We start from the raw sequence: 71,532 nt of genomic DNA on the forward strand, positions 1-71,532 counted from the left end.
GTTAAAATATCTTTTCTTTTTTTAAAGCACAAGTTTTCCCAGATAAGAATGTGGGATGGGTGAAGATAGAAACTGACTGGTCCCAGAAGCTTGATGCTCTTACAATGTAAGCTTGGGATCATGACCTCAAGACATCCTTTATGTAGGCAATATAGTAAAAATAAATAACTTAGGGCTGAAAATTTATTAGGTATGTCTGATCTGACAGTCTTCTGAAAACTCACCATCTCTACAGTCATAACTTTCTAGGAACAGTCCTAAAAAATCTCAAGCACACAGAAGTATATTCTTAAATATGGTTTAATACTCTTCTCCATTTCTGTACATCACAACACCAAGATTTTGCTGCTTACGATCTTTCTGCAGAGGCTAGAGAATGCAAAGGCTATGGTTTTCACCCCCTCTTATTTATGTGTTTGTATGTGTAAGTGTAATACATATCAGTATATATTGATACACACATCAATATATAATGCAATATATATCACTGAAGAGAACACATTGATTAAAGAAATACAAAAATTTGGCATCATCTCCAAACTTAAATAGTAAAAATAAAAACTACAAAAGGAGCTGCATACCCTAAATGTATCATGTGAAACAACAAGCATATTCAAAAATGTAAATTTACATCCAATTTCTCTGGTCTTGTCATATCACATTAGACCCATTTACAATGGCAAAACCCTAAGGTACTGCTGTGAAGAGAGCGTGTTGTTTACTCTTGGGTGTTCTGCAAAGAAACTGCAGAGCCCCAGACAGATGCCTGTTCCAGTGAAGCTTCCCATGTTGGTGAAACACACACACACACACACACACACACACACACACACACACACACACACACACACACACACACACACACACACACACACACACACACACACACACACACACACACACACACACGAAAGAAAAAAACAACCAAAGCCTCTTCTTATGGGGTAGGGGTTGAGACATCAGGTTATGTGACAGACAGTCGTTTGGACCTCAGAGTACAGTGTGAGAATCAGAAGCGTTACATTTAAGACATACTCCCTTCATTCAAGTGAAACAGGATTATTGGAACGATAGGCGGGTCTGTAACCTGGGAACAAGGAGCTGGTTCAGACCAATAAAGCTACAAGTGACTGAGTCAAGTCAGTGAAGAACAGCAGTCAGGCACTAAAGTGTTAAAAGTACCCAATTTGAAAACCAAATATACCCCACTACCCTAGTTGGTGTGGGATAACAATTGACTTTTAAAACCTTTGGTCCTTCAAAGTCCCTTTGATGTACTTTTTCCATTGCTACCACTGGGCACATCCTACACTTTTCTTGTAACCACCTAGAGCACACCATGACCTTGCATGTTAGCTAAATTCAAGTCTGACCTACAGCCCAACTTATGAAGCATAAGCTTCAAGGTTTTTAGGCCAACTTTTAGATCCAACATGGTTTAATCCATGGTGCCAGAAGCCATATCCCATCCCTTTCCCACCCCTGCCCTTCCCACCCCCTGCCCATAATTTCTCATCTGAGAGGTGCTCATTAAGTCCCATATTTGAAACAGATGCTCCAACCCCACCAGGGGATTATAATTACATGCACGGTCTGTCATTCCTGTGAAAAATCTTGTGGTTCATTAAAAAAAAAAGAATCAAAGCATTCACATAATCTCATGCCATCCAACACAAGGAAACACCACCTCTCTTTTACCAAGATTAGACCCAAGCAAAATAAAATAACCTTTAAATATTTTTGCTTCCACTTAAATTGCAGGTTTTATTTCTCCCAATCCCAGCAATAGCACAGAAGCCCCATCATACCCATCCCCAATTGGTTTCTAGTAGGCTAAGATTATGGGGACCTTTGTCAAAGCAAGTGATACAAAGGGCTCCCAAATTTCAGGTACAAATGTGCCTGTCAAGCAGATGGAAGTAAACAGTGCACTGGCCCCAATGCTTCATCAATTTGACTTTGCAATGCAATCTGCATCCCTGAAACCAACAGTCTGGAGTGGGGAGTAGTTCTGAGGGAGTGAAGTTGAAACTGCTTCCTATTAGCTCACCCTTTCAACATTAAACAGAGACCAAGAGAGAAATGGTTCCAACATTTCACCACATATATTTCTTCTTATGCAGTCTAAGCTGAGAATGCCATGTAAATGGGTCACTGCGAAATGCAGCAATTTAATTTTTCTCCGATCAAAATAACAAACCAGTATGATCTCACTTCTATTAACTTTTGAAGGTTTACAGCAGTTAAAGTATTTTTGCTTCTATGTATGAAGGTTAAAAAAATCTTTTTTTTTCCATAAAATACAAGAGCAACCAATTTCACCATCGAGTAAAAGTAAAAACTGGGATTCTTTTTTTTTTTTTTTTTTTTAAATTAGTCCAAAGTGGAATTTAGGAACTTAGTTGAGGCTGCTGCGCTGACACCATGACAAACCAAAGTGTAGGGTTGGGTCTGGTTTTGTTTCGGTTTTCTTTTCAGTATCCAATGCTCATGGATTAAGTTCTGGAAATGTTCCAATTGTAAGGCAGGGATCTGTTTGGATTCCATCATGGGTATGCTCCTTGGGTTGGATGCTGGAGGGTGAGGCACATTTTGCCGGACCCATGTCGACTACCTAGTAGTCATCAAGGTCAAAAAATTCATCGTCTCCTCCTTGGTATTCCATTCCCTGGAAATCTACTCGGTACCGCAAGATACCTGGAGAAACAAAAAGGATTAAATACCTGTGTTCATGGAATGGGAAAGGATCACTCTAAAGAGGGATGCCCAGGCTCCTGCAGAATTACAGAGGTAATGATTAAAAAATAATTTATATTAAGATGAGTGTGGTGGTACAAGTTTGTAAGCCCAACAATGAATGGGAAGACTGAGGCAGGAGGATTAAGAATTCAAGTAAGTCCCAGTCAATCTGGTCTACTAAGTGTCATAAAACCAAACAAAAAACAAAGGCTAGGTGACAATTGGTTGGGCCTATAATCCTAGCCACCCAGGAGGCTAAAATCTAGACTAGGATTCACACTTCAAGACTAGCTGTGAAGCCGGGCACTGGTGGCTCACGCCTGTAATTCTAGCTACTCAGGAGGCTGAGATCTGAGGATCGCAGTTCAAAGCCAGCCAGGGCAAGAAAGTCCGTGAGACTCTTAATCCAGTAACCCACTAGAAAACCAGAAGTGGCACTGTGGCTTAAGTGGCAGAATGCTCGCCTTGAGCAGAAGAGTGCAGGGACAGAGGCCATGCCCAGTGTTCAAGCCCTACAACCAACAAAACAAAAAACAACTCCCTCCTCCCCCCACAAAGCTCATGAGTGCCCAATAAAAAAACCCAGACTAGAGGCACAGCTCAAGTAGTAGAGTGTCAGCAAGCAAGCTGGTTAAGTAAGCTCTAAGCTCTGAGTTCAAACCTCAGCATCAGCAAAACAAGCCTGGTCCAAATCAGTGACTTTAGTCATCCACCATTCTAACCACTTGTCTTAAATAGATTATATAAGCATGCCTCACCTGAAATAACATTTCAGGCTAGCCAGGAGAGGCTGGCTGAGAAACTGTTTTTTGATTTTGTTTGATGATTTGTTACTCACCTCCAATTCCACCAAATCCTTTCACAAACTGGGATCCTTCTTGTGATTTATCTGTGACAATTTCTAATGTAGCTCCAAATTTTTTATAGTTGTTAGCAAACCATTCCAAGAGGGGCATGCTCTCAATCAGCTCATGTTCTTGTCCTGTCTACAAGGGCAACCATGAAATACAAAAGCAATGGGATTAAGATATATCAGTGCTTAGAATGCCTCTCTCAATCTCCCTGCTAACCATCATCAATAATCCTGCTGATTCTATGTACCATGTTTATGAAAGGAAGTAATTTTTTTCTTTTTGGTAATGTAACAGCAGAGAAAATCTGATCACACATTTTTCCTCAGTCTCTAACTCTATCCTGTTATGAAATATCAACACACACTTAGTGATTTCTTAACTTATGATTCCTATTGTCGATTTTACACTGTCTCTATCAAACAATTCAACAGCCTAGAAGAAACATACCACAACTGCTTTTGGGAGCAGCCTTTCAAGGGCAAAGTCCTCCAACTCAGAATCTGAGTACACTGGCAATTATTGACATCTTGGGAAGGTAATATTTTAAACTGTGGTAATGTAATAAGACTAAACTGAGAAAGTCCCCTGCAGTGGAAGAGTTGAAAAGTGAAGGCACAGTGCTATTCAAATTAAAATTTCTATTATTCTAAGGATATTTTACTGATGGATTTACTACTGAAAAGCGATCTGCAGTTGGCATGATAATGTACATAGTACCCCAGCTACTCCAGAGGCAGGACCTCCAGTCTTAGAGTCCCAAACGAAAGAGCCAGCCGTATGGTTCCAGTGGTATAACACTTACTATGTCCAACTCCCAATATTACCAAAAAAAGGAAAAAGGAAGAAGAAAAAGAGTGGTAACATGATGTGGCTTCCTTCTTGGAATCAGTTAGTGGCAGACACGAGTTGACCAGTGACTGCAGACCACCCAATCAGTATGAGTATTAATTTCCTAAGGCTGATACTGTGTTTCCAGTGCTCTAAAATAATACTCTTAACATTTCCTGCAAGGATGACCATAGAAAACAATCATTTACCTCTTTGTCTGTGAAATGAGATTTATCCTTCTCTTGTTCTGGTGTTAAGTAGAGAATTTTCTCCTCTGTAGTATTAAAAGAAAACAAAAATATGTTAACTTGGTTCTTATATATACCTATCCTTTCCTCAGGTTTCCTGAATAAGAAACAGTCTCTAATTCTTTTTACCTTCGGTGCCTTGGCAATGAAGAACATATCTCATTATATCCAGATTTTCATAGACTATTAGAATCTCTACAGCTCCCATTTCCAAAGCTTTTAGTGTATCTTCAACTCCAAAGCAGTACTTGCCGGTGTCCTGGCTAATTTCATCAAAGTATCGTCCTGTAAATTTGGGATAGAATAAAATATACAACTGGCTCAACATATCCATGAATTTACCCTACCATGGCTTGAAATTATTGAGGTAAGGTTATACTTTTGAGGATGTGTATTACGTAGTTAGGTCTATGATGGCTGCATCTGAACTAGACACGGGCAGACCTTTTCTTGTCATTATAACCAGAATAACACAATATAACCATTTTTTTTAAAAGTAAGATTCACATTATGTTGGGTATTATAAACTGGAGATAATTTAAAGTACATGAGATACCACATAGTTTTTAAAATACCACATATTTTTTAAAAGGATCTTAAGCACCTGTGGATTTTGGGTATCCAAAAGATCCTAAAATCAAGTCTGTGTAGATAACTGAGGGATGACTATACATTTTCCTTTATGGATATACACACTTATTAGATCTAATGTCTAATGGTTAAACATGATGTTTGTGGAGGCCGAAACTTTATTTACATGTTAAATTCTCCTCCTTTTTTCTCAGTGTCCTGTTTGAAACATATATACAAACATTTCATATAATAAGCAAAATAGTTGCATTTCAGTGATACCTATTAATTTCTTCTCTTGAATGAATTTCACGTTGGAGAGGACTTCCGTAGATAACTCAATAGCTTGGTTGAATCCATTTTCACCACCATAGGATATATCAACTAATTTTAAAACCTTTGATTGCAACCTCTGACAATTAAAAAACAAAAACATTAGACTTCAAAACACCTTTACCAACACCTACTATCTTAATGGCAAAAAAGCTCTAGCATTATCTCTGAAATCTAAATATGGGTAAGGTACCCAACTTATTCTATGACACCTAATGTAGGGTAACTCATTAAATGCAAATAAAAATAGGCTTATAAAGGGAAAGCCACTGGCTCCTGCAAAACAGGTAATGAAAAATACTTTGGGAATGTGTTATGGCTGAGGTCATGTCATAAGCCAGAAGTTCCTCTGGATATTAAATGTGTTACTTACCTCCAGAAATAAATTAGCAAAAAACAGTACAAAAAAACCCCAAAACACCCAAATAAGGTAAAAACAGTTTCTAAGATTTTCTCTGAATCAAACCATTTTAAAGCCAATTATGGCAACAAACACTAGCATCGTACCTCCACAGGATCCATTAGAATCCCACCTAGAAATAGATGATTTCAATAGAGAGGGAATGTTCCCTAACAAATACCCATAAACTTGATATACCATTTAACTCAGAGGTGAATTTATTGTTTTTTAGTGAGGTTTGCAACTGAAACTAGGGGATTGTGCATACTAGGCAAGTGCTCTATCATTGGGCTACAATCACCAGACCACAGAGGTATGTTTTTCTAATGATAAAGATATGGGCATATCCAGGAGCTTATATAGGGTATTTACCTACTCTTAATTCAGAGGTTCAGATAATGAAGTATCTACTTCTCTCACTTACCTGATCAAACATATCAGACTGACTTAGTTCAGTTTTAAAGTCAGCTGATCCAGCTAAAACGAGACCAGCCACATTCACTTTGTCACCAGAAATAAACAGCTGCACAGCAGTCTCTGCTACTTTCCGAACATAGTTATGTCGCTTTTCCATTCTTAAACGGGCAAATCGTAAGGCTGACTGACCTCCTCTTCCTTTGACACAAAAGTGGCAAGAAAGAGACAATTACTAAAAGTACAAAATGTCTTGTGAATTTAAAATACTTAAGTCATTACTCAAAAGGACAAAAAGATCATTTCTTTAATGGTTTAGCACAAACTGTAATTTGCTTATGTGGAACGGCTTTACTGCTAAATACAAAGTAAAAGGGTCACGTTTTTTCTTCCTACATTACCGTGTTTTTTGGGGAGATCCACAGTGAATTTGTGTAGGACTTCTCTTGTGTTTCCTTGGAGTGTGCCAAAAAGAGCACCACTGCCATCTATTACAATGAAGCCAAACTTGCTGTCATCTGAAAGTAATGCTGTAAGAGCCTGAAAACAAAAACAAAAACAAAATCCACAAGTACCATTTAATGAGCTCCAAGGCTTTGCAAGATCAAGGCAAACAATCCTAAAGGTCGGTCATATGTGAGCCCTTTACCCAATTCTACATAGTAAAAAACAAAACAAAACTTTACACAGCATAGTCATATAAAGTAATGGAAATGGCTGGTGGTGTTTTTGCACGGTATGAATCCACTTCTACTGATATTATAGTTACTTTATATGTATTTGATAACAAAAACATGAATAAAAGTCCCAACCATCCAATCCCCATACCTCATGCCAGGTATGGTGGTACATATCTTCAATAGACTGCAAGATTCAGTGTCAAAAAACAACCAACAGCTGGTCCTGGTGGTTCATACCTGTAACCCTAGCTAGTCGCTATTTAGAAGGCTGAGATCTTAGGACCTCAGTTGAAAGCCAGCCTAGGCAGCAAAGTTCATGATAGAGACTCTCTAAAGATCTCAGTTGAAAGCCAGCCTAGGCAGCAAAGTTCATGATAGAGACTCTCTATCTCTAATTAACCTCCCAAAAGCTGGATGCAGAGGTGTGGTTCAAGATACTATCCTTGAGCAAAAAGCTCAAACCCCAGGACTGGCACAACAGCAACAACAAAAAACCCCAAAAAGCTAACTACCACTACATACCAAATCAACACAAGTTACAGGCTCCATCTTTCCCCCCTAGTTTTCTTCATTTGATTTAGACATGTAGTTTATGAAATATAACATTCAAACTAAGGATCTAACTTCTAAAAGCTGACTTCGTTTTTTTCAGGGCAGTGCTTGGAGAGTCTCATGAACACAAGGCAAGTGGTCTACTACCAGGACCACCATTAATATAAAAAAAAATCTGACCCCCCTTTTATGTCAGTCGTGGGGCTTGAACTCTCTCTGGGCCTGGGCACTGTCCTTCAGCTCAAGGCTAGTGCTCTACCACTTGAGCCACAGTAACACTTCCTGTTTTCTGGTGGTTTACTGGAGAAGAGTCTCTCAGACTTTCCTGCCTGAGCTGGCTTTGAACCACGATCCTCAGATCTCAGCCGCCTGAGTAGCTAGGATTACAGGCATGAGCCACCTGTGCATAGCAAATCTGGCCTTTTTGTTACTAGTAACTCAAACACCAGACAGTATAAACTCTACAGCAGAAGTAAATGAAAACTCAAAAATTTTCTACATCTCAAAATCATTTTCTAATCTTGAAATATTTAATCTAATTCCTGTGGTTTTGAGCAACATTAAAACTCATTTTTAAAGATACTAGAACCAGGTGCCAGTGGCTCAAGCCTATAATCCTAGCTACTCAGAAGGGTGATCTGTGGATCTGAGGGTCTTCGGTTCAAAGCCAGGCCCAGCAGGAAAGTCCATGAGACCCTTTTTTTAATTTGTGGGTTGTGGGGCTTGAATTCTGGGCCTGGGTACTGTCCCTCAGCTCTTCAGCTCAAGGCTAGTACTCTACCACTTGAACCACAGCTCCACTTCTGGTTTTCTGAGTGGTTTACTGGAGATAAGAGTCTCACTCACAGCTGGAGCACCACCAGTGGCTCAAGCCTGTAATCCTAGCTACTCAGGAGGCTGAGATCTGAGGATTACTGTTCAAAGCCAGCCCAGGCAGGAAAGTCCTTGAAACTCTTATCTCCAATAAACCACTCAGAAAATCGGAAGTGGCACTGTGGCTCAAGTGGTAGAGCACTGGACTTGAGCTGAAGAGCCCAGGGATAGCACCCAAACACAGAGTTCAAGCCCCACGACCGATCCCCTCCCCTCAAAAAAAAACCAAAAAAACCAAAAAAACCAAAAAAGAGTCTGACAGACTCTTCTTGCCTGGGCTGGCTTTGAACCTCGAGCCTCAAGATCTCAGCCTCCTGAGTAGCTAGGATTACAGGTGTGAGCCACCAGCACCTGGCTCCATGAGACTCTTATTTCCAACTAACCACCAGACAACTGGAAGGAGAGGTGTGGCTCAAAAACGGTAGAGTGCTAACCTTGAGGAAAAGAGCTCAGGGACAGTAACCAGGCCCTGAATGCAAGTCCCATGGGTGTCCCCTCCCCCCCCCAAAAAAAATTCTATCTGGGTGACAGTGATTCATGTCTGTAATCCTAGCTACTCAGGAGTCTGAGATCTGAGGATTGCAGTTCAAAGCCAGCCAGGGAAGCATAGTCTGTGAGACTCATATCGTATTAACTACTAAAACAAGTCACAAGTAGAGCTGTGGCTCAAGTGATAGACTGCTAGCCCTGAGCACAAAAATTCAGGGACAGCACCCAAACCTTAAGTTCAAGCATGCAGGCATACAGGCCAGCAGGCACATGAACATGCACATATACATATACAAGTAAAATTATTCTACTTTAGCTTAACAAAATAGCTTTCCTTTATCTCCAATTAACCACCAGAAAACCAGAAGTAGAGCTGTGGCTCAAAGTGGTAGACCGCTAGCCTTGAGCAGGAGCGTTCAGGGACAGTGCTCAAGCCCTGAGTTCAAGCCCCATGATAGACAAAAAACAAACAACAACAAAACTCTCCTACAAATAAGACATAAATATTACATGATAAAAATATAGCTGTAGGTTGAGGTTACAGTTCAGTGACAGATGACATGCTTAGCATGTATGAAGCCATGGATTAAATTCCTAGCATCCAAAGGCTAAACTAAAATGGCATTGTATCATAATGACCTATTAAGTACTATTAAGATTTCCAAGGGCTGGGATGTAGCTCAATGGCAAAGCGCTTGCCTAGCAAGTGCAACGTCCTGGGTTCGATCCCCAGTACCCCCCCAAAAAAAAAAAATACAGTTAAAAACCCAAACAAAAAAAAAAAATTTTGCCGGGCGCTGGTGGCTCACGCCTGTAATCCTAGCTACTCAGGAGGCTGAGATCTGAGGATCGCGGTTCAAAGCCAGCCTGGGCAGGAAAGACCGTGAGACTCCTATCTCCAATAAACCACCAGAAAACCGGAAGTGGCGCTGTAGCTCAAGTGGTAGAGCGCTCGCCTTGAGCTGAAGAGCTGAGGGACAACGCCCAGGCCCAGAGTTCAAGCCCCACGACCGACAAAAAAAAAAAAAAAAAAAAAAAAAAAAAAAAAAAAAAGATTTCCAACAAGTCTACCTATTAACAAAATAGTAATTATTATTTTTGTTGGTGAACTCAGGGCCTGGGTGCTGTTCCTAAGCTTTTCTACTCAAACCTAGTACTCTACCACTGTGAGCCACAGCTCAACTTGCGGTTTTCTGGTGGTGAATTGGAGATAAGCGTCTCATGAACTTTCCTGCTGGGACTGGCTTTGAACTGTAATACTTAGATCTCAGTCTCCTGAATAACTAGGATTATAGGTGTGAGCCACTAGTGTTTGGCAAGATTATTATTTTTTTTTTGCAGTGGTGGGCTTGAACTCAGAGCCTGGCTTGGGTATTCTACCACTTGAGCCATAGAGCCACTTCCGACCTTTTCTGTTTATGTGGTACTAAGGAAATGAACCCAGGGCCCCGTGCATGCTAGGCAAGCACTCTACCACTAAGCCTATTCCCAGCCCAAAATTAAAAATTAATAATGAACACTTATTAGGACATAAATCATGATATACAGTATAATACTGTCAATTTTCCTCTTTGTTGTCTCAGTCTCTTCACTGCTGTGAATGAGTGTGCCACTACTTCCTGGCTCACTAAGTCATTTTTAGTTAAAGACATACTGGTTAAAGCCAAAATATACAATGCTACCAAAGTTAAATGGTACCTTAGAGGAAGAATTAAGATTTAGAAAAAAACTACTGTTAGCTAGCTTAATATGTGAGCTTAAATCAGACAGGTACCACTAGGTACTTCTCAAAATCATTTTTTCTACAAGTTATCTTTTTTTTTGTGTGTGTTTAGTATTGGAGCTAGAACTCAGGGCCTGGGTATTGTTCCTTAGCTTGCTCAAGGCTGGCACTCTTATCATTTGAGCCAGAGCTCTAGTTCCAGCTTTCTGCTGGTTAATTGGAAGTAACAATCTCAGACTTTCAATGCTTTGGCTGGCTTAGAACTGTGATCCTCAGATCTCAGCCTCCTGAGTACCTAGAATTACAAGCTTGAATCACAGGTACCTAGCAAGGCTCAAACTCTTTCATCAAACCACATACTGGTAAGTGAGACAAGAGTAGCCAAAAGCCTCCCCAATCAAGTCTCTTCTAGGAATCTGTAATAGTGAAGGGGAAAAGAGGCTGGATCATCTATGCAGTTGACCAAGATTCAGCTGGAATTAGACTTCCTGTCAAGTTAGCAAAATCATCCATTGAAAACTGTGTGGACAAATGTCAGTTCTAATTCCACTGAGTTTTTTCCCTAGGTTGATGAAAGGCAAGAGACTCAACTAAGAGCAAGCTGTGAATTCCTGATTGCTTTACTGTTGACTGATTTAGGTCACTTTAATGAGGCTTCTTTCCACCACTAAAAGTTCATGTATAGCAGCTCTGCCACTCAAAAATTTCATTGGGAAAGAAAAAGGAAAGAAAAGCCTGTTACTAAAAAATGTTTACAATCATTAGCTGAAAACCCACAAATTGTTTTGTTGGAGATCAAGAAGCTCTGTTTATTCTTCAAATTGTTTAAGTACTCTCTTCAACATGATGATGACTAAACGTTATTAGTGTTATGACCTAGCAATTTTAATTCCAATTTTGTAGATATATGATCTACAAAAAGGAAAACATATCATTACAAAAACCTTGTATATGAACTAGTAATACCTTTTCATAGTACTTTAAACTGGAAATCCAAATGAAAATCAACTGATATTACATAAATAAAATGTAGTACGTCCAACGTTATGGTTATTTGGTAATTTAAAGGAATTAGAGATCCAGGAAATGGAAACAAGCATTTTTTTTCTTTAAGTAAGTAAATAAACAAGTAAATGCATTAAAGAGTGCTGATGCATGCTACCACATGAACTCTGGGCTTGGGTGCTGTCTCTGTGCTCTTCAGCTCAAGGCAAGCACTCTACCACTTGAGCCACAGCACTACTTTCGTTTTCTGATGGCTAATTGGAGCTAAGAGTCTCACAGACGTTCCTGCCCCAGCTAGCTTTGAACCGTGATCCTCAGATCTCAGCTTCCCGAGTAGCTAGGAGTATAGGTGTGAGCCATTGGTGTCCGGCTCACATGAACAAATCTTAACATAAAAGTAAAAGAAGTAAGCTGGAAGCTGGGCCCTGGTGGCTCACACCTGTAATTAAGCAACTTGGGAGGCTGAGATCTGGGGAGTGTGGTTTGAAGCCAGCCTGTGCAAGAAAGTCCATGAAAGGGCTGAGAAGATGGCTCAGTGGTAGAGCGCTTGCCTTGCATGCTTGAGGCCCTGGGTTCAATTCCTTAGCACCACATAAGAAAAAAAGCCGGAAGTGGCGCTATGGCTCAAGTGGTAGAGCGCTAGCTTTGAGCTGAAGAGCTGAGAGACAGCGCCTCAGGCCCAGAGTTCAGGCCCCATGACTGGACATCTCCCCCCCCCCCCCCCCCCGCCTCGAAAAAAGAAAGTCCATGAGACTCTAACCTCCAATTAATCACTCAAGTAGTGGAGTGCTAGACTTGAGCAATAGGAGCCCAGGGACAGTGCCCAGGCCGATTTCAAGGCCCATGACTGGCAAAAAAAAAAGTGAAAGAAGCTGATCATACAGATCACAAGTTAGGATACCGTTACATATAAATTGTACAGCATAAGCAAACTCATAGACATATATCACTGGTTGCCTAGAGCTGGGAAAGGTTGAGGAGATAAGGAGTGACTGTTGATGGATATAGCTTTCCTTTTTAGAATGAACATTTTGTGCTCAAACTTACCTCTGTATGGAATTTGTTGTCACACAAATACAATGACGTATTAATTGGTTTGAAAGGTTCAAAGTCAATGTTGACTTTCTTTTCCTTTCCTTCTTCTGTTACAATTGTTCCACAGTAAACAACCAGACCATTTGGAGGTACTGAAAAAAACAAACAATTTCTCCATTTTATATGTCCTAGTTATAATTTAAATAAAACAAAAATATCCTTAAATCTCAAGCAGAATTCTTCCTCTAAAAGTAAAGCTTCCCCTGAGATGTGTCAGTAGGATCTATTCAAATATGTTAAGTACTTAAACACCAAGGCCAAAGAGACACTGATAATGGGAGGAAACACTAGTGAATAAAACATGACAAAGAAGAGAATGGAAATGATTAAGTTCCATATTACCTTTGTTATAAAGTTTGAGTCTCTGTTGTACAGATGTAATGGCTCCCAGGACTGAAAGGCGATTTACTCGTGACTTAATGTTAGATGCAGTTCCAAATTCATCTGCTAACATTTTTGCTACTCGTGAAATCTGGTCTTTGGGAGGAATGATCAATGATATCATGCTGGTGCCATTGCTGTGGAAGAGAGAGTAACTTATTAGAGGCCAAAATTTCTAAGAAATGAATTTAAATCTATGTTTATCCTAAGTAAAATGAGTTAGGGTAAGATGTTCCTTTACCTTTCTCCCCTAGTACTGAAGATTGAATGTGGTCTCCTTAGTTGTCCCTCAAATAAGAGAAACAAACCACTCTCAAGATGATCAGGAAGATAAGACTATGTTAGTATATCATACTCTAAAGTATACAGGCAGAATTCAAGATATAGTAGCTGCTCAATTATTTGAAAGAATATTAATTTTACTCGTAAGGAAGACACTTGAAGAGATGCTTAGAAAAGACCTAATATCCCAAGAAAAGAAAGGTCATGATGGAGGGTCAACAAGCTGGAAGTTGCAGAATGAAGCCTGTTTGTAACAAAAGGCTTGGAATCATGGCTCTTCAGTGGAAGACATTATACCAAGACTATTAAACAAGTCCTTCAAGTCTAGATAAAATATCACTTAATATAATCTTTCTCCATTAAAAAAAATTCAAGCTTGTCATGAAAATTTACAAGCATTAATTTAGTACCCTAAGTTTTTTTTTGGTCAGTCGTGGGACCTGAACTCTGGGCCTGGCCGCTGTCCCTTAGCTCTTCAGCTCAAGGCTAGCGCTCTACCACTTGAGCCACAGCGCCACTTCCACTTTTTCTGCTTATGTGGTGCTGAGGAATCGAACCCGGGACTTTGTGCATGCAAGGCAAGAACTCTTACCACTGAGCCATCTTCCCAGCGCACCCCCCCAAGTATTTTGATGACAATAGGACAAGATGATACTAGAACTAAGAAATATCCTAATCATAAGATTTCTCTCTTCCTGTACTTCTCAAAGGCAATACATTTTATGCTTCAACTGCAGTGATTTTATTTTATTTATTTATTTTTGGGTCTGGTTGTGGTGCCTGAACTCTGGGCCTGGGCGCTGTCCCTCAGCTCTTCAGCTCAAGGCTAGTGCTCTACCACTTGAGCCACAGCGCCACTTCCAGCTTTTTTCTTTTTGCTTATGTGGTGCTGAGGAATGGAACCCAGGGCCTCATGCATGCAAGGCAAGCGCTCTACCACTGAGCCACCTTCCCACCCCCAGTGATTTGATTTTAAAGGTTTATTAAAGCTAGGTGCTGTGGCTCATCCTAGCTACTCAAGAGGCTGAGATCTAAAGATTGTGGTTTAAAATCAGGATGGGCAGACAAATCTAAGAGAAAGATGGAAACAGAGGTGTGGACCAAGTGGTATACTGTTAAACAAAAAAACTTAAACAAAAAAACTAAGCTCAAAACAAACAAACAAACAAAAAAAAACTAAGCTCAGAATGCAAGGCCCTTAATTCATTGGGGCTTGATTAAAGAATCAAAAATAAGACTAACGGACTTGCTGTGAGGGTGCCACTGTTCAAAAAGAAATGTACTTACTACCTGACTTATGTAACTGTAACCCCTCTGTACTTCTCTTTCACAATAACAACAATAATAAAAAGGAATACTGCAGCTGGGTGCTGGTGGCTCATGCCTGTAATCCTAAACTAATTAGGAGGCTGAGATCTGAGGATCATGGTTCAAAGAGCCAGGCTGGGCAAAATTGTCTGTGAGATTCTTATCTCCAGTGAACCACTCAGAAAACCAGAAGTGGCACTGTGGCTCAAGTGGTAGAGCACTCGCCTTGAGCTGAAGAACTCAGGGACAGCATCCAAGCCCAGAGTTCAAGCTCCATGAATCACCCCCCCCCAAAAAGAACATTACATGTAATGGGTGGGGGGAAATCCCTTTGTATAACTAATAAAAGCTCAGCTAACCAAACTAAATCGGAAACCAAACTAGCTAGGTACTAGTAGCTCATGCCTATTATACTAATACTCAGAAGGTTGAGATCTGAGCATTAAGGTTCCAAGCCAGCCAGGTCAGAAAAGTCCTGGCCCTTGGAGCTGGGAATGTGGCTTTGTGGTAGAAGCCCTGGGTTTGACTGATTCTTCAGTACCACATAAACAGAAGGCTGAAGTGGTGCTGTGGCTCAAGTTGTAGCGTGTTAGCCTTGGGCAAAAGAAGCTCAGGGACAGTGCCCAGATCCTGGTTGTTCAAGCTCCAGGATGGGGGAGGGGGGAAAACGGGGAATCGTGGCCCTGAGTTCAAGCCCCAGTATTGGCATTCAAACAAAACAAAGAATAAAATAAACATAAAAACCTGCATGTAAAAAAACAGGAGTATGAAGTTTGCTTTCCAGATTGATGAGAATATTTACAAATTAGTGTTAAACAATTGGACAACAGTGAAAAACCACTTCAAAGGGGATAGATTTCATGGCATGTAAATTATTTCTCAATAAAACTTCTCCCCCCCCCCCCCCAAGGCAGGTTCTTTACCATTTAAGGCACAGCTCCACTTTTGGCTTTTTGCTGGTTGATAGATTGACAGTCTCACAAGCTTTCATTCTGGACTGGCTTTCAATCACAACACCCCTTTACCCCCCCGGTCCTTTTTTTTTTTCCCGGGTCCGGTGGTGGGGCCTGAACTCTGGGCCTGGGCGCTGTCCCTCAGCTCTTCAGCTCAAGGCTAGCGCTCTACCACTTGAGCCACAGCGCCACTTCCGGCTTTTTTCTTTTTGCTTATGTGGTGCTGAGGAATCGAACCCAGGGCCTCAGGCATGCAAGGCAAGCACTCTACCACTGAGCCACCTTCCCAGCCCCCCTTTTTTGTTTTTGTCAGTTGTAGGGCTTGAACTCAGAGCCTGGGTGCTGTCTCTGAGCTTTTGCTCAAGGCTAGTACTCTACCACTCTGAGCCACAGCTCCACTTCTGGTCCAGTAGAAGTTTGCAGGAAAAAAGTTAGGAGGCTGGGACTGTCAGTTAAATTGGCAAATGTGCCAAGTGACCTAATAAAGAAGGAAAGAAGAATTGTGAAAGGGTTAGAGGAACACCGTATTTTAATTTTATTTCTAATTTTAGTTTGAAAACTGAAAATGTTGAAGATCCAGTTCTGAGAAACAGATTTTCACATATAAAGTTAACTTCGTAAGTAAGCAATATGATGCATGTTTCCTTCAGTATTTCCATTAGAAAAGGTGCATCATGGGGCTGGGAAGGTAGCTCAGCGGTAGAGTGCATGCTTTGCAAGCATGAGGCCCAGGGTTCGATTCCTCAGCACCACATAAACAGAAAAAGCCGGAAGTGGTGCTGTGGCTACAGTGGTAGAGCACTAGCCTTGAGCTGAAGAGCTGAGGGACAGCGCCCAGGCCCAGAGTTCAGGCCTCATGGCCGGCAAAAAAAAAAAAAAGAAAAGGTGCATCATTTACTGGAGACCCTGTTGCCTGGATTTACTATTACTAGTAAATCCCACAGGTTCTTAAGATAGTTTTCTTTACAAGTAGACAATCTGGCTATCTACTTATACTGTTCAAAAGTTACTCTCAGACTGTCAACCAAAGTTGTACCTCCTAAACCTGTTTTGTTGCTGTTGGTCATCTTAAAACCTAAAAGTTTAGTTCATAACCTTTGTGATCATTTCCCCTTCACTCTACAAGTTGATCAAAGACACAAAAGAATATAGTACTTTGCTGCCACCCCTTGGATAGGAAAGTATTTTAGCCATGCCAAGGAATCAAAGGTATTTATGATATGTAACTTCACAAATACTTGCTGGATTTTTAAAACAAAATTTATAAAAATCTTTCTGCAGCTAGGCACTGGTGGCTCATGCCTATAATCCTAGTTACTACTTCAAGAGGCTGACATCTGAAGATCATGGTTTGAAGCCAGCCCAGGCAGGAAAGTATGCAAGTTCTCATCTCCAATCAACTACTCAAAAACAACAACAAAAAAGACCCAGAAGTGGAGCTGTGGCTTAAATGGCAGAAAGCTAGCCTTGAGCACCAAAACTCAAGGACGGCACTCAGGCCTAGAGCTCAAGCACTAGGACTGGCACAAACAAACAAAAAAACCCACCAAAAACCTTTCTGGAGTTTTACTGAACTAAGGAGGAGAAAAGGAGTTTGTTTTGGACAGGCTGAAAATATTGGGCAAATTTAACTTCAAAAAATGGTCTAGGAGGGGCTGGGAAGGTGGCTCAGTGGTAGAGTGCTTGCCTTGTATGCTTAAGGCCCTGGTTTTGATTCCTCAGTACCACATAAACAGAAAAAGGCAGAAGTGGTGCTGTGGCTCAAGTAGTAGAGCGCTTGAGCTGAAGAGCTGAGGGACAGCACCCATGCCCAGAGGTCAAGCCCTATGACCAACCAAAAAAAAAAAAAAAGGCCTAGGAGAGAAAAGAAACTCAGGCAAGCCATGTGTGGTGGCACATACAATCTTAGATTTTTCATAATTCTACAGCTGAAGCAGGAGATGAAGAGTTCAAGGTTAGCCTAAGCTACCAAGGGAAACTTGACACACACATACACAGACCAACACACAGGACACACGTGACCGCACATACACTTAATGGTTGAGGCCAGGGTTCACTCTCTACTATACAAACAAAGCCATCCTAAATTATACATAAAGCCTATTTTCTGTGCAGGGGCAATTCATGCATTTGGAGAATAAGACAATGCACAAGAAGGGAAAAGGGGGGATACAAGTTTGAATACTAATTTACTAGCTTGTCATTTTCTGTTAAACAATTCACACAAGGATAGTCTTTATATTAGGAGACTTGGAATCTTTATGGCCAAAGGAATTTTCTTAAAATAGAAAGGTTAAATTAAATAAACAAATAAATAAACCACAGGGCACTGGTGGCTCAGATCTGTAATCCTAGCTACTAAGGAGTCTGAGATCTAAGGATTGTGGTTCAAAGCCAGCTCAGGCAGGAAAGTCTGTGAAATTCTTATTTCTAATTACCCACCAGAAAACCAGAAGTAGAGCTGTAGCTCAAAGTGGTAGAGGTCTAGCCTTGAGCAGAAAGGTTTAGAACAGTGCCCAGGCCCTGAATTCAAGCCCCACGACCAAAAAAAAACCCCCCCACAAAACACAAAGAAACTAGCTGTGATTTAGTGGCTTCCTAAGAAATGGAACCGGTAAAAAGGTAACCAGTAGTATATAGAATGAAAATGGGCTCTGAGACTAATGGGTGAAGGCTCAGAGTTGAGGAGAGAACAGGCACTAAAATCCCAAAGGATTGGAAAATGTGAGACTGAAGAGAATGTTAGTTTGAATTGAGCAAACCCAAAATGCCTGCAAGCAATCCTTAAAGCAAGATAATGATGCTGGAAGTAAAGCAATGACTTTAAACAGGTATTTAGTTTCCACTGTAGATAGGTTAAGATCAACATTTAGTTAGGCAACCTTACACTTATACCCCTTTAACACTCCAGAAATGACAAAATAGCAAACAAACCTAACAAAATCATCCTGTAGGATTGTATCTTTTAAACAGTTGAAAAGTGTAGCCAGGTGGTGGCTCCCACCTGTGATCCTAGCTACTCAGATGACTGCTGTTTGAGGACTGAGGTTCAAAGCCAGCCCAGGCAGAAAAGTCTATCCAATTATCTCCAATTAACTAGTAACTTGCTGGACTGGAGGAGTGCTGAGGTGGCAGAATGCCAGCTCTAGTGCTTAAGCAAGAATGGAGGGCCCTGTGTTCAAGCTCTGGTACCAAAAAAGGAAAAGAAAAAAAGTTGAAATGTGTAACTTGTCAGAAATTTTTGGTAGATTGCTACCATGTTGTTAAATCTGAAACACTACTTAAAAGTCTTGGACTCATTCTTTTTCAGTTTTAGACAGTTTCATCAGTTTTCCCGCATACCTTTTCCTATCATCTGGGGGGCAAACCTTAAATTTCTAAGAGGTTGAGGGCTCAAGAGGCAGAACAGGTCTAGGCCAGCCAGGGCTATATACATGAATGAGATTCTGTTTCATAAAGACATAGCTTTCATTTAGAAAATTTAAAGGCGGGGACCGGCGTGGGGGGGTGGGGGGTGGGGGAAGAAAATTTAAAGGCTACTTTAATAACCCCCGATGCTTGTATATTTGGTTTATTATGAGATTAAAGTTTTCTTTTTCCAGGAAAGTTTCCAAACAAGATACATTCATTACTGTCCAGGCAAGACAATCAAAGTTGCTAGACCAGTTTGTAAAAACATAAAAATAAAATTAAGGAAGTTGAATACACTTAATGTTAAAAGAACAGCTAATACTTCTGAAAGGAGAATGAGAAATAAAGCTCTCATTAACAAGCAGCTGGCTATGAAGGTATAACCTCCTTTCATTTTAGTAATTTCCCTCCACTTTTGGCTGTCATTATCCCGTTCCAAAATCAAAAAGCTTTCAGATCCAGAGTTGTGACTTTGGGGCACATAGTAGACCTCATCACTATAAGGAGGCCAGTGACTGAGGTACAGCACGACTCACATGCTGTCTTAGAAACTTTAACAAAGCAGTTGCCCCAGGTTTGAAATCTGCACAGACAAATCCAAGAGACTGTATGTATGTCTACTTCCAGCAAAAAGTAAAAGCCAGGTGCCAGTGGCTCACGCCTGTAATCCTAGCTACTCAGGAGGTTGAGATCTGAGGATCAAGGTTCAAAGCCAGCCCTGGCAGAAAAGTCCCCATGAGACTCCAATTAAGCACCAGGAAACAGAAGTGGTGCTGTGGCTCAAGTGGTAGAGCGCTTCCCTTGAGCTGAAGAGCTCAGGACAGCACCCTTGAGGGCAAAAACTATTATAGCACATATTGAAGATCAAACATTTGAAGAATTAGAAGGTAATCCTGAAACAGAAAACAAAACCTAAAACCTAAAACCAAACTTAAGCGGCTTTATCCTACATTTGTAGCATGGATTCAGTATTTTTTTTTGGGGGGTCCGGTTATGGGGCCCGAACTCTGGGCCTGGGTGCTGTCCCTCAGCTCTTCAGCTCAAGGGGAGCACTTTACCATCTGAGCCACAGCACCACTTCCGGCTTTTTTATTTTTGCTTATGTGGTGCTGAGGAATCGAACCCAGGGCCTCATGTGTGCAAGGCAAGCAAGCGCTCTACCACTGACCCACCTTCCCAGCCCCTGGATTCAGTATTTTTTTTAATTTTTAAATTTTTTTGGGTCCAGTCGTGGGGCCTGAACTCTGGGCCTAAGCGCTGTCCCTCAACTCTTCAGCTCAAGGCTAGCGCTCTACCACTTGAGCCACAGCGCCACTTCTGGCTTTTTTCTTTTTGCTTAAGTGGTGCTGAGGAATCGAACCCAGGGCCTCATGAATGCAAGGCAAGAACTCTACCACTGAGCCACCTTCCCAGCCCCTGGATTCAGTATTTTTATATACCCAAGGTCACTAACTTGTATCAGTTGCTTCAAAGAGGCTTGATATCTGACTTTTGTTTTCTCTTTCATGAGGTAACAAAAAGTGAAACACTGGACTGGGAAGGTGGCTCAATGGTAGAGTGCTTGCCTTGAGCTGAAGAGCTGAGGGACAGTGCCCAGGCTGAGTTCAGGTCCCACAACTGGCAAAAAAAAAAAAAAGTGAAACACATTATTTAGACTAGGTATGTATGTATGCTTTTTTTGGTGCTGGTAGTGGTGCTTATACTCAGGGCCTGGGTGCCATCCCTTAGCTTGTTCTGTTCAAGGCTGCCATTCTACCACTTGAGTCACAGCTCTACTTCCTGCTTTTTACTGGTTAATGGGAGATAAGAGTCTCATAGGTTTTCTTCTCTCTAGGTTGGCTTGGAACCTACATCCTTAGAACCCAGTAAGTCTGGAGTAGCTAGGATTACAGGCATGAGCCACTGTACCTGGCCCTTGAGGGCAAAAACTATTATAGCACATATTGAAGATCAAACATTTGAAGAATTAGAAGGTAATCCTGACAACAAAAATAGATACTTCCCTATAAATACCTGTGTGTGTGTGTGTGTGTGTGTGAGTGAGAGAGAGAGAGAGAGAGAGAGAGAGAGAGAGAAAATGTTTATATTGGGGCTTGAACTCAGGGCCTCATGCCTTCCCTTAGCTTTTTCAATTACAGCTAAACCTCTACCATTTAAGCCACACTTCCACTTTTGACTTTGCTCTCACTTAGCTTTTTTACTCACTGTTGGCACTCTACTACTTGAGCCACATATATACTATATATTCTTTTTTTCCCCTTTAGCCCAGTGCTAGCTAGGTCCTGGGCATTGACCCTGAGTGTTTGTGCTCAAAGCCAGTGTGCTATCATTTGAGCCACCAGTGCTGGTCTATAGTATGTATTCTTATAAACACATGACACAGATAGCACAGGCTGGCCTTGAAGTTTTTGTTGATCCTTACCTTAATGCCACCTCATTTCCACTATTGCTAGTAGGGGAAAGCTGAGACTATTTTTCTTCTTCTTTTTTTTTTTCTGTTGGTCGTGGGGCCTGAACTCTGGGCCTGGGCGCTGTCCCTGAGCTCTTCAGCTGTAGACTAGCGCTTTACCACTTGAGCCTCAGCCCCACTTCCAGCTTTTTCTGCTTATGTGGTGCTGAGGAATCAAACCCAGGGCTTCATGCATGCAAGGCAAGCACTTTACCACTGAGCCACCTTCCCAGCCCCTGAGACTATTTTTATTTATTTCTTTAATAAAAGCTCACGAAGAATACCCAATTAGGGTGCAAAGTTCTCTTAACTCCTCAAAGGAAATACAAGATTTGCCAAAATTGGTTTGAGTGACCTTAAGATTAGATACTACTACCAGCTAGGAGAAATATCAAGAGTCAAACAATAAAACATTAAGTAGTCTGCCCTGTACAGCAGCCAAATGTGCTTTTTCCAGCACATTTTTCAGCAGAAACTTTGCAAAAATCTTATTCTGAAAAACACAATTACTCAGTCATCTTAAAAAAAAAAAAGTACATCTAGTAGAAAAGCACTTTTCTACAATCATAGGCATCTAACTAAAAGAATTTCACATAACTACCTAGTGGAATATTCCATCAGGAAGAGGAAAGCTGGAAAATTTCTCTATTTTTCTCACAAGAGTTCACGCCAGGAGATAATAACCACAACCTATGTTGGGGACTCACTACCTATGTCCTACACAGGACTTTATATTTTTCAAACAAAACTAAAGTCATAACCATCCTGTTAATCACCTTTTTAATACACAACTAAGCTACTAGGGAGGGATTTTGCAGTAAATCATTCCTTTCATCACCGTCAGTGCTCATTAAGAATAAACATGTTTCACACCCAAGTTCTTTGTAGGATAGATGTGCAAAAAGCATGCTTGTTTTATCTTTGCTCCTGGTCTTCACATACCTGCTCCCTCTAGAAATCTCCTTGGACAAAACCCTCCTCTAAGAAAAGAAAAGATGAGTCTACTTAGCAAAAGAAACAAAGAGCCAAGGCAGTTTGCTAATGGGCTCACAACTTTTGAGTGAGAAAAGAACCAGATACTGCCTTTTAAATGGACTAGAATTTGGGTAAATGACTTACTCCCTCTGGACTTCAATTTCTTCATTCATGAAATGATCAATAATGAGATGGCAAAAATACATGCTAGCCAGGTGAAGCAGATTGTGACTGTAATCCTAGCTATTCTGGAGGACTGAGGTTTGTGGCTCACCCAGACCAATAAATAAATAAATAAATAAATAAATAAATAAATAAATAAATAAATAAATAAATACTTTAAAACAATAGACAAACCCAATGTGGTGTCATATACCTGTGATCCCAGTTATGCCAGAGGTTACCAGAGGCATGGGTAGGAGAATTTCAGTTTGAGACTGGCCCCAGCAAAAAAAGTGAGCTCCTACCTGAAAAGCAAAGCAAAAAATGGGCTAGGGGGCCAGGCTCATGCTTATAATCCTAGCTACTCAGGAGGTTGAGATCTGAGGATCGTGGTTCAGAGTCAGCCCAGGCTGGAAAATCTGGGAGACCCTTATCTCCAATTAACCACCAAAAAGCCAGAAATGGAGCCATAGCTCAAGAAGTAGCACACCAGCTTTGAGCAAAAAAAGCTGGGCACCAGTGGCTCATGCCTGTAATCCTAGAATCTCAGAGCAGGCTGAGATATGAGGATATCAGTTTGAAGCCAGCCCCAGCAGGAAATGCCACAAGATCCTTATCGCTAATAAACTACCCCCAAAAGGGCCAGAAATGGAGCAGTGATTCAAGTGGTAGGGACAGCACCCAGGCTGACACACACACACGCACACGCACACGCACACACACACGCACACATGTTTCAGCATGCCCAAAAGTCTAAGACCCAAGCTGGGTGCCAGTGGCTCATGCCTGTAATCCTAGCTACTCAGGAGGCTGAGATTTGAGGACTGTGGTCCAAAGCCAGCCCAGGCAGGAAAGTCCATGAGACTCTTATCTCCAATAAATCACCCGAAAACTGAAGTGGTGCTGTGACTCACATGTGCTCTTTAGCTCACCTTGAGCTAAAGAGCTGAGGGACATTGCCCAGGCCCAGAGTTCAAGCCCCATGACCGAAAAAAAAGTCTAAGATCCTGAGTTCAATCCCCACTACCATCAGGGGGTTTAAGAAAAATGCTATTTGACCTCTAAATGTTTTTTCTTGATTGCTCTTCTCTCAAGTGGAATAAAAGAAAATAGCACCAAACTTTTCAGTGAAAACATTAGTTTGAAGATCAAAATAAATATATTTTCATTTATTTTTGTTGTCTAGTGCTGGTACTGGGGGCTTGACCTCAGAGGCTTTGAACACTCACTTGGCTTTTTCCACTCACACGGACACTCCACCACTTTAGCCACACCTCCAAGCTCACACTTTTATTTCTTACTAATTTAGACTGAGAAGAAACTTGTACTGAATGGCACTGTCTTAAATTCTGTCAGGCCAACCTGACCAACAAAGAATACATGTAATTGCTCTGTACTATTCGACTATCCGGAGAACCAACAACTACCTCAACTACTTTTTTTTAAAGCTTCTGGATCCAACTGTAGACTGATTTTTAATCAAGAACGAATTTTGGGAGTGAAGGATGTAGCTCAGTTGTATTCTTTCTGCCCAACATTCAAGAAGCTCTAGCAACCAATTTGATTCCAACACCAACAAACTCCCCAAATAAAACAGAAGTTTGAGGGGGTGTAGCTCTGTTAGAGTAAGTGCTTACTATATCCTGGATTTACTTCCTAAGACTAAATAAGAAAAACAAATCAACATGCATGAAAGCTTTATGTTTTTAGGACAGCCTGTTAGCACATGTTTGATGAAGCTTGTTAGATGACTAGTTAATAGTCAAAGTGCATTTACAGGCTTACATTTTCATAGAGAAAACTTAAACTGTAGGTCATACATGGCACAGAGATTAGAGGTGTAGTTCAACGGTAGAATGCTTGCTTAGCATGGGGTAGGTCTATGACTACTAATGCTGCAAACAGAAAGATATGACAGGAAAAGAACAGAAGAAATATTTACTTAAAGGAAACAACGGAAGAAATTAGAAGACTACTGTGCTAGTTGGGTAATGTGTACACACGCACTCACGCACGCACGCACGCCCACATCCAGAAGGTTACCTACAAGTCAAGAAGCAGTTACCATGTTTTGAATCTGGTAGGAAGGATTGTGAAAAGGACAGTAGGGAAGGGCCCAAAATGTGTTAGGGATAGGATAAAGCTGTTATCAGAGGCACCTTTAACATGTTCTTTGAAGATAATGCCTCAGTGAGAAAAGGTCTCATCCTCCTAATTTTTACCCTGTTGAAAGAGTCTGGGGCTGGGAATGTGGCTTAGTGGTAAAGTGCTTGACTAGCATGCATGAAACCCTAAGTTTGATTCCTCAGTACCGCATAAACAGAAAAGGCTGGAAGTGGTGCTGTGGCTCAAATGGTAGAGTGCTAGCCTTGAACAAAAAAAGCTCAGGGACAGTGCCCAAGCCCTGAGTTCAAGCCTCAGGACTGGCAAGAGTCCAAACTTTTTTGATCTCTTCTCTCCCTCCCTAGGATAGCAAACTACTGAAGAATGAAAAGACACCTACAGAACATATTTAGGAGATTCCATCCTGTGATCTATGGATGATAGGCTAGACTCAGTAGAAATTTCTGCTGTCCAAGTTCTCAGCTCCATAGATCCAGGAATAGGAAGGAAAATTTTTCCTTCCTGCTCTTCAAACAGGATCTAAGACCATTTAACTCTGCTGTAAAGCTAATTATTTTAGATTTTCACAACGAAACACTGTCCTAGCACAGGGGACTACAACATATCAATTCATGGATTTTCTTCTTTGTAGTTCTGAGGATTATAAGCCAAACACATACAACTCCACCCCTTCAAAAATAAAGGAAAAATAAAAGTGCCTGAAAATCAATGGTTTGAGAATATTCTTTTTACTGTAAGTTAGGTGATGATCAATCAATGACTTTTCACTTAGGGAAGATACTCAAACATTTATCACACTCTTACTCAAAGTATGTATAAAATTAACTTATATTTAAAATATATAAAGTTCTCTGGTGAAGGTAGGCAAAAAAATATTCTAAGACTTCCTGACACAACCAAAGTTTTCTGCTTATATTTACCATTGTCCTTGGTTAAAATAGACTATAGTTATTTTAATATCTGAAAACTAAAAAACTTCCAACACTATTTCTTGGGCTACCTTTTGCTTACTCAGGTAGGAAAAAGTATTCCCACCTACTTTCTTGTAATATAACCTGCTTTCTTTATTTGAAACCACCCATGGTTCAACTCAACATAGTCCTAGTTCCAGTTTTGGCTAAGTACACATTTGTCCTCCTAATCCAACTGTGGAGAATATACCAAGAACAATCACAAATAGAAATAAACTAATATCAACTTTAACTGAAATTGATATATAGTAAAAGAACTAGTTGGTTACTTTACTAACATTAAACAACACATAAGTGAAACCAAAATAGGTACGCTTTACCCAATTACAAAATTAACACATGGGTTCCATGACTAGACTTTGTTATGGTTTTGCTATGTGATATTTTGGATGGTGGGTTATCTAACCTCATGGCCCCAGCTGCCTTATCTACCAAATAGTGGAATATTTATGATTGAGAAGATTGACACTGCTTTGAAGAATCTGTAATACACTAATTGCTCAATACGTTTTTCTGCTACCTCTCTCTGCTTAATTACATTTTGTGAGTCTATTTTAAGGTAGTTCTTACATTTGAGCTATATATCAAAAGATAACCTTAACTAAATACCTTAACTAAATCACAAAATTACCCTTATTCTAGCAAACACTAAAATGTACTGTTAAAAACAAACCAATTAATTGGGTGCTGGCGGCTCACACCTGTAATCCCAGCTACTCAGGACACTGAGATCTTGAGGATGGTGACTCAAAACCAGCCCAGGTAGAAAAGTCCTTGAGACTCTCACCTCCAATTAGCCAGCAAAAAGCTGGAAGTGGAGCTAAGGCTCACAAGCTAGCCTTGAGAAAAAAAGCTTAGGAACAGCACCCAGGCCCTGAGCTCAAGCCCCAGAACCAACACAAACAAAAAATCCAAAAAAGTCCCCCCAAATAATCCTTAATTCTCAAGCCCAGAATTTGAAATTGCTAGTGGAAGTATCTTTTTAACTTGCAAAATTATTTTGTGACTCCATCAGCTTTTCAGTATCCTGCCTGTTTCTCTCCAAAATTACACTGTATACCCCCCAAGCACAGATTCACTTTGCCCTTTTGTCTTTAAAGCTCATCACACCACAACTCAGCAATGAAAATAATATTCTGCTTTTCTCTAAAAGAAATTTGTCTATGCAAGCAAATGTCTAAACATGTAAGATACACTTTTGAGACTCTGGTCAAAAAGGCCAAGATTTTGCCGGGCACTTGAGGTTCATGCCTGTAGTCCTGGCTACTCAGAAGGCCGAGATCAGAGGATCATGGTCCAAAGCCAGCTGGGGCAGGAAGGTCCATGAGACTCTTACTTAACTCCAATAAACCACTCAGAAAAAGCCAGAAGTGGGGCTGTGGCTCAAGTGGTAGAGTGCTTGTCTTGAGCTAAAGAGATCAGGGAAAGCGCCCAGGCCCAAAGTTCAAGCCCTATGACCAATCCCCACCCCCCCTACCAAAAAAACAAAAAACCAAGATTTAAAGATTTCATGGGCTCAAGACACAACCAAATTCTAACTAAAAGCAAAGCAGGACATGATTATTAATCAAACTATTTGGAGGAGTCCTTAGCTATTTTAGATAGCTTAATCATCTTTAAAATGCTCAAATTATCACTTGGAAGGCAGGCTGTGCCGAAGAACTTTATTATTTAGCATTCTTCAAACTTTATTGAACTTTGCTAAATGAAGACAAAGCCTTCAAAAAGCTTTAAAAAGTGGGGCTTAAAATTTTCAAGTGGTTAAATAATAATCTAAAAACAAATTTAAAGATGAATTTCATCAAACAGGAAGAAATTTACTTGTGTTATATTCAATGTACTTCAGACAACAGGCAAACTACAGTGATAAATTTGAATTTTAAGCTGCTTTAGGAGAATGTAATAATCCAAAATCCCAGGAGGAAAAGAGCACCTAGCTATTTCTTGTCACCATCATGGCTCATGACCTATATACAATTTCTCCATAGCATTCTCACATATGGCAAGTTTTCACTATCATGTGGCAGAAGTTCTCATGATAATAAGTAGGCCTGCATATTCTATTAAATCTAAAGAAAAACCTAAGGAATAAAAATTAAGGTGCTACCTTCATATTTTTCTTCAGTACTCCAAAGGAGCGAGCAAAGGACCAAGACACTGAACAAGGGCAAATTTTCAGAAGCCTAATCCCTAACAGAAACCTTTGCTAATTTATTAGTAAAAAAACACCATGGCAAGTCCACCTTGCTAACCCCGTGCTTTTGGCAAAATCATGCACAATCCATTTCATTAAAGTAACAAGGAGCTTAGATAGGTGTTCATCCCATCACTGCAAATCCACAACCACCTTATAGTGAAAATCAGAATTTTTGTGCTGAAATCAACTTTCCACATGGTGGCCACTTCTGGCAAGTAAAAAGTTTCTCTAAATGGGCAAGACACAGGAATCCTATGGCACACCTTCCTAAAATGAGCACCATAAAAAAATAACACAAACAGCCATTCTAAATCTAGCTTACTCTTGCCAGAATGGACACACCTACAGTTTCTTATCAAAACTTACCAAGAGAAGACTGAGCACTTACTTAATTTAGTTCTGAACTTGAACAAGTAGTACACCAGGCACTTCCACAATGATATCCCAAGAAGTTTCACAGAAAAGCCAATAGGATCCTCTATTCTGGTTCACACCTAAGAGTTCATTAGGTGTATTTCTCTTGAATATACATACAACTAAGTCAACTAAAATCAATCCACGCCGCACCCCCCCTCCCCCGCCCCCAGCACACGTTGGCATTTTCAGTTTATAGGCGGGTCCTGGAACAGCTTAAAACCAGGAAGCTCCGGGGTAATTAGAGGACTCAGAGGAAGTCATCTTGGGAGAAGTAGAAGATGCAGAGCAATCAGACAGGGAGCACCAGGAGAAGGATGTCACCTTTCCTTCCTATCCCTTCCAAACTTCACCCACAGAGGACTTAGAAGTCCCGAAGGGGGAGGCCATTTTAATGAGGCTTGGCTGAAGAAGGTGTACGGAGGGGAAGAAAGGAAATCAGGGAAGGAAGGGCATTCGTGAAAGAAAGCCGACTGACTACTCCCTTCCAAAAGCACCCGAGTCGGTGGCAGTACCAAAGGCCAGAAGGAGGAGGAGCTGGACTTAAAGACCCGAGGGAAGTACAAAAGTAGCGGCGGCTTTTCAATCACGAAGGGTGCCCGAGTAGTCTGAACCTTGGAAGAGCGGGCCCCACACCCCCAAGAGGTGTTAAGGACCCTGTTCTGGCCCGCCGTACCGACTCACACCCTCAAGTCAGAAGCTACTACCCAGAGGTCCAGAAGGCGGGAGTTGGCTAGTGCCTGGTTCTCCCAATCCCTCCATGCGGCGCGGGGGCGGCCATCCTGAGGGGTCCGGAATCCAAGAGGGCACAGGGGGGCCGGACGCGGCGCTCACCCGCGGGCCGCCTCCAAGCTCTTAATGAGCTTCTTGATCTTCCAAATTTCCACGTTCCTGTCGGCAGCACTGGGGTCGTCCGCCATCTTCTCGCCTCCTCCTCCCTAGAGCGGCCCGGCGGGGCCCGGAGACACCAAGACCACAGAGTTAGCGCCGCCGCTGGGGCAGAGCGGCCCCCTTCCTCGCCACCCCCGAGAGGCCCTCCTTTTCTGGCCAAAGCGGCAGGCCGCGTAGGCTGCTGGCCTTTCCTTGTCCTGCCTCACCTAAGGGCCCAGTCCTGGGCGGCAGCGGCTGCTTCTCCCCGGCGGCGGCTCCGCGGCGGCGGCGGCGGCTCTGACGTAGGACACCGGCTCCCTCTCTCCAGGCAGCTGCATGTGTTGCAATCCGCTCACATGGGGCCTGTGATCTCACTTCCTCAGCTAGGGGCGGAGTGGAAGGCGGCGGGCGGAAGGGAGTGGGCCGGCGCGGAGGAAGGGAAGCTCTGCGCGCGCCGCGACTTTCCATTGGTCCTCGGCGTCGCGGTCTACAACGGGCCCGCTGATTGGTCGCAGATGGGGCCGCGCTGCCTTGTGAGGTAGAGATCGGGGGCGGGAAATTCCGCTTTCCTTCCGTCCCGGCGAGCCGAAAGGAGGAAGCGGGCGGAAGCCGGTAGCTCTCGCGAGGATTGACTTGAACTCCGTCAGGCTCTAATGGGGGGGTTGTTCTTAAAGGGCGAGACACGGGGGTCGGATTTTCCGTTTCTCCTCCATGAGCCGAGTGGCCGTCTTGAAACTTGGCGGTGCGAGGACTGGACATTGCGGCCGCAGAGCGCGCGTTGACCGTCTCTGGAGAGGCCTCAAAGAAGCGTGTCGCGCGGAGCGACTTCTTTGCTGACGAAGCGCTGAGGCCCGTGAGCGTCACGTTGAGTCCCGGCCAATGGGTCGGGGTAGTGGAGCCTCGGTCGGGCTAGGCCGGGGCTCTCCCCTGCGGGGGCCAAGGAGAAAGGTTTCATATCGCTCTAGTGCTAATGTGGAGTCACTGTGGACTTGGAACTTTCCGGGGTTCAAGAAAGGAGGGGTTACCTGAGGTTGGAGCCTTGGGGTATTGGACTCTAGATGTGGTTTTGGTCTGAACTGTTATGGAGTGAAAGTGGGGAAGGCGTTGAAGCGAAATGGGCAGCTGTGTACGTTGAGACTTTTCCTTTTCGAATTAAGGTGTTTAATTAGCTTCGCTTCTCCTCGTCTCAGTTGGGTTCATTTGCATGTTTGAAGTCCAGATTGTATTACATCTTGTTTTCCAGGAGATAACAGAGGTGAACCGTACCGATAAAGTGCGCACTCGGAGCTTACAGTCTTATTTGGGTTTATAACCACTTGTGATTTTTTTTTTTAGTACTTTTGTTAAAGAATTGTACAAGTAATTCACAGTGTTCTGGGAGTGTGATAGAGGGACCCAATTAAAGTGAACCCTAAAGGGATGAATACGAGTTTGTCAGGAGGTAGCGTCGCATATTTCGAGAAACTACAAAAAAAGCCAGAATGTAGGAGCAAAGGCAGGAAATGGGGAGAAAACGTGGGGCCCCTTTAAGCTAGATTTGGCATTAAAAACAGCCCTGCTTGGGTTGTTGGGCAAAAATGGAAGCCTCTCTTATATCATGTGAAAAAGACAATTGTATTTTAGGAGACGGTAGTGACAGTACCAATAGAAGTGAATGAATAATATATGAAGGCTAGAATGGATAGATAGCACTGGATCGATAATGGATTTATATGGCAAGAATTGCTTCGAAAGTATGAGACTACTATTACTGAGTTAGGAAATATGAGGAACAGGTTTTGTAGATGGTCATTGAGAATTTCATCTTTGGCTCTGTTAAGTTTGAAGTAACAGGGAATAGGAATGCTGGGTTCAATTTCCAACATCTAACACCTATGGCTAGTTTCAGGTTGCTCACGGAACATGTAAGTAGTTATGTCCATCATACAATTGCATTTCTTTGGATTTTGGATATACTTTGCATGTTTTCTCAACTTTGTCTACATTTTGGAGTTTTCATACATGGGAAAACTAAAATACGAAACGATCTTGCTGAGTCACCAAGTTTTTGCGTTCTTGACTATTATGTTTCAGATTCATATCCTGTGTCTCCATAGGGTGGGGACAAAACTAATACAGAGGCCTGGGAAGGTGGCTCAGTGGTAGAGTTCTTGCCTTGCATGCATGAGGCCATGGGTTCGATTCTTCAACACTACATAAGTAGAAAGTGGTGCTGTGGTAGAGTGCTAGCCTTGAGCTGAATAGCTGAGGGACAGCTCCCGGGCCCAGAGTTCAGGCTCCAGGACTGGCAAAAACAAAAACAAAACTACTACAGGACAAGTCTTCTCTCCCCCAGAAAATGAATTTTTATGGGTCCTCTTCATCTTCTGTTTTGTAATTTTAAAAGCATGTGTTTACTCAGAATATTGTGCTGCTGTGTTCTGTCATGAATACTGCTTGCTTAATGACTGGGAGACTACTGTATACCAAGTTTTTCTATACTTCATATCTCCTGAACCATTTCTTACTGTCTCCTATTTCTATATAAAGATTGCCTTGCTCTGCCTTTCTTTCTCATTGTTGTGTTTATGTTTACAGTGTTGTTTCCTCTATGCTTTGAAGGCTCTCCATGTTTTCTAGATCTTATGACTTTTTTTGTATATGAGTCATGCTGATCACTTGTCAGGTGAGATTGCTGTTTCTCAACTTTAGATTTTTGAAGCTTGTTTGTTTTTAGAATATTACATACCCAGGCCATTTAACTGTAGCTGCAAAAGTTGGTGTAGCTGCTGCAAATTCACTACAGTCCCTTGCTATATTGTGGTTCACTTGATGTTGTTTCATTCCCTCACCTATCTTGGAAGTTATGTTCCAGAGGCCCCCGCAATAGGTGAAAACCCACCAAGTAGCAATAAGTGAACTGTGATATAGCCAGGATGACTATATAACACTGCTGGTTGGTGGATTTTCACCTATTGTGGGGATCTCTGGAATGTAACTCCCATGGTAAGTGAGGGATCACTGTATCTCTGCATTTAAGTGAGAAATTCAGTACATTAAAGACAAAGGCAGAGATAGATTTCTAGACAAAAGAATTTGGGAGGAATGGAATAGATCTTCAAATAGGTAAATGCTTTCTAAGTGGGGCCATGCCCACTCCGTGTTGAGGAGGAAACTTCTGTGATACAAGGGTGATTCAGTATTTTCAAACTGCTGTAGGGTGAGAATAGAGTATATAACCTGTAGGCAATGATTCTTTGAAAAATATGAAGGAATTGTTAGTGATCTCAGAATTTCCTTTTCATTTCCTACGTTAGATAATAGTGGAATATAGATGACACTCCTATTTAATGAATGGGGATAGAGAAGAAAGAAGGGATGGATTATGCTAATTTTTATTTTTTCCATCATGGGGTTTGAACTCAGGGCCTGGGCACTGTCCCTCAGCTCTGCAGCTCAACATGAGTGCTCTACCCCTTGAGCCACAGCGCCACTTCTGGCCTTTACTGCTTATGTGGGGCTGAGGAATCGAACCCAGGGCCTCATGCATGCAAAGCAAGCACTCTTACCACTGAGCCACCTTCCCAGACAAAAGGGATGGATTATTTCAAATTTTGAAGTTGAAAGCACAACTACCAACTTGAGGACACAGTGCTGTTAGGTACAGAATTAAGTAAGTGGTTTCTGAAGAAGGTGAAGGCCATTGTATGAGTAGCTAAGATGAGGAAAGCAGTAAAAGTTCTTTTGAAAGTATGTTGTTATAGGATTGATTTCTACAATTAGGGCCACCCCCCTTCCCTGTCGTGGGGCTTGAATTCTAGGCCTGGGCACTGTCCCTCAGCTCTTCTGCTCAAGGTGAGCACTGTACCACTTGAGCCACAACACCACTTCCAGTTTTCTGGTGGTGGTTAATTGGAGATAAGAGTCTCATGGACTTTCCTGCCTGGGCTGGCTTTTAACTGTGATCCTCAAATCTCAGCCTCCTGAGTAGGTAGGAGAATCTTGTCTTTTCTTTGTAAAATACTGCTTGCTTTAAGGGATGATAGTTGGATTAATGATAGACTAAGTGCCTAATACAACCTTTTGTTATTAATAAATGTTAGTTTCCTTAATTTTTTGTTTTACTTTTTTTTTTTTTGCGATGCTTGAGAACTAACCCAGGGCTTGTACATTCTAAGTACACAAGTGACCACTGAGCTATATCTTTAATAATTTGTTCTTTTCCACTATAATCTATGTAAGTCTATTGAGACATTGAAGTACTACTCACTATATCATTCTCCAGCAGAAATTAAAATTAAAAGAGACTAGGATGGAACAAATCTAAAGTACAATTCTTAGGAGTTTGTTTCTCTTGTTGTAAGGTTGGCATCAGTAGGGATATTTTGTTCTGTTTAAGAGGTTGATATGTAACAATTAAAAACTTGAGCTTCTTAGAAGTGGTATTTTAAGTATTATATAATTATTATATTATATAGTTATGTATTTATTTGGTTTCTCAAGTTCCTGACATAGCTCCTAAACTCTTGGAATTTTAACTGGAGTGTGTTTGGCTATTTGTAATGAGCCTCTTCTGTTTGCCCCTTAGTTTGTGTTAGTGAGCTTGGGGATTTAGGGTGGGAGCACTTAGATACCTCTGAAAAGAGTTAATCACAAATAAAGACCAAGTAGTTAGAGAGTTGGAACTTTTAGTCTACCCAGTGACCTCTGGGAGAATGGGGGAAGTGCTAGAGACTAAGATACACTAAATTCTAAAACACTCGTGAAAAACATGGTTTGCTGAATTTCTGAATTTTAATGCATTCATGTGCAAGTAGCGTGAAGTACTGTAATAGAAGCTCTTGTGCTCCTGGGGTTCCATGTACCTATCTATGGACTATCCTCCTTTTATATAGTAGGCTTTACAGTGCCTGGGTAAACATTAAGTAAAGTGTTTCCCTGAATTCTGTGAGCCACTCTAGCAAATTATCAAACCCAAGGAACATGGTTTGGTTTATATCCAATTAAAAGCACAGGTCACAAGCTGGGTGCCAGTGGCTGACACCTGTAATCTTAGCAACTCAGGAGGCTGAAATCTGAGGATTGCAGTTCAAAGCCAGCCTGGGTAAGAATGTTTGTGAGACTATCTCCAATTAACCACCAGAAAACCAGAAGTGGCACTGTGGTTCAAGTGGTAGAGCACTCCCCTTGAGCTGAAGAGCTCAGAGTTCAAGCCCCATGACTGGGGGAAAAAAATAAACACAGGTCGGGCTGGGATGTGCCTTAGTGGTAGAATGCTTGCCTTGCATGTATGAAGCTCTGGGTTCAATATCTCAGTACCCACATGAACAGAAAAAGCCAGAAGTGGTGCTGTGGCTTAAGTGGTAGAGGGCTAGCCTTGAACAAAAGAAGCTCAGGAACAGTGCCCAGGCCCAGAGTTTAAGCCCCAGGATTGGCAAAAAAAAAAAAAAAAAAGAAAGCATGGGTCACAACCTGAAATTTGTGATAGGCATCTGAAGTGGAGGTAGTTGTACAAGACTGAGCTCCTGACTTTTCTTTTTTTTATGTTGCTCATTTTTTTAAATGTGAAAATACCATACAGAGGGGTTACAATTACACGGGCAAGGTAATGAGTACATTTCTTTTTCTTTTTTTTTTTTTTGGGGGGGGGGGTCCGGTTGTGGGGCCTGAACTCTGGGCCTGGGTGCTGTCCCTCAGCTCTTCAGCTCAAGGCTAGCGCTCTACCACTTGAGCCACAGCACCACTTCTGGCTTTTTTCTTTTTGTTTATGTGGTGCTGAGGAATCAAACCCAGAGCCTCAGGCATGCAAGGCAAGCGCTCTTATCACTGAGCCACCTTCCCAGCCCTTTACATTTCTTATCAAGCATTGTTGCCTCCTCCTTTGTTTCCCCTTCCCATCTCACACCCCCCCCCCCCCCAGCCCCTAACTCTTGATGGTAATTCTAGCTAGACAGATAATGTTAGAACTGAAATTCTAGGTATATAGTGTTAGAACTGAACTGTGGAATGCCTAGCTGGTATGAAAACAATTGGGGAATTTCCCATTTATGAAAAAACCCATACATCTTATCAAGAAGTGTTGTGTTGAGAGTGTAAAAAAAATGGCATAGTGGTGCACACCTGAATTCCCAGCTACACCTGAGGCTGAGACTGAGACTAACCTGGACCACCTTTTGTATCAAACAAAACTAACAAAGACTACTGAGGTCTTGTTACAAGGATACCAACCAATAGGAAAAGATTGCTCTAGACTGGGTGTGGTAGTCGTGGTAGTCTGAAATCTCAGTTACCTGGGAGTTGGAGGCAGGAGAATCATACTTGAGGCCTGTGCAGGCACAGGTGAGATCTTTCAAAAGCAAAATAAAGGCCTAGGAATTTGTATCAAAAGCTAGAACCTTTGCCTAGTGAGTGGTTGGGGACAAGACTCAAATGGCAGAGCACTTGCCTAGCATGCATTTAATGAAATTATATGTCTGATTGATCATCAGAACCTGCTGATATTGATAAAAAGACCAAAGCAGAATTATTTACCTTCTGATAGTTGTATAACAAAAAAATACCCAAACAATTTTAATCAGAATAAGCAGGGATGGAGAAACACATTAAATAACATTACATGGATGTAATCCATAAAAGAGATTCTACAGAACCTGTGATCCAGTTTCTTGAACAGATCAATGCAAAGGTGAAAAAAGGCAAGGAATCATACATATTAAAATAAACTTAGGCCAAATGTAATGGTGCATGTCTGTAATTCTAGCAACTTAGGAAGCTAAAGGAAGATAAGTTCAAGGCCAGCTTGTCTTTAAAAAAAAAAAAAGTGGCAAGCTAGTCACCAGTGGTTCACGCTTGTAATCCTAATCAGAAGGCTGAGATCTGAGGATCACAGTTCAAAGCCAGCCCAGGCAGGAAAATCCTTGAGACTCCTATCTCCAGTTAACAACCAGAAAACTGGAAGTGGCACTGTGGCTCAAGTGGTAGAGATCTGTCCTTGAGCTGAAATCCTGAGGGACAGTGCTCAGGCGCAGAGTTAAGCCCCATGACTGACCGCCCCTCCCCACTCCCACCCCCCAAAAAAAGTTGGGATGGCTGGGAATGTGGCTTAGTGGTGTAGTGGTTGAGTGCTTGCTTAGCATGAATGAAGGCCTGGGTTCAATTCCGCAGTACCACATGAACAAAAAAATGGAAGTGGTGCTGTGGCTCAAGTGATAAAGAGTGTTAGCCTTGAGCAAAAGAAGCTTAGGGACAGTACCCAGGTTCTGAGTTCAAGCCCCAGGGCTGGCCAAAAAAAAAAAGGCAGTAGGAGGGATGGGTGGGAAAGAGAATTGAGCGATGTAACTCAGTGTTAAAGTGTGTTGCCACACTTTAGAACCTTGAATTTGGTTCCTAGTATATTAAAGGATAAAAAGGAATTGGGGAGCTGGGTGGGTCCCAGTGGTTCACTCCTATAATCTCAGCTACTCTGAGATTCTGAGATCTGAAGATCATGGTTTGAAGCTAGTCCAGGCAGGAAAGTCCATGAGACTCAACTTCCAGTAAACTGCCAAAAGACTGGAAGTAGAGCTGTAGTTCAAGTGGTAGAGTGCTAGTCTTGAACCTAAAGCTCGGGGCAGTGCCCATGCCCCAGAAACACACACGAGAACTGGGAGACATGCCAACCAATCTAGATGTGATCCTTGGAACCATCTTTATTTTTTGTCAGTCATGGGGGCTGAACTCTGGGCCTCAGCGCTGTCCCTCAGCTCTTCAGCTCAAGGCTAGTGCCCTACCACTTGAGCCACAGCGCCACTTTGGGCTTTTTTCTGTTTATGTGGTGTTGAGGAATTGAACCCAGGTCCTCATGCATGGGGAGGCAAGCACTCTACCACTGAGCCACCTTCCCCGCCCTTACATAACATTTTTGAGAAGTTATAAAACTATTAGGACAAATGAAGTATTCAATATTTATTTGCTATTAAGATGGTAATTTTTGGCTGGGAATGTGGCTTAGTGGTAGACTGCTTGCCTTGCATGCATGAAGCCCTGGGTTCAGTTCCTCAGCACCACATAAACAGAAAAAGCCGGAAGTGACACTGTGTCTCAAGTGGTGGAGTGTTAGTCTTGAGCAAAAGGGAGACTGCTCAGGCCCTGAGTTCAAGCCCAGGACTGGCAAAAATGTTAAATTTTTAGGTGTAATATGCTTGCTACATTTTGTGAAATCACTGTAGATGTACATAATTAAAAGTTTGGTAAAGTATGGTTTCTGGAATTTAAGATAATCCAAGAGAAGGTAGAGAATACAATAAAAGAAATTTGCTGAGCCAGGTGCTTGTGGCTCACACTTGTAGTCCTAGCTATTCAGGAGGCCAAGATCTGAGAATTGAGATTCAAAGCCAGCCAGGTCAGGAAAGTCCACGAGCCTCTTAATTCCAATATCCACCAGAAGACCAGAAGTGGAGCTGTGGCTCAAGTGGTAGAGTGCTTGCCTTGAGCTAAAGAGCTCAGGGACAGTGCCCAAGCCCAGAGTTCAAGTCCCATAACTAACAACAACAAAAAAAAAGTACAATACAAATGATAACTTAGTAAGTAGGAGTGGAGATGTGATTCTTAACATACTTGCTTTGTTGACTGTAGGTTTTTGTTTGAAGTAACCATAAGCAGCTTACTTGGAAAATATTAAAAGTCCAACAAGCTCAGTAGCTCAGACCTGTAATCCTAATTACTCAGGAGGCTGAGATCGAGGATCTCGTTTCAAAGCTGAGCCTGGAAAGTATGTGAGACTATCTCCAGCTAACCAGCAAAAAGCCTGAAGTGGAGCTGTGGCTCAAGTGGTAGAGTGCTAGCCGTAAGTATAGAAGCTGAGGCCTTCAAGCCTCAGTACTGGGAGAAATGGGGAAGAGTAAGGAATATTAGAAGGCACTTACTTTAGAGATCTGATGGAGTATTTATCACTATTAAAAGGGAGACTTCAAAACTGGAAGAGCGGAAGGGAAGGGGTGACATTATCCAAAAAGAAATAATACTCTTTACCTATGTAATCCCTTTGTATATCACCTTTTTTAAACTAAATAAAAGGGGGACTTCAAAGTACTTTGCCCTCTACAGTGTGTATAGGGTAAGTATGTATTTGGGCCCTTACCCCAAAATATGCTTGATTCAGCTGACACTTGTCTGTCATTGAACCTTAAACCCACACTATTCATTGTTCTTGATATTTGCTTATATAATTGTGAGCAAATTCCTTACACCAAATCTGACAATGTATGTCTTGTGTTTTTGGAAAATTCTAACAAACTTTCAAAGCTGGCCAGGCAGCAGTGGCTCATGCTTGTAATCCTAGCTACTCAGAAGACTTAGATCTGAGGATTGCAATTTGAAGCCAGTCTAGGCATAAAAGTGTGAAACTCATCTCCAATCAACTGGAAGTACAGGTGTGGCTCAAATGGTGGAATACCAACCTGGAGGGGAAAAACCAAAGGAGCAGTTGCAAAGCCTGGAGTTCAAGCCCCAGTACCAGCAACAACCCTATCTGTCCCCCAATCCCCAAGTAAATTAAAAAAAAAAAAAATATATATATATATATACATATTATATATATATATATATGTATGTGTGTGTATATACAAAAATCTTTCAAGGCCATTTGCACTTTTATCAACTTTACAGGTAAGCAAAATGCTACATGTTCATTTCTACCTACCGGGCAGGTACTGTTGTTCCCCCTACCCAGCCAAGTAGCTCTTCCTTTCTCATAGAATCAGATTCTTTTCAGGGAATGCTTAGTTCCTTTTCTTGGTTCACAAGGATGAATCTTAACTAAGCCAGTAATTCAATTGGGGTACTTCAGAAATCCTGGGAGACATAGTCATGCATTCAGCAGGTGACAGCCAACCAGAAATAGTCTCCCAATACTACTAAAAATTCTTCATAATTAAGAATTACTGTATAACTCTACAAGATTTCCATCGTGTTCTCATGGATGAAAGCCTAAATTGATTTACACAACCCCCCCCCCCTTCTTTTTTCTGAGACAGAATCTTGCCAAGTAGCCCATCCTAGCCTAAAGTCTCACCTCCAAAGTTTGGGGAGGGGGGGGGTGTCACCACATAAGAGAGCCCAAGAATCTTTTATATGGGTGTTAAATACACTGAGCTGTCACTGTATAAAACTTCATAGTAAAACATTAAACTTTTGTTTCCACTTTATTTTTAAATGCCATTTATTATCTAATACCTATACAATTATTATTGTAAGGAGAAAATGTGGTAACATGAAAGGGATCTGTAAATATACAAAAATAGGACTCATTACTTCTATCTGATTTAGCCTATGTAAAAGATTACTTATGTAAAAGATTACTTTTATATCACTTGTTCTTCATAAAGCCTCACCTGATGGTAGTGACAGACATGTTATTTTTCTACATGCTCAAAGATCAAATATGACAAATATGAGGATATGTTACCATATCCTCAACTCTAAGATGCCACTATTACTGCTTTTCTTCCTTCCCTCTTTATCTTTTTCCTCCTTCTGCATGTGTTCTTTAAAAATATTCCTACTTTAAGTAGGAATTTAATGCCAAGTATATAACTATAATCCTACCACCTGGGGAAGGGAAAAGCAGGTAGGAGGATGGCAAGTTCCAGGCCAACATGTTGAGAATTTGTCACAATCATTTAAGCCAGGTGTTGGTAGCTCAAGTCTGTAATAATCTTAGCTATTCAGGAGGCCTAAATCTGAGGATTGTAGTTAAAAGCCAGTCCAGGAAGGAAAGTGCGACTACCAAAAAAGCTGCAAGCAGAACTGTGGCTCAAGTGGTAGCATGATCCTTGAGCTCAGTGACAGTGCCTAGGCCTGAGTTCAAGCCCTAGGACCTACATGCACACTAAAAGATAGCAACACTATATAAAGGAGTGGTTTAAACCCATTCTCTGTGTCTGTGACAGGGAAAGTTGTCGATGTGAGGATTCTGATCATTTGAAATGCAAAGGTGATATATAGCCACCTTTTCTGTCTGAGGTTGTTAGCATTGTAAGAGCTATTATTACTGGCCTTGTGGCTCGTATCTGTAATATATATAGCCACCTTTTCTGTCTGAGGTTGTTAGCATTGTAAGAGCTATATTACTGGCCTTGTGGCCCGTATCTATAATACCAGCATGAGAAGTGGAAGCCAGCCCAGGCCTGGCTTGTTAATATTTGGGACAGTCCAACACACTGGGGAATGGAAAAACACCAAAAGTAAAAAAATCCGGGCTCCTATTATTTTGCCAGTCCTGGGCTTGAACTCAGGGCCTTGGCATTGTCTGAGCTTCCTTTGCTCAACGCTAATACTCTACCACTAGAGCCACAGTGCCACTTCTGGCTTTTTCTGTGTATGTGGTACTGAGGAATTGAACCTAGGGCTTCACACATGCTAGGCAAACACTCTACCGTTAAGCCCTCCTGTTATTTTTGACTAACTGAAATCTTTTTTTAAATATTTTATTTTATTACAAGGGGGATGTCAGAGGGGTTACAGTTATGTAAGGAAGGTAGTGAGTACATTTCTTGTGGAACAGGGTTACCCCCCCTCCATTGTTTTTTTTTTTTTGGGTCCAGTCGTGGGGCCTGAACTCTGTTGGGCGCTGTCCCTCAGCTCTTCAGCTCAAGGCTAGCGCTCTAACACTTGAGCTACAGTGCCACTTCCGGCTTTTTTCTTTTTGCTTATGTGGTGCTGAGGGATTGAACCCAGGGCCTCATGCATGCAAGGCAAGCACTCTACCACTGAGCCACCTTCCCAGCCCCTGACTAACTGAAATCTTAAGAAATATTTTGGGGGGTTTTCTTCCTTTAATCCTGGTTTGAATGTGGGGCCTCACTTGAGATTGGCTTGTGCTCTGCCACTTCCAGATCATCGTTTGGAGATGGAATCTCATAGACTTCTCCAAATCCTAGCCTCCTAAGTAGGTGGGGTTACAGAAGTGAGCCATAAAGCTCCCAACATATAATTTCATTAAACATTTCTGGTTGCATCTTTTGCTTATTAAAACTAGAAATAAATTGAAAATGCCAGTCCCAAGTTTTCACATTATAGAAATCTCAAAAGAGCCTTGTAACTAACTAGGCTTGTCTATGCTGATAACACCATTTTGCACCAATCCTTTCAACTCCTGAATTTGTTTCCATTTTAGCCAGTTAGAAAATCCTGTTTAACTTCTCCCATTGGGAAATATAGAAAGTATGACATGTCATAGTCCCAAAGTCAACCACTCACTGACAAACATCAAGATGTTTTTCAAATTTATTTATTTAAAAAAAAATCCAGAATGGATCAAAAAGAACAATCATCAAGGATGTAGGTGCCAGACACAGGCCAAGAAAATAGCTAGAAAAGTATGCCTTGGGAACATTCAGGACTTCATCTCTACCTTAGTTTTAAAAGCTATAACCTAACATAAATAGCTTTGTTTTCCACTGACCTAGCCTCTGCACCTACAAATGTGGCATAGCTAGCTGGCTTGCTTTGCAAAGGCCTCAGTTGAAGGACCACATTTACACACAGGTCATTACAGTATCACTTTTGGCCAACTAAAAGGATCTTAACCTCCATAGGGTCTCATGCTAGGTACATGGCAGACTACCTTCATTTTGTATGAAATGTTTTCATCCCTTGAAAATATGGCCACTTCAGCACAAACTGATCGTTAAGTGATCAATAAACTGTCTCCCTACCCCCTTACATGCTTAAAAGTGACAGGCTAGGGACAGAACATTGTGAACTTTCTACCGTTAGATTTATCACTCATTAATGATTGGTTAGCTAATTAACACTAAATTTACATTAAGGAAATTATATATAGAATACTGCAAAAACACAGTAAAAAGACTGACATTTGCCCATTTCTGCTCAGAAGTCCCTTCACTCCCAAGCTTCATAGTATGCTGTCCTCTCCACTCCAAAATGTACTGTAACTATTACTGTTTCTCCTCCTTTTGATCTTCCTTTTGTTCCCCAGTGCCAGAACTTCCAGAGCCTTCTCGTTCAGATGCCATCTGTTAAGAAAATATTTGAAAACCATTCAAACTTATACAGTAGGGCTGTTTTCTCTGTTGAGCACCAAAAATGAAGAAAAATCCTATCCTACAATTCTAGACTCAATTGTACATTATTGGTGTTCCCTGTGATTTCTTTTGCCAGTTAGACTCACTCCAACAGTCAAGAGGGCAGGGGATTTACTAACTACAATACTCGATTCCCTATCTGATTATGAAGGCAGACTGACAAGTTATTAAGAGCAATTCCAATTATAAAGTTCTAACCAAACACTTGGTTTTTTTTTTGGGTCCCGTCGTGGAGCCTGAACTCTGGGCCTGGGCGCTGTCCCTCAGCTCTTCAGCTCAAGGCTAGCGCTCTACCACTTGAGCCACCTGTTTGTCCTTTCCTCCCTAGTGCTGGGCTTGAAAGGCAAAATCTTTTAATACTCTACCACTGAGCTATTTGTACCCCAGCCCGTCCTTCCCTTTACCTTTTTGTATGCCATTTCAAAGAGCTTCAATGATGCTTGCTGAAGAGAAGATGCTGCCTGCCTAATGTTTTCTCCTGTTTCACTGTCTTTTCGAGCCAAGAGCTCCCTCATTTTGGATATTTCTTCTTTTAGCTTGTTGCACTTAAAAAACAAAAATCAGAATAAGTTTTCCATACTACCATCACTTGTAACCGTAATTTTCAGAAACATTAAGATGAAAACTGAAATGAGCTTTGATGCCATTGGTGATAATGCTCTTTTTAAAAAATAACCCACCTCATCAGCAGGCAGTTGGTCTTTGAATTCTTCCATCTTTGTTTCTGTGTCATGAATAATTCCTTCAGCCATGTTAACTGCTTCAACTCGTTCCTTAGAGAAAAAAGTTTTAAACAGTTAGTACCTACTACATACAGGTACAGTAAAAATGGAGAATTCACTGTGCTTCGAGGTAGAATGGCTTTTCAGAGATTTATTTGAGCTAGATTCTGTAACATGGAAATTTTGATAAAACTCTAAAAGACCAAAAACAAAGTAACCGCCCCTCCCCCCAAAACACACACACACACACACACATACGACAAGGCTGGGCACTGGTGGCTTACTCTAATTCTAGCTATTCAAGAGGCTGAGATCTTCTGAGAATCACAAGCCAGCCAGGGCAGTAAAGACTGTGAGTCTCTTACCTCCAATCAACCACCAAAAAAGTTGGAAGTAGAGGGCTGGGAAGGTGGCTCAGTGGTAGAGCGCTTGCCTTGCATGCCTGAGGACCTGGGTTCGATTCCTCAGCACCACATAAGCAAAAACAAAAAAGCCGGAAGTGGTGCTGTGGCTCAAGTGATAGAGCGCTAGCCTTGAGCTGAAGAGCTGAGGGACAGCACCCAGGCCCCACAACTGGACCCCCCCCAAAAAAAGTTGGAAGTAGAGTATGGCTCAAGCTTTGAGTAAAAAGCTCAAGGACAGTACCCAGGACTCACAAACTGACAAACACACAAACCACAAGCCAGACATGGTAGCTTGTCTGTAATCTCAGATATTAATTAGGTAGGCTTAAATGGAAATATATCAAGACCTCAGACATTCTACAGTTATAAGGGGAAGGAATAGTAAACTGGGGTTGAGGAAAGCAAAAATAAAAATCAGTGATATGGCCCAAACTCACATCTATGCCCCATGCCCAAGTCTTACTAATATTAAATTTAGAAGGCCAAAGCAATCACCTTCTTTCGACGGTCTTCCTCCGCATACTTCTCTGCATTTTTAACCATGTTTTCAATATCATCTTTGCTTAACCCACCAGAAGACTGGATTACAACTGTAATTTAAGAAGAGATGGAAAAAGGGTGAAAGAAGGAAGAATATCTTCAGTTTTTGTCCTCTGTCTAGAAAGGAATTCCCTATTGCCCTATAATCAAACCAAGGGTCCAAAATATAAGAAGATCAACTGGTCTGCCTGCCTACTGAAACCTGTCTCATCTACAGGCTTATTATTACTCCTTCCTCCCAAACATCACACTTTCAAAAGCAAATCTGGTACCTAAGAAAGGGCAAAGACTTCATCCTTCCCCTAGAATGAAGGGGAAAAGATAATGAGTGCGAGTTTGTTTACCAACAGATGTCCTCCATCTTATTCATTGTCTAATAAATGAAGACTTACTCTGCTGCTCCCGTCCTGTGCCTTTATCTTTGGCAGAAACATGTACAATTCCATTGGCATCAATGTCAAATGTAACTTCAATCTGAGGGACTCCACGAGGGGCTGGAGGAATTCCAATCTAGAATAACATCCAGAGTAAACTTCATGAAAGATTTGGTTCAGTATTATCATTTCCCTATCTGTATGGTCTTAGGGTGAACACAATATTTGCTTTTTGGAAGGAATATCTTCACTTAATGTACAAAAGCAAGTTTGTTAACTGAGGGTTGTAGTTTCATTGCTGCTTAAAATTAAGATATAAAATAGCTAAAAGTTTGCTGTATTGACTACAATGGTGATGTACCTTGGGACACAGAGAATGAAAAGCAATCTCCCCACTATAGCTCACCAAAAATTGGTAAGTAATGCTGATAAGAAACTAGTAATTATTAGGGGGGCTCATGCCTGTAATCCTACTCAGGAGGCTGAGATCTGAGGATCATGGTTCATAGCCTGCCTGGGCAGGAAAGTCTATGAGACTCTTATCTCTAATTAACCACCAGAAGACCGGAAGGGCCCTGTGGCTCAGGTGGTAGATTGCTTGTCTTGAGCTGAAGAGCTCAGGGACAGCGCTCAGGCCCAGAGTTCAAGCCCCATAACCGACAAGAAACAAATAAACTAGTAATTATTAGATGTATCCTTTTATTTTTTTTTTGGTGCCAATCTTGGGGCTTAAGCCCAGGGCTTGGGCGCTGTCCCTGAGCTTTTTGTTGTTGTTGTTGTTGGTTGTGGGGCTTGAACTCTGAGCCTGGGCCCTGTCCCTCAGCTCTTCAGCTCAAGGCTAGCGCTCTACACTTGAGCCACAGCGCCACTTCCGGTTTCCTGAATGGTTTATTGGAAATAAGAGTTCCACGGACTTTCCTGCCCAGGCTGGCTTTGAACCACGATCCTCAGATCTCAGCCTCCTGAGTAGCTAGGATTACAGGCGTGAGCCACCAGAGCCCAGCTCCCTGAGCTTTTTTGCTCCAGGCTAGTACTCTTACCACTGGAGCCCCAGCTCCAGTTCAGGCTTTTTGGTGGTTCTTTTAGTCATGGTCTTTCCTGCCTGGGCTGGCTTTGAACTATGATCCTCAGATATGTCTCCTGAATAGTTAGGATTACAGGTGTGAGCCACCAGCGCCCAGCTAGGTATCTCATCTCTTAGGTGAAATAAGGAATTTCTTTGAGTTCATGCTGTTTCTGAACACTTCCCAGAATCTTATACTCATAAACAATAATGCATTAAATAAGGCATCCAGGTAATAATGGAAATCATGGACAGAATTCTTCTGCATTTCTAAGTTTAATATAGTATATATGTATTTGAGTTTATAGGAGTTGGAAACTATGGAACTTTTATAGCAAAGAAATCAAGGTGTAGAGTATTACTGTCATAGTACCTACCAAAGTAAACTGACCAAGAAGTTTGTTATCTCCAGCCATCTCTCTCTCACCCTGACATACTTTAATCTCTACTTGAGTCTGTCCATCAGCAGCAGTTGAAAATACCTAGGAAGAAAATTTCTTGGGTTGTCAATCTGATTAAACTACGCTCTTTATATAGAAGACAAACCAGGGAAGTAATTACAGTCTCATTCCTACATTAACTGGGTCCTGTACAATAGGTTTAGAACAAAGGCCTATCTAATGTCTTTACAGAGAATAAGAGTAGGATTAGTGTACCAGAAGGGCATTTAACAGCTATTGTTTCAACTAAGCAAATGCACTGTATAAAGATAAAGCAGTAGCAAAGAAAGGTATCAGAATAAGGAGATAAATACTGAAGTTTGCTAATCTGGGCAAACAAGGATCAGAGGTAGATATTTATCATGTGCTCAGTTATAGAAAGTCACCACATACTTTTTTCAGAATGATGTGTTGACAAAACATCACTGCACAAACAGGAGCAATACAGTATTTCAGCAGTACAATATTTACTGGTTAGCAAAAGTATATACCACTACGCTGAAATAATTTTTAATCCAAGACCAAGCCATACCCACAAAACTGTGTGATAGCTCACCACACCATCCACCTCTATCATTCACCCAGAAAACAAGCAGTCTCATATAGTCTAGCCACAGCAGTGTTTTTCCTGCTTTGAGAACAGAAGAGAATACAAACAATGAGATGCTTTAGAAGATGACTATCAATGTCTATTCTAAAAGCATTGCTGCCCCCTGATGTAATAACTTTCAGGAACAAAAAAGGGAAACAAAGCTAAGAACTGGTCTGGGTTGGTAAACAAAGTAAAAATAACTCCAATCATACCACTCACAGAACACTTCTGCAAGAAGGAGGATGAAGGATGGTTCTTACCTGGCTCTTTTTGGTTGGAATGGTGGTATTCCTGTTAATAAGTTTGGTAAACACACCTCCTAGAGTCTCAATACCCAGAGACAGGGGAGTAACATCCAGAAGTAGCACATCTGTGACATCACCAGCTAACACACCTCCCTGAATGGCAGCTCCAATGGCCACAGCCTCATCAGGATTAACAGCTTTACTTGGGGCTCGGCCAAAAAGATCTTGCACAGTCTGCTGAACCTAATATAAAGAAGAATCTGTTACTCAACTCTCAGGGCAACTGACACAGAAGAGTAAGATAGAGAATGTGTCCTAAAGTATCAGCCAGATCTCAACATATTAACTCAAATGGAAGAATGCTTACTCAGAGGGATAATGGAAGGGGCAACACTGATCAAGAAGCATTGTACTAACCCGAATTGTACTAACCCAAATTATGGAACTATAACTTCTTTGTACAATTGATAATATTATTTATTCTAATTACTTCTTTCAGTTGAATTGTTAAATGTTTTGGTAATACAATTTAGTCACAGAATATTTTATTCATTGTCCATTTTAATTTGTAAAATATAGTATGTTTCTCCATACAATACATTAAATCAAGTGAAACAGGGTACTTATCAAGGGGACTTATCAATTGAGAGGGCTATCTCTTGTTCTATACAGTATTACTAAAACCAACTTAAAACAGCAGTAATAGGGGCTGGGAATGTGGCTCAGTGGTAGAGTGCTCGCCTTGCAAGCATGAGGCCCTGGGTTTGATTCCTCAGCACCACATAAACAGAAAAAGCCGGAAATGGCGCTGTGGCTCCAGTGGTAGAGCGCTAACCTTGAGCTGAAGAGCTGAGGGACAGCGCCCAAGCCCAGAGTTCAGGTCCCATGACCGGCAAAAAAAAAACAAAAAAAAACAGCAGTAATAGTTAAATATTCAAACAATAGTCAAACAATGTTAAAATGGGGACATAAGACAGGTGCCAGTGGCTCTCATCTGTAATCCTAGCTACTCAAGGAGGCTGAGATTTGAGGATCATGATACAAAGCCAGCCCAGGCAGTTAAGTCCATGAGAGTCCTTATCTCAAATTAACCAGAAGTGAAATTAACCAGAAAACCAGAAGTGGCCCTGTGGCTCAAGTGGTGGAGCATTAGCCTTGAGCTGAAGAGCTGAGGGACAGCACCCAGGCCCAGAGTTCAGCCCCACAACAGCTCTCCCCCACCCCCCAAAAAAGATTCTCCTTGACACTTTTCCCTCCAGGTTTATTCTGGGTTTACTTTCCCAAGTCAATGTATTTCAACAGAAAAACTAATAAAAAGCTAACATCATTAACCTAGTGTCAAGAAATTCAGAAAGTTTATGTTTATCTGGGCACCACTAGTCTATAATCCTAGCTAGTTAAGAAGCTGAGATATGAGGATGATTTGAAGCCAGCTTGGTCACAAAAAGTCTGAGATTCTTATCTCCAAGTAATACCTCTTCTACTCCCAGAGCCAGAAGTGGAGCTATGGCAAGTGCTAAAGCACTAGCCTTGACAAGAAAAACTGGGCATCACCCAGGACTAGAGTTCAGGCCCCAGTATTAGCACAATTTTAAAAAGTGTGCCTATTATTTTCTGCACAGTTTTCAGAATGATGTGAATATATAAAATGCATACTATGCTGAAAAGACTTATGACCAAATACCCTCCCCTCTAGGAGTTGACTGTACAAAGTTATTTACATAATCTTTGGCCTCAAATTTTCATTCCTAAAAGCTTAAAAGATGCATGTTCAGGATGCTCCCTTTTCCCACATCTAAAGACATTCTGCTCTTCCTAAATCCTTTATTTATACCCTTCAATTAAAGGATGAAGCTAAAAACTGGGACAACAATCTCATCTCCCTTTTCTTTTCCCCAGTCGTGGTGCTTGACCTATGAATTCTAGGCCTAGGCACTGACCCTCAACTCTTCAGTTCAAGGCAAGCGCTTTACCACTTGAGCTACAGCTCCACTTACGGTTTTCTAGTGGTTTATTGGAATTTATAAGGGTTCACGGACATTCCTGTCCTGGCTGGCTTTGAACTGTGATCCTCAGATCTCAGCCTCCTGCGTAGCTAGGATTACATCTTTTCAAGATGACCTGGGAAAGAGAATGGGTCCCAAGAATACATTGTGTACATTTTTTTCCTCCATGATAAGGATCCATAGGTCCATACCTTAGGCATCCTAGTCATGCCACCAACAAGAATCACTTCTCCTATGTCACTCTTGGTGACTTCTGCATCCTGCATAGCTTTCTGGCAGGGAGCAATAGTCCTCTTGATAAGATCAGTGACGATTCCCTCAAATTGAGCCCGTGTCAGCTTCATATTCAAATGCTTAGGTCCAGAAGCATCCATAGTGAGATATGGCAAGTTGATGTCAGTCTGTCAGGAAATGTTTAATTAAATGTCAGTGGGAAGGCCAAAGGGTAGTTAAATTTCTTTAATACTCCAGTTAAAAGGCGACCATAACCTAGGATGTCTTGAAAAGAAGTCTCAGGAAGGGTGAGACTTTAAGGCAATTACTCCTAAGATGCAACCTCTTACTACTCCAGATATCAACAGTATAGAATCTGCTTTAATGATGCCTACAAATTTTTCCTGTGTAGACAAAAGAAAAAATTCCGCAGAGATAAAGAACTATGGGTCAGTACTTGACGGATGGGTTGGGCCAGTAAGTGGGGGAAGGAGGCAAGGAAGGATTAATCTGGTATTCTTCTTGTATGAAAACAGAACAAGGGCAGCTCATGCCTGTAATCCTAGCTACTCAGGAGGCTGAGATCTAAGGATTACTGTTTAAAGCCAGCCAAAGCAGGAAAGTTCATGAGACTTTTTCTTTTTTGTTTTGCCAGTCTTGGGCCTTGAACTCATGGCCTGGGCTCTGTCCCTAGCCTCTGTGCTCAAGGCTAGCATTCTACTACTTGAGCCACAGCACTTTCTAGTCTTTTCTGTTTCTGTGGTACTGAGGAATCAAACCCAGGGCTTGATGCATGCTAGTCAAGCACTCTACCACTAAGCCTCATCATTCCCAGCCCTCAAGAGACTCCAATTAACCACCAGAAAACTCAAAGTGGAGCTGTGGCTCAAAGTGGTAGAATACTAGCCTTGAGTAGAAAAGCTCAAGACAGCTCAGGTCCTGAGTTCAAGGCCCATCACACAAAAAAGTTGAAACTGTTTTCAAGGGGATTGAATAAAGGAGATGGATGAGTAAAGGAGAGGGATGGAGGTGAGACTGATTTGAATACAAAAGAACAGGAAGCTGGTGGCTCATGTCTGAATCAGTTCAAAGCCAGCCTGGACAAGAAGTCTGTGAGACTCTTATCTCCAATTAACCACCAGAAAACCAGAAATGGTGCTTTGGCTCAAATGGTAGAGTGGTTGCCTTGAACTGAAGAGCTCAGGGATAGCGCCCAAGCTCAGAGTTCAAGCCCCACTACTGACTCCCCCCCAAAAAAGTCACAAAGAACCTCCTGCTGAACAAATATTTTTTTTTCTTTTTTGGTGCCAGATCTGGGGCAAAAAAAAAGCAAGGCTGTAAAGGTGGCTCAGTGGTAGTGCTTGCCTTGCATGCACTGGGTTCAGTTCCTTAGCACCACATAAGCAGAAAATGCTAGAAGTGGGCTGTGGCCAAGCGGTAGAATGCTAGCCTTGAGCTGAAGAGCTGAGGGACAGCACCCAGGCCCAGAGTTCAGGCCACATGACCACAAAAAAAAAACCAAAAAACAAAAAAAAACACATGAGATCACCAATTAATCATGAAATAACCAGAAAGAAGTATAGCTGTGGTTCAAATGGTAGAGCACTAGCAAAAGAACCCTAAAGACAGTGGCCAGGCCTGGAGCTCAAGCCTCAGTATAAGCACCAATAAATAAATAAAGAAGGAAAGAAATTAGGAAGGAAAGAATGAAGTAAGGAAATAAATACACGCTCAGGCTAAATGGGTACATCAAGACTAAGGGAATCTTCCATGTCTCACCTGCACAGATGAAGAGAGTTCACACTTAGCCTTCTCAGCGGCTTCCCGTACCCTCTGTAGTGCCATGTTGTCTTTGGTCAAATCAACCCCTGTCTACAAAATGAAGACACACAATACTAGCATTAGTGAACTGATAAGCACTATTTATACTTTATAATAGCCTTGTGTTTGTTGCCAACCACAAGCTACAATAATCACCACAGAGGCTGGGAAGGTGGCTCAGTGGTAGAGTGCTTGCCTTGCATGCATGAGGCCCTGGGTTCGACTCCTCAGCACCACATAAGCAAAAAGAAAAAAAGCCGGAAGTAGCGCTGTGGCTCAAGTGGTAGAGCGCTAGCCTTGAGCTGAAGTGAAGAGCTGAGGGACAGTGCCCAGGCCCAGAGTTCAGACTCCACGACCTGACCCCCCCCCCCCGCAAAAAATAATCAGCATAGTTCAATTCACCCATGAACTTGAAATGTAATTATTTCACTACAAAAAACTGTAAGAAAGCAAAAAACAATCTGAATAGAGAAATCATCAAAGTTGCAATGCCTATGTATTGAACTGACCTCTCTCTTGAACTCCTTTACAATGTGTCGTAACAAAGCCTGGTCAAAGTCTTCACCACCTAAGAAAGTGTCCCCATTGATAGATTTCACCTCAAATACGCCTTTCTGAATTTCCAGGACAGAAATATCAAAAGTTCCACCACCTAAATCATACACAGCAATGCTAGAAAGAAAGGGAAAAAAAACTTTAAGGAACAAAAGTTATCAGGAGGAAATGAAGCTCAACATCAAGTGAAGATAAACCTCTTTACTTCCATGAGGAATAATTGTTAACTGCCTAAGTATTAGGCTTGAACTCAGGGCCTGAGTGCTGTCTTTTTAATTTTTCACTCGCAGCTGGTACTCTACACTTGAGCTACAGCTTGGAGTTAGCTTGGAGCTAGGAGGGTCAGGAATTTTTCTGCCTTAGCTGACTTCACACCATGGAGCCTTAGATTTCAGTCTTCTCAGTAGCTAGGATTAAAGGTGTGAGCAACCAGGTTTCAGATTTTTTGTTATTGTTGGTGTGGGCTTAAACTCGGGGCCTAGAAGCTGTCTTTGAGCTCTTTTGCTCAAGGATAGCCTTTTACCACAGCTCAACTTCTGGTTTTCTGGTGGTTAACTGGCAATAAAAAGTCTCACACACTTTCCTGCCTAAGCTGGCTTTGAACCACAATTCTCAGACCTCAGACTCCTAGTTAGGGTTACAGCCGTGAGCCATCAGCACATGGGCAGGTTTCAAAATTTTCAATCAACCACTGTTTATGAAGGTACTTGCCAATATGCATACTAACAAAAAAAAATTACCATGTTTCAACAGTAGAATGGTCTTGAAATAAGCAATGACTTAAATTAAGTCTTAGGGCTGCCTAATCTTAATTCAGGTCATAATTTACAGCATAAACTTACACTTTGTCTTCAGATTTGTCTAGACCATAGGCCAGAGCAGCAGCTGTGGGTTCATTAATCACCCGAAGCACATTTAGTCCTGATATCTGGCCAGCATCCTTAGTAGCCTAGAAAAGACAGAGATTATATACATATATATAGATTGATAAGATATATGTAGATAGATAGGTTTTGTTTTTTTTAAAAAGCACTTTCACCCTTGTGTCAGAAGTACTATTATCTTCTGTAAATAAGAGAGGTAACTGGCCTTACCTGTCTCTGTGAATCATTGAAATAAGCAGGGACGGTAATCACAGCATTTTTTGCTGCATGTCCCAAGTAATTTTCTGGAAAAGAATCAAAGAATAAAGCTCAACACAGCATTATTCCAGGTAAAATAAGCAATATGTATCCTAATAACCAAGTGTTATCCTTTTTGAAACCAAAGACATCATTAATCAGTTAGAAAGTAACAGGTAGGGAGACCTTGTAGGTTAACACTAACAGTAAAGATATTGTTAACATCTGAGAGGAGGAGAAAAAGAGGCAAAAATAGCTTAATGGTAGAATCCTTGCCTACTGTGCATTAGGCCCAATGCTGAATCAGAGGCAGTAAAAAAGGATTTGGGCCAGGTGCCAGTGGCTCATGCTTATAATCCTAGCTACTTAGGAGGCTGAGATCTGAGGATTGTTGTTTGAACCAGACCAAGTAGAAAAGTCAGTGAGACTCTTAAATCTCCTAGTAAGCATCAAAAAAGCCAATGTGGACAGAGTGCACAAAAAGCTCAGGCCTAATGCCCATGCTCTAAGTTCAAGGCCAGGACTGGCACACACACAAAAAAGCCCAGGATATCATATCAGTTAACACTCAAAAACCTCATCTTCATTTCAGTGAAGGGTCACCGTTGTACAATAACTTCTAGACTGAAATAACCGCTAGTTTTTAAGGGAAAAAGGCTTAATATATAACCTTTGGCTCTTAATATATAACCCTCTCTTTTAATAAGAAAAAAAGAAACGTGCCAAGTATCATTGGGAAAACTTCAGTTCTTTCTGCAGGCTACATTTAAAGAGTAACAATATATATATACTTTTTTTTATCCCTAGGCTTTCTGTACACAAGGCACAATGATTCATCTATAAGATACTACAGAACTAGTAACCTGAGAGGAACCATTCAATTCTTTGAACTTTTCCCAGACGTGAATTAAGTCAACTCACCTGCAGTTTCTTTCATCTTCATCAACACAAATGCTCCAATTTGGCTTGGAGAATAGAGTTTTCCATGAGCCTCAACCCAGGCATCACCATTAGAGGCCCGGACAATTTTAAAAGGAACATTCTTCCTGAAAGACACAAAAATTATATGGAGAAAGTTAGGTACTATAATCTGTTATGACAAGCATATAATACATTATGTCTATTTTTCACTCTAAAAGGAATCACAGCTAATAAATGATGTCTCAAAAAGATTTTGACTACCTTGCCAGCAATTCCATTGGAAAATGAAGGCATGAGCCACTGGTGCCCAGATCAAGCATTGTTTCTTTGTTTTTGTCGGTTGTGAGGCTTGAACTCTGGGCTTGGGCGCTGTCTCTACGCTCTTCAGCTCAAGGCACCGAAGCCTAGCAAGCATTGGTTTTTAAACCAAAATTAACTTAAGCCTGGCAACCAGGGGCTCGTGCCTGTAATCCTAGCTGCTCAGGAGACTGAGATCTGAGGATCACGGTTCAAAGCCAGCCCAGGCAGGAAAGTCTGTGAAACACTTTATCTCCAATAAACAACCAGAAAACCAAAGGGGCGTGGTAGCTCAAGTGGTAGAGCGCTAGCCTTGAGCTGAAGAGCTGAGGGACAGCATTCAGGCCCACAGCGGGTGCTTGCCAATGAGCATAAAGCATCAGATAATGAGTTCAAATCCCAATTGTCTCCAAGGGGGGAGCGGGGTTGGGATGGGACGGACAACAAAGTTCAGGAATGCCTTACTATCTTCATATATCTTATCTATATGATCTATCATGTATAGGTCAATATAAAGACCTAACCTGTAAAAGCAAAAAGATTTTATTAAGGAATTATCCTTTGGTAGAGATATGCAGATTCCCCAAGGACAATAAAGTGATTAAATTAAGGTGTAACAGGAATCCTGTTCAAAATACTGAAATCTTGTGATTCAGCTAGTACTCACAGGTCTTTCTGTACTTCAGGGTCATCATATCGTCGGCCAATTAGACGTTTGGTGGCATAGAATGTATTGTTTGGGTTGGTGACAGCTTGTCGCTTTGCTGGCATGCCAACAAGGCGTTCACCATCTGCTGTAAAGGCAACAACGGAAGGGGTGGTTCTGGCACCTTCAGCATTCTCCAGCACCTAAAATTTCCAAAGTAAGACAAAATATGCTTGCAGCGATCACTGTCATCTTTATAGCAATTGCTTAGGATACAAAGCAACAGCCACATGGAAGGTACAGAAAAGAAAATCAAAGTTTGAGGTTAGCCTAGGCTAAAGATGGCCAGCTCAGCTGTGCAGGAGAAAAACATGGGAAGTTCTGAGATTGCTCCCAGCTAAAGCTGGAGACCCTATATTTGAAAAATAACTAAAAGAAAAAGGGCAGCAGTGGGGGCGGGCACGAGGGAGGATATGGGGCTAGTGGTACAGCCCTTGTCTAACAAGCTCAAGGCCAAGTTCAAGCCTCAGTATTGCCAAAACCAAACCGTTATATAACTGGCCCTAAACCACGAAACAAATGCCTATGAATAGTAATACTAATTTGGATGTTTTGTTACTGTAAATGTAGATTCACTAAATATCAAATTTTGAAAGACGATATGAACTTAATATATCTTATTGTTTTTAATCCTTTTCCCGAACTTACAAATTATAACAAAAAACAAAAGGGGGGGGGGGAACCACAAAAGCTACCAGGTAGTAAAGCACTAGGAGCCCTGAGTTTGAACCTTAGTAAAAGCCAAAAAAATCATTGCTAGAAAAGTTCTCTTTCAATATGGATGTCACATTTTTGTGGTGACTACAAATTTCAAGCATATAGAAAAAAATGCCAAAAAAGTATAAATTATGACTAAGGAAGGGATTATTACTCTGGCTTGGTACCCAAGTACAATAAGATTCCTATACATAGCTCAGATTGTCTCAGAGGAGGGCATGGTACAAACAGGAAGCATTAAACTTTCATAAATGGAAGAGGCAAGACTGTAGTCTCAGGTGCTCTAAATCTTAGTAAGAATCCAGAGAATAAAGGTTTCATGTACATCGCAAGAAAACTTCACAGTAATAGCCTCTATGTAGCAGGAACATGTTAGACATGGAAATCTACTTCCATTTGGTCCACACATCCAAAACTGTTCCAAGTGACCTCTAAAATTGCAAGACTTTATATGAGAGCAAGACATTCCAGTATCTTTTCATCTCAGAAAAATACATTTAAATCCTATACCAGAAAGTAAAATGCTTCTGATTATCAGCACCACAAAGGTTTGGGAAGGAGGGTGCAATTTAGTTGGTAGAGCAGTTGGTCTAAGATGTATGAGGGCCTGAGTTCTACCTCCAGAATCTCAAAAATACAGTAAAATAAACAAAAATAAATCCAAACCCAAAGTAGTTTTTAGAGTGCCAATCAGGTCTCAGAATCCCTTATGTACAAAATGTTGGATTAAAGAAAGTGACTCTGGGGGGGAGGGGGGAGGCTGGGAAGGGATGTGAAGGGTAAACCAAAGGAGGAGGGTGCAATGCTTGGTAAGAAATGTACGCATTATCCTGCCCATGTAATTGTAACCCCTCTGTACAGTATGTTCACAAATAAAATTAAATTAAATTAAAAAAAAAAGTGACTCAAGAGTTTCTGATCATGCTTACCTTTGCTTGTTTGCCCTCCATAACTGCCACACAAGAGTTGGTAGTGCCCAAATCAATACCAACCACTGCACCCTTGATTGCTTCTGACCTATAAGACATTTAAAACAGTATCATGGTTGTTATATTAAAAGTGACCTCCAGGGGCTGGGAAGGTGGCTCAGTGGTAGAGCGCTTGCCTTGCATGCTCAAGGCCCTGGGTTCGATTCCTCAGCACCACATAAGCAAAAAGAAAAAAGCCGGAAGTGGCACTGTGGCTCAAGTGGTAGAGCGCTAGCCTTGAGCTGAAGAGCTGAGGGACAGTGCCCAGGCCCAGAGTTCAGGCCCCACAACCGGACCCAAAAAAAAAAAAAAAAAAAAAAAAAAAAAAAAAAAAAGTGACCTCCAAAATGACTAGAGAAAATATACTGAAAATTTGATATGGGACTTGATAATGACACATTATGTAATACAAATAAATGGGTAATTGAGAGCAACAGTTACTAACAAATGCAAAGACTAGTGATAGGGAGTGGGGGGAGAGGATGTTTAATGGCTATTACTTTCCTTCAAAGAGAGTTAAGAACTCAGGGACAGCACCCAGATCCAGAGTTCAAGCCCCATGGTCGACAGAAAGAGAGAAAGAAAGAAAGAAAGAAAGAAAGAAAGAAAGAAAGAAAGAAAGAAAGAAAGAAAGAAAGAAAGAAAGAAAGAAAGAAAGAAAAGAAAGAAAGGGAGAGAAAGAAAGGAAAAGAAGGAAGGAAGGAAGGAAGGAAAGTTATGCCTGGCACCTGTGGCACATGCCTGTAATCCTAGCTACTGAGGAGGCTAAGATCTGAGGATTGTGGTTCAAAAGGCCAGCCCAGGCAGGAAAGTCTGTGAGACTGTTATCTCCAATTAACCACCAGAAAACATGAAGCCAAGCTGTGGCTCCAAAGTAGTAAAGCACTACCCTAGAGCACAAAAGGTCTGGGATAGCACCACGCCCTGAGTTCAAGCCCCACAACCAACAAAAAGAAAAGGAAATTATACTTACGCATAATCCCTCCTGGAAACAAATCTAAAAGCCTCATGACTAAGGCCATTCCAGCTATCCTGAAAAAAAGAAAAAAGTCATCATTTACCAACTACATATGGGAAATTTGTTTTGTTTTGTTAGTCCTGGGCCTTGAAGTCAGGGGCCTGGGCACTGTCTCTGAGCTTCTTTTGCTCAAGGCTAGCACTTTACCTCTTGAGCCATAGCACCACTTCAGGTGTTTCTATATAAGTGGTACTGAGGAATTGAACTCAGGGCTTCATGCATTGCTAGGCAAGCACTCTACCACTAAGCCACATTCCCAACCCTACATGAGGAAATTTTGGCTTGTTCCAATTATTATCCAGAGGAACTGAGTTCCTCAGGATTATCCTGAGGAGGCAGCCAGTATAAAGGACACAGACAAAAATGCTTAGCATACAGGTAAAAAAGTAAATACAGCTGTCTTGGAAGTACATTACAATAGGGCTTTTCAACCTTGGCGTTACTGATCTTAAGACAAATTTTTCCTTGTTGTGGGGGCTGTTCTTGAATTTTAGGATGTTTAGAAGCAACCATGACCTCTACTCAACTAGAAGCTAGAATATATTATCCTCAACTCACAATAACCTAATTTATCTCAAGCCCTTGCCAAAAAGCCTCTGGGGACAGAGTACTTCTGGGTTAGGGACCAATGCACACATACTTATCAGTTTTCCTTGTACAAGTGTGTATCTTACCCTGAATGTGTGTACTCGAGTTTAGATTTAGAACCACGGTTACTAACTTGGTGGAGTATTTAAAAAATTCAAAAAGGATTAAATAGTGGCCTTCCACGGAATAAAAACCCTTACTTTCACAACTTAACCTCTGACTGTCTCAAGCATTCCACAATGCCCACCACTGACTGGAGAGCTACAGTTCCCATTCCCCAAAGAAGCACTTTTTCTCTTTGATAACGGGTAACTCCCTCCACCCACAATCTGCCATGTTCCAAATAGCCAATGGGTACTATCCCACAGAAAAGGTTTTGTAAAGATGCTCTTTAGTCAAAAATCGGACTTAGACTCTATCTCCCACTTCTTGTTTAATGAGCTTCCTCCACCCCCCGCCCCGCTCTTTTAATAGCAATAACGAGAGCATCGGGGGCGCTGCTTTACAGAAAAAGGCAACCGTACTCTCAGGTTAAAACAGAACCTATACTAGCTCTCCCACTAATCTTTGTTCTGGGGGTAAAACCTATCCAACCCTCCAGATTGGGGCTGCCAGGACCACTATCTCCTAATTATTAGACTCTACATCGGGAGGAGTGTGACTCAGCAGGGCCCAAGGCACAGCGGTAGAACTCTGAAGAAGGCCTTGATCCGGCAGCACAAACTGTTAGGTGGTTCGTTATGTGGTTCGCTATCTTCCTTTCCTACGCATTTCTCCCCGAGGAGCCTGACCTCGAAGGGCGTACACGGCCTGCTCCGCTGACGGCTGAGGTTTTGAGTTCCGAAGGAATGCCCGGAAGTTCCTTACCTGGTGGCGGGCGGCCGTGGGGCCCCGGGAGGCTGCGGCGCCCACGAGCCGGGCTGCTGCGGTTCGGCTGGCGCTTATCATGGTGGCGGGACGGATGGAGCTCAAGAGGCAAGAAACCACCCCGTAGGCCCGGAGCTGCGCAGCACTGTGGAGGCAGCGTTTCTGGAAACCTCCAACCACGTGGGGTGGGGGGCGGGGGTTGGCCACTGCGCCCCAAAGGCCCGCTTTTCCGCTAAGGTGTCCTCAGCACAGCCTGATCAAAAAACACTACTTTACTTACGCTTCTGGTACCACAAAGTGGGAGTATTGAGCCCTAAAGCAGAAGTGTAGAAAATACAACCCTCTAGTTATACGTGCATAGGCTGTGGGTTCAGTAAAGAGCGCGAAGAGACGAGATCATTCAGGCAGTACTCCAGATAGTCCTGGTCCTCGGTGGCAGGAAAGACTCAAGGTCACACGGGATAAATTGCGAACGGATTACAGTCTCCTTGCGTCAGTTGCGCGAAAGGTGGAGCCTGTTGCGCCTGCGCAGGTGGTGTCCCGCTAAAGTTCTGGAGCGCATGTGCGGGGGGCGTGGCGGTCATTGGACGTTTCAGCTCACAGGCTTTGGTCGGCACGCTTTAGGGTGCGAGCCCGGGCGCGTACACGTGGCGCGCGCGCTTGGACGGTTTCCTTGGCTCCAGCTCTTCGCGGAGGGCGCCATCTTGTCCTGGGGCGTACTTAAGTGTGAGCGTTAGAACGTTTGTTACTTGGTTCCACCGTTTGTTAGTATACCTGGATTTGCCCACCTTGGACAAATTCGAGCTGCGTTATACCACGGAATCTCGGTTCGCCAGCCTTTTAAGGAGTGTTTCCTTTACACAGCTTTAGGTTGGTTTAAGGCTAATTACTCAACCATTAGAGGAAATCAAATGACCTCGAGATCTTCCAGGCTGTGCTGGGCCAGGGGCTCTTTTTCTGGCCATTTTCTAACCTTACTGGTTGGAAGATTCAGTTGCCATGCAACCTGTGACCACTGTCGGGTTTCTATTAATTAAAATAAACTACCATGTTTTATTAATCAGTGGGGGGGGGGAATAGGAATTCAATAAAAGCAAAACATGAGCTCACTGGTGAGAAGCCTGATACTGAATTTGGTTTTGGAGATGAAACAGATTTGTCCTCTTTCAAAATAGGGGGAAAAAATGCTTTAGGTCTCTACCTTCTTCAGATAAATACTGTATTACTAGTGATCATCACTGTGTGGTGAATTGTGAAGGAAATGAGGGAAGTTGGGAGGGAAGATAACTGAGTCATTTACACTCGGGTTGGAAATAGGAATAAGAAAAAGATAGGCATTGCAATGCCTGTCTGCAATCCCCAGTCCAAGCATCCGTGAAAAGCGGGAGGTACAGGCTGACTTGTGTTACATAATGAGTCAGTGGCTCTGAAAACCAGAGATGGTGATGTAATTCAGTGCTGATGTGCTTGCTTGACATTGTAAGACCCTAAAGTTTAATCCCCAACATTACAAAAAATAAATTCAAACATAACATTGGCCGTAGACTTAGAAGATTCTAAATCTGGGCGCTGGTGGCTCAAGTCAGTAGTCCTAGCTACTTAGGAGGCTTGAGATCTGAGGATCACGGTTCAAAGCCAGCTTGGGCAGGAAACTCCATGAGACTCTTATCTCCAATAAGCTATTGAAAAAAAAAGTCGGAAGTGGCACTGTAGCTCAAGTGGTGGAGTGCTCCCCTTGAGCAAAAGAAGCTCAGGGACAGCACGTAGGCCCAGGTTCAAGCCCTAGGACAAGCAAAAATAAAAAGGCTGAGACATGAGGATGGCAGCTGGAAGCCACAAATCCTCAAGACTTTATAATTAACTAGCAAAATGTTGTAAGTGGAGTTGTGGCTCAAGTGTTAGTGGGCCAGTCTTGAACAGAAAAGCCAAATGTGAACATGAGGCCCAGAGTTCAAGCCACAGTACTAGCCAAAAATAATAGTACAATTCAAAATTTTGTGTTTTTTTATATCCACTTTATCAAGTATTAACTGCTATTATCCTTATTTACTTAGCATACTTTAAGAGAATTCCCTCAAAGAGGTTTTCCTATAGGTCATCAAAGTTAAAGTATCCATGACCCTGTTTGTGGAGATTTATATTTGTAAAACAATATGTTGATGCAAGAGAACACAGAAACAACAAATACTACTAAATACGGAAGCAAAAGTTGAGAACATTACATCTTTATGTTGTACACAGCAGGGAGAAAGAAAAGAAAACAGGTGAAAAATAATTGAAGTTGTATTCTCATGTCTCTTTTCTTTGAGAGTTAGGAGTTGGACTTTTGTTCTTCTTTCTAGCTAAAAAGCCAGAGTATTGGAAGTGGCGCTGTGGCTCAAGTGGTAGAGCAATAGCCTTGAGTTGAAGAGCTGAGGGACAGCGGCCAGGCCCAGAATTCAAGCCCTATGACAAAAAATAAAAAATAAAAAAAGCTAGAGTGTTAACACTGGAATCAAGAATGTCTGAACCCAGTTAGTGGTGCATCTCTGTAATCTATCACACACTTGTGCGGATGCAAGACCTTGGGTTTGGTCCTCAGCATCCTGATTCCCCTAAAAGAAATATGAGATTAGTATTCTATAGGCTATTTATTTATATGTATTGCTCCAGTTTCCTTGTAAATACTCTCCATGACCACAAGAGGGCTCTAACACTAACCCCAGAAGAGAGCCTCTCCTATTTGTAAGTGTGAAGGACAGGCTTATGGGCTGCTGTGCAAATGAACATGGCCTACAGCCTGAAGGCTAGAAGAAATTAGTATGAATCTAAGAAAACATAAAGACTGAATAAGAATGACAGATTCACAGTCAAGTAGTATAATTCTTCAATATGCAGCTTTGTAGTTTCCTCTGATGGCATTTCACTGTCACTAGGAAATGGAAAGAGCTGGTACAAAATTTGTATGAGGATAAATATTCAGCAAACAGAACAGGTAATTATTCCAATATTTGTTCATACTATATTTTTAACAACATTCTGGGGATGGGGGTGCAGCTCAATGGTAGAGTGAATGCTTAGCATGCACAAGACTCCAGACTCACAAGACTCCAGACTTAATCTACAGCACCTCCCAAAAGAAATAGAATATAATATTCTAAAAGTCATGATTGTTATTTTAAGCATATTTTAAAACAGATAACTGGTTTCAAGATAAAGTAGTTTATTTTGGCCATTAATAGTCATAAGAATAGTAATCACAGCCAAATGCTGGTGGCTCATGCATGTAATCCTAGCTATTCAGGAGGCTGAGGTGTGAAAATCAGGGTTCGAAGCCAGCTCAGGCAGGAAAGTCCATGAAAATGAGACTTTTTCCCCCAGTCCTTGGGCTAGGTGCTGTCCCTGAGCCTCTTTGTTCTCAGGGCTATTGTTCTACTACTTGAGCCACAGTGCCACTTATTCTGAGTAGTTTAGTAGAAATAGTCTCAGATTTTCCAGCCAGGGCTGGCTTGGAACCTTGATCCTTAGATCTCAGCCTCCTGAGTAGCTTGGATTATAGTGTAAGCCACAGGTTCTAGGCTCCTAAGACTCTTATCTCCAATTAACCACCAGACAAACAGAAGTAGACTTGTGATTCAAAAATGGTAAACTGCTAGCCTTGAGCACGAAGAAGCTCAGTGACAGCACCCAGACCCCGAGTTCAAGCCCCACACCAAAAAAAAAAAAAAAAGTGAATAAAATGGTTTCTATGTCATCCGCTTAAAAACTTTGCTTTAAAAATATAAACGATGAAAAAAAAATATAAACGATGGGCTGGGAATGTGGCTCAATGGTAGAGTGCTTACTTTGCATGCATGAGGCCCTGGGTTCGATTCCTCAACACCATATAAGCAGAAAAAGCTGGAAGTGGTGCTGTGGCTCAAATGGTAGAGCGCTAGCCTTGAGCTGAAGAGCTGAGGGTGAGTGCGTAGGCCCAGAGTTCAGGCCCCACAACTGACAAAAAATATAAAACTTGATCCTATAAATTATATTACAGAATGAACTTTCTTTCAATTTTTTTTGTTCTTTTGCAGTACTCAGGACTGAACTTCAGAACCTTGAACATGCCAGGAAGGCACTCTATTATTAAACAACAGCCTGGTACTAAATTTTCTCTAAGGTTGTCCTGGAACCTAAACTATATTTAAACATTTTAAAGTATTGTAACTTAAAAAAATTCCCATTGCCTAAAATAATTGCTATTAATAATGGATTAGACCAGCATTATAAAACACAGAAGTATGGGCTGGGAAGGTGGCTCAGTGGTAGAGCGCTTGCCTTGCATGCCTGAGGCCCTGAGTTCGATTCCTCAACACCACATAAGCAAAAAGAAAAAAGCTGGAAGTGGCACTGTGGCTCAAGTGGTAGAACGTTAGCCTTGAGCTGAAGAGCTGAGGGACAGTGCCCAGGCCCAGAGTTCAGGCCCACGACTGGACCCCCCCCCAAAAAAAACCAGAAACCCCCCACAGAAGTACAACAGAAGTATAGCAAAGCCTAGCAGTTAATAGTGTAAGTCCTGGAGTGGTGCACACTTGTAATCCCAGCACTTGTGAGATTGAAGCAGGAAGATTGAGAGTTTGAAGCAAGCCTGAGTTATATAGTGAGACCCTGTCTCAAAAACAAAAAAAGAATTCTAGTTTTACCTTTCAATTGCTATGTAACCACAGATTCACATAAGCCTCACTTTCCACATTTGCAGATTGGGAATACCAACAGTATTTACTTGAGATCATGTAGTGAGCATACTGTTAGCCCAATGAGCTTCCTTCCCTTAGCTTAGCATGCTCCTTCCTCTTTCCACAGCTTAGCATGCCCATGTAGTAAAGGCAGTAAATAATCAGCCTCTAACCCCAATTTACCTTGAGATGGCACTCCTCTGGAGCAGCTACCACCAAATAAGGCTAGGATTACAGGTGTGAGCCACCAGCGCCCAGCTTTTATTCAGTCTTTCAGAAGATTAATATCATGCTATGGCCTCTTCCATATTTATTTTTTACTAGTATATGTTAGTTATACAATGGGAGTTTCATTGTGACATTTTCATACAGATAAACAATGTATTCTAATCAAATTCACCTTCTCATTCCCTCTCTCATTTCTCATCATCCCCTTCTTATAACAATTTTGACCTGTCAGGCTGAGAAGGTGGCTCAGTGGTAGAGTGCTTGCCTTGCATGCATGAGGCCCTGGGTTTGATTCCTCAAAACCACATAAGCAGAAAAAGCTGGAAGTGGCGCTGTGGCTCAAGTGGTAGAGTGCTGGCCTTGAGCTGAAGATCTGAGGGACAGCGCCCAGGCCCAGAGTTCAGGCCCCACAACTGACAAAATGAATAAATAAATAAAATAAAATTCAACATTTCATTCTTTATTTTCATACAGGCATAAAATTACTTTAGCTATAATCACCAACATTCACCTTCACTAACAGCCCTTCCCGCTCTTGCTTCTTCCTTCCCTTCCTACTTAGTCTGTTCTTTCCTGTGATTCATTTTATTTTGTTTTTTTTAAGTATATATTAAGCCCAGAGCTGGTGGCTCATGCCTAGCTACTCAAGAAGCTAAGACCTGAAGACTTATAGTTGGAAGCCATCCTTGGCAAGTTTGTGAGGTGTGTGCGCTCTCCCCTCTAACCCCCTCATCCTGGGACTTGAACTCAGGGCCTGGGCACTGTCCCTGAGCTTCTTTTGCTCAAGGCTAGCACTGTACCACTTGAGCCACAGCACCACTTCTGGCTTTTTCTGTTATGGTACTGAGGAATCGAACTCAGGGCTTCATGCATGCTGTGCAAATACTCTACCATTAAGCCACATTCCCAGCCCTGTGAGACTCTTATCACCAATTAAACACCAAAAAACTGGAAGTGGAACTGTGGATGAAATGGTAGAATGATAAGCCTTGAGCAAAAAAACCTCAGGGACAGCACCAGGCACTCTTCTCACCCCACCTCTCTCTCTCTCTCTCTCTCTCTCTCTCTCTCTCTCTCTCTCTCTCTCTCTCTCTCTCTCTCTCTCTCTCTCTCTCTCTCTCTCTCTCTCCCCTCCATCATTCTCTTTTCCTCAGGGCCTTTCACATACGGAAATAAAAATGTGGTATTCTTCAGGGCTTTGTGAATATTATGGTGACTATTACACAGAGTTGCTCTATTCAAGCCTAGTTCAACAGAGTTTGCCCCAATGAATGTATAAAGTATTATGACTTGTGATACCTCTGTCCCCTGGGGTAGGGACAATTAGCAGGTTTTGTTCACCAGCCAGCCCTCTTCTGGTAGAAGAAAGGAGAATTAGAGAATGATCTTGAAAGAAAAATAAGGCAGCAATAAATCAAAATAAGATGTCTCTTTGATTAGATAGGACCTTTACATTCCAGTGATAATGTAGTCACACTGCAAAGGTAGAAAGCAGTTAGTCACACTCTGGGTTTTCATTCAGATGTGGAAAACAGTTGGTTATAGGACAGACCAAGGACCACACAAGCATTAAGGATGTAGAGGCCTTTTGTGTGTGTGTGTGTAGTTAGTTAGTTAGTTTTAAGAGCCTATTTACTGGCCACAGTGCCTAATGCCTAGAATCCCAGACCTCGGGAAATTGGGGTGAGAGAATAGTGATTTAAGGCCAGCCTAGGATATATAGCAATAGCAAAACCCTGTCTCAAGAGGTAAAATAAAATATAAAACTCCAGGATTTTCATTTATTCGTGACCAGGATGGTATTGTAAAGAACTCTCTCTGTGTGTGTGTGTGTGTGTGTGTGTGTGTGTGTGTGTGTGTGTGTGTGTGTGTGTGTGTGTGTGTGTGTGTGTGTGTGTGTGTGTGTGTACATATGTTTGGGTGCTAGGGTCCACCAAACCCAGGGCTTCAGGTTTGTTAGACAAGCAGTCTACCACTGAGTTGCACCCCCAGCCCCAGCTCAGCTTCTTTATTTATGTCTACTTTTCTAATTTTTCTATAGAAGTTAGAATTGCTGGGAAGTTCATTAGGAATGGAGAGCCAAAGCATCCCACTCATGGACATTCAGATGCTACAGATCTGAGGTAAGTCAATGTGCCTGAATGTTTAACAAGTTTCACAGAGGATTCTACAAGAGTGGAGATTAAGAACTATATCTTATTTAGAATCACTCCAAGGCAGGGTGCTGGTGGTTCACACTTGAATTCCTAGCTACTTAGGAGGCTGAAAAGGGGAGGGTTGTGATTCAAGGCCAGCTTGGGCAGAAAAGTTCCTGAGACCCATCTCTATAGGGAAGCTGGACTCAGTGGCACATGTCTGTGATCCCAGTGACTATGGAAAACCCAAAAGTAGGTAGATTGAGGCTCAGGTGGGGAAAAGAGACCCTATCCTAAAATAACCAGTGACAAACAGGACTTAGTGAGGCTTAGTAGTATCTCACCAGTCTACCAAACTCACAGGCCCTGAGTTCAAATCCAATACCACTGTAAGAAATAATTATTGGCAATCCATTTTTTTGTCAGTCATGGGGCTTGAACTCTGGGCTTGAGTGTTCTCCCTGCGCTCTTCAGCTCAAAGTGAGCTTTCTACTACTTGAGCCACAGTGCCACTTCTGGTTTTCTAGTGGTTTATTGGAGATAAGAGTCTCTCGGACTTTCCTGCCCAGGCTGGCTTTTAACTGTGATCCTCAGATCTCAGCCTCCTGAGTAGTTAGGATTTCAGGCATGAGCCACTAGCGCCCAGCCAGTTAGTGAGACTCATATCTCTGATCAACTACTCAGAAAAAGCTGGAAGTGGAACTGTGGCTCAAGTGGTAGAGTTCTAGTCTTGAGCAAAATAAGCTTAGGGACAGGCCCTGAGTTCAAGTCCCAGGATTGGCAAGAGGGTTGGGGGGACAGAGGGAGGGAGGAAGGGATGAAGGAAGGGTGGGAGGAAGGAAACTTTGGGGATATCCAGGAAGATTGTACACCCCATAGCCCTCAGCCAATGAGGAAATAGGGGAGGAACTTGCACACTAAGAGGATAAAATGCTTACTTAAGTTCTTTGAGTGTCTGGCAGACAGACATCCACTCTTGCAAGACTAGCATTAATCATTAAAGTATCACTTTTTTCAGCACTTTGTATGTTTCTCACACAATGAAAAAAGCATTTTTGTACTTCTTTTGCTGGGGAGAACGTTCTGGAGATGAAACATTGGCCTCATATGTGCTAGGCAGCCCCTACCTTCCATTTTTTACAAGTAATTGTTTGATCCCTACTCTAAAGACTTTTTACATTTTCAGCTTTTTTTCCTGTGAAATTAAGTATTTATTTATTTATTTATTTATTTATTTATTTATTTATTTATTTATTTTTTGGTTGGTCATGGGGCCTGAACTCTGGGCCTGGGCGCTGTCCCTCAGATCTTCAGCTCAAGGCTAGTGCTCTACCACTTCCAGCTTTTTCTGCTTATGTGGTTCTGAGGAATCAAACCCAGGGCCTCATGCATGTAAGGCAAGCACTCTACAACTGAGCCACCTTCCCAGCCTGAACTTAAGTATTTGAATAGTGATGGTTCTATATTCTTGAAGGCCAGGTAAGGAAAAACTGCAGAGCTGTTCAGGGCAGGGAGAAACAGGATGATTCTTGCATTCAGGACAGTTAGTAGCTATGTATAAGTGTCTAGTTTCTGATTGATAGGGGACTGGGAAAGCAAATTACTTTAGAGTTTCATTGTTTTCGCTTAGCTTTATACTACTGAAAATCTCAGTAGTATTTTGTCTGTCAGTTTGTGTTCTTTTTTTTTTATTTTCTGTCACTTTGTGAGGTTTTTTTTTTCCTCCAGCATTATCTTGTTTAAAGATTTTTGCATGCCTATGTGCTTGTCATTTTAATTGCTGTCTATACAATCCTATTCATTGTTGAGATATCTGAGTTTATTACATTGACTCCCTTGTTTCTATTTTATTTTATTTTATTTTTTTTTAGCAGGGTACAGGGAGAGATGTGCTGCATTTCTAAAATATCTCTCAGGAAGTGGCGCTGTGGCTCAAGCGGTAGAGCGCTCGCTTTGAGTTGAAGAGCATAGGGACAGCGCCCAGGCCCAGAGTTCAAGCCCCACGACCGACCAAAAAAATAAAAAATAAAAAATAAAAATAAAATATCTCTCAAAGCAAGCTGCAGTTCAGAACTCAAATCAGCATTTGATTTTCTTGACTTTGAGGGTTTACACAGGAAGCCATTAAATACAACAAGGTATTAAACTGTCTTCTCTGAGGTCTACATCTGTGGGTCTGTCTGGACCACCTGATGAGAAATCATCAAGAGACCTCAGATACCATACTGGGGGAAAAATTAAATGGACAGAGTACTTGATATACCCAAAGAGTCACTTAGGTTCTATCTATTACTGCAGCACTCAAAACATAGCCATAGTTCAGTGCTGTGATTAAAGTGACTTTTGTCATTAGCATCTTGGTTTGTAAGACATAGTGGTGGGCTATAGCCATTTAATCATTTGAGGCTTATAATGGTTAGCTGAAGCTATTTTTCTCCAACGGGCCAGTTATTTCTTTAGTTTTTCTCCAAAACTTCAGCTTCAGCAGGAAGAAGCCATAAATTTGGTGACATGGCTGCTTTCTTATCTGTCTTGGGAGTTATAGACTATATGTATAAGACAATTCATGCACCTCTGCATAATGAGGTGAGTTTTATACATCATAAATATTCACTTAACATGCAGGTGGTGTTTGGTGCCAGGTTTAGAAAAACTGATGTAGTTGCCAAGTTCATTAATACATAAATCATTCATGCTAAGGTAGCCCAGAATCATGCTGTCATCTGAGAAGGGCCAATTTCAAGGTGGTTGTTAAACACAAAAAAGTGAGTCTCCACAATTGTTTTTCAGAACCAAATACACTTTTTATTAGATTAAGGCCAAATTATCTTTCGTTTTTATTTGAAGTCAGTTTTCTGGGACCCCCCTCTCACCCTTAAAGTATCTACCAGTAATAATCTTTTCTCCCTGATCTCTGGATTCTATCAGAAATAAATCACAAAATACATTACCTGTATATTTGCAATCCAGATCTTTAATGTACTGAAAATGAGATTTAGACATTTCAATAAATCTTGAAGTATATTATTAGGAAAAAACCCTCTGGAGTTTTGAGGGTTATTTTCTTCTTGTTCTATATTTTATACAAAGTTATTATGCATTAAAGGTATACTGTACTTAGGAGGCAAATATAACCCCCTTATGCAATACATGTATCTTCCAGGCAAAAGCAAGAAGGGAGTAGAGCCTGAGAAAAGTGATCCCAAGGATAACATACCTGAAATTGTATTCTTCTAAGTTTCAAACTTTATCCAGACTCCTAGAGTATGGACATTGAACTGAATATTTTTTTTCTGAAAGTTTCTCATTTGTTAGAAGAAGAAAGCTATGAGGCTGGCTATTATTGAGGAATAAAAACCTGATTCTGCTCTTTGTAAGAAGCATTCAATGAGAAAAGCAAAGAGAAAAATGATTTTGCCTGAGGTTGTTAGGTTTTCTGAGTATATTTCTTTGTGTTATCTCCATCCACAGGGCCATACAGCAGATGTCCTGTAACTTCCTCCCTGTGGTGAACTTCAGAGTCCTTTTGTGGCAACTATATGAATAGCTACTCCTGTGTTTATCATAGAGAAGCCTTTCCTTAATGATCATAGGGGCCGTGCTAGGAAGGTGGCTCAGTGGTACAGTGCTTACCTCACATGCATGAGGCCCTCCCTGGCTTCGATTCCTCAGTACCACATAAGCAGAGAAAACTGGAAGTGGTGCTGTGACTCAAGTGGTAGAGCTCTAGCCTTGAGCTGAAGAGCTGAGGGACAGCGCCCAGGCCCAGAGTTCAGACCCCATGACCAATAAAAGTATAAAAATAAAAATAAATAAAAAAGATTATAGGGGCCAGTTTCAGGCAGAACTTTTTTTTTTTCTGAGAGTAATCAAGCTTTCATCTGTGCTTTGCTTTGGATGTGGTCTGTCCCTCAAAGATTTATGTCAAAGCCTGGTCATCATTGTTGTGATGCTGAAGTGATAAAAACCTTTAAGAGGTAGATACTAATGAGAAGACCAGTGCTCACAGAAGGTCAAATGGTCTAGTGGGAGGTCAAAGGGGCAATGCCTTCAGAAGGGATCAATAATGGTCTGTAGGAATGAATTAGTTCCCACAAGAATGGATTTTTTTTTTTTTGGTCAGTCATAGGGCTTGAACTCTGCATGGGGCACTGTCCCTCAGCTCTTCAGCTCAAGGCAAGCACTCTACCACTTGAGCTCCACTTCTGGTTTTTTGGTGGTTTAATTGGAGATAAGAATCTTGTGGACTTTCCTGCCTGGACTTGCTTTGAACTTCAGTCCTCAGATCTCAGCCTCCTGAGTAGCTAGGATTGTAGGCATGAGCCATTGGTGCCTGGCAAGTGGATTGTTTTATACTGAGGAAAGCTCATATATTTGGCCTCTTCTGAATGGGCTTTTAGTTCTCTTTCTACTTATTTGCCATGTTGTTATATAGCCAGAGGGCTCTCACCTGAGCCAAACAGATGCTGGTGTTACACTTTTTTTTTTTTTTTTGGGTCCAGTCGTGGGGCCTGAACTCTGGGCCTGGGTGCTGTCCCTCAGCTCTTCAGCTCAAGGCTAGCACTCTACCACTTGAGCCACAGTGCCACTTCTGGCTTTTTTCTTTTTGCTTATGTGGTGCTGAGGAATCGAATCCAGGGCCTCATGCATGCAAGGCAAGTGCTCTACCACTGAGCCACCTTCCCAGCCCTGGTGTTACACATTTGAACTTACAAAACTGTAAGCCAGGAAGGGGTAACAATGCTTGACAAGAAATGTACTCATTGCCTTACGCATGTAACTATAACCTCTCTGTACGGCATCTTTCAACAAAATAAAATTAAAAAAAAGATAAAAAACCTGTAAGCCAAATAACCCTTTATTATTTATAAAAGACCTAGCCATGAGTCTTTTATTATAACAACACAATATGGACTAGTATGTTTCAATAGCTCCACTTGCTTTGTTAATCATTTGTTGTTGTTGTTGGTCATGGGGCTTGAACTCTGGGCCTGGGCTCTGTCCCTCAGCTCTTCTACTCAAGGCTAACGCTCTACCACTTGAGCCTCAGCGTCCACTTCCGGCTTTTTCTGCATATGTGGTGCTCAGGAATCAAAACCAGGGCCTCATGCATTCGAGGCAAGCACTGTACCACTGACCCATCTTCCCAGCCCTGTAATTCTTTTAGCTGGATTAATCTAATGAATATACTGGGAAGCTAATTTCCTGTCAATTTATTCAACCTTTCTCTCTCTCCTCCCCCCACTGAAAGCTCACCATTTCTTCATGCTTCTGTGCGTTATGCATACTTTCCACTATAGAATGCTCTTCTCTTCCTTATCCAAGTACAGAGTTTCTACTCCTTTTCTAAAATCTGCTCACATCTCATCTACTCTAGAAAGTCTTCTCTGGCTTCTTGAAGCAAATTCAGTTTGATCCTCTGTTCTGGAACTTTTATCCATAGATCTCATCTTAAGTAATTTAATTATTTCTTGGTATTACATGGTTAGCATCTCAAGGACAGAGTTTTAGTAACTTCAGTATTGCCAGTATCCACTATGTTTGACAAAAGTGAACAACAATAAGTAAATCTATTTCTTTTATATATTTCCTATCCACCTGAGCACTAACACATAGCCTTAGTTGACAACAAAACTTTGTAAAGTTGCATTTCATCATAAGTTATAGATGCTAAGACTGGCTTATAAAGCATTTACTTAAATCCCCTGTAGGAATGCCTGTGGGTAGAAAGCAGAAGAAGATAAACTTCCTGCATTTTCAGTGTTTCCTGTAGATTCTGGATAGATTGAATCCTAATATTTATTTCCACATAATAATACTAGAACTTTTATATTTTCATTTTCATTTTTTTTTGGTTGGTTGTGGGACTTGAACTCTGGGCCAGGGCACTGTACCTCAGCTCTTCAGCTCAAGGCAAGCTCTCTACCACTTGA

At 41.7% G+C, this 71,532-nt stretch overlaps 2 protein-coding genes and 1 non-coding gene across 3 annotated transcripts; all 3 read right to left on the reverse strand.

Annotated features, from left to right (window-relative positions):
• Positions 1-282: 282 nt before the first annotated feature.
• Etf1 (eukaryotic translation termination factor 1) lies at positions 283-29,679 on the reverse strand. Its single transcript, XM_070036104.1, has 11 exons — positions 29,528-29,679; positions 29,265-29,368; positions 13,146-13,321; positions 12,756-12,895; positions 6,788-6,926; positions 6,397-6,587; positions 5,522-5,651; positions 4,799-4,954; positions 4,631-4,695; positions 3,578-3,725; positions 283-2,697 (listed from the first exon to the last, which is right to left on the reverse strand). Exons 2-11 carry the CDS (start codon positions 29,348-29,350, stop codon positions 2,615-2,617), a joined length of 1,314 nt encoding a protein of 437 aa, XP_069892205.1. The 5' UTR covers positions 29,351-29,368; positions 29,528-29,679; the 3' UTR covers positions 283-2,614.
• Positions 29,680-41,527: 11,848 nt separating this feature from the next.
• On the reverse strand, positions 41,528-58,724 carry Hspa9 (heat shock protein family A (Hsp70) member 9). The gene is made up of 17 exons (XM_070036105.1): positions 58,543-58,724; positions 57,043-57,101; positions 56,031-56,118; positions 54,346-54,527; positions 53,382-53,506; positions 52,434-52,507; positions 52,182-52,288; positions 51,294-51,456; positions 50,743-50,835; positions 48,942-49,151; positions 46,760-46,987; positions 45,845-45,949; positions 44,423-44,540; positions 43,986-44,080; positions 43,045-43,137; positions 42,769-42,909; positions 41,528-42,295 (listed from the first exon to the last, which is right to left on the reverse strand). Exons 1-17 carry the CDS (start codon positions 58,621-58,623, stop codon positions 42,218-42,220), a joined length of 2,040 nt encoding a protein of 679 aa, XP_069892206.1. The 5' UTR covers positions 58,624-58,724; the 3' UTR covers positions 41,528-42,217.
• On the reverse strand, positions 46,271-46,338 carry LOC138837536 (small nucleolar RNA SNORD63). Its single transcript, XR_011375340.1, has one exon. It is a non-coding gene; the product is annotated as a small nucleolar RNA SNORD63 (small nucleolar RNA).
• Positions 58,725-71,532: the final 12,808 nt, after the last annotated feature.

Source organism: Dipodomys merriami, unplaced genomic scaffold (genome assembly GCF_024711535.1).
Source record: "Dipodomys merriami isolate MVZ:Mamm:240054 unplaced genomic scaffold, mDipMer1.0.p SCAF_27, whole genome shotgun sequence".
Taxonomy (NCBI): domain Eukaryota; kingdom Metazoa; phylum Chordata; class Mammalia; order Rodentia; family Heteromyidae; genus Dipodomys; species Dipodomys merriami.

Coding starts and splice junctions, on each gene's coding strand:
- Etf1 (XM_070036104.1), bottom strand. CDS start 29,350: ATGGCGGACGACCCCAGTGCTGCCGACAGGAACGTGGAAATTTGGAAG. Junction 4,696..4,798: donor TCATTGCCAAGGCACCGAAG/GTAAAAAGAATT, acceptor TTAATACTACAG/AGGAGAAAATTCTCTACTTA. Junction 2,698..3,577: donor AGGATTTGGTGGAATTGGAG/GTGAGTAACAAA, acceptor TTGTTTCTCCAG/GTATCTTGCGGTACCGAGTA.
- Hspa9 (XM_070036105.1), bottom strand. CDS start 58,623: ATGATAAGCGCCAGCCGAACCGCAGCAGCCCGGCTCGTGGGCGCCGCA. Junction 56,119..57,042: donor GTTTCCAGGAGGGATTATGC/GTAAGTATAATT, acceptor AATGTCTTATAG/GTCAGAAGCAATCAAGGGTG. Junction 42,296..42,768: donor TTGAAATGGCATACAAAAAG/GTAAAGGGAAGG, acceptor TTTTCTTAACAG/ATGGCATCTGAACGAGAAGG.